General features: G+C 32.8%; 3 protein-coding genes across 5 annotated transcripts; 1 reads left to right on the top strand and 2 right to left on the bottom strand.

Annotated features, from left to right (window-relative positions):
- Positions 1–32,420: 32,420 nt before the first annotated feature.
- Positions 32,421–40,219, bottom strand: LOC111677891 (cysteine sulfinic acid decarboxylase). Its single transcript, XM_023439097.2, has 6 exons — positions 39,754–40,219; positions 35,128–35,315; positions 34,931–35,056; positions 33,248–33,596; positions 32,697–33,185; positions 32,421–32,635 (listed from the first exon to the last, which is right to left on the bottom strand). The coding sequence occupies exons 1-6, from the start codon at positions 39,976–39,978 to the stop codon at positions 32,447–32,449; spliced, it is 1,566 nt and encodes a 521-aa protein (XP_023294865.2). The 5' UTR covers positions 39,979–40,219; the 3' UTR covers positions 32,421–32,446.
- A 12,522-nt stretch (positions 40,220–52,741) lies between these two features.
- On the top strand, positions 52,742–57,440 carry LOC111677879 (lon protease homolog, mitochondrial). 2 transcript variants are annotated; one of them, XM_023439082.2, is made up of 9 exons: positions 52,742–53,221; positions 53,335–53,590; positions 54,347–54,794; positions 54,863–54,992; positions 55,053–55,587; positions 55,649–55,841; positions 55,904–56,626; positions 56,697–56,886; positions 56,942–57,440. In XM_023439082.2, exons 1-9 carry the CDS (start codon positions 52,862–52,864, stop codon positions 57,122–57,124), a joined length of 3,018 nt encoding a protein of 1,005 aa, XP_023294850.2. In that variant the 5' UTR covers positions 52,742–52,861; the 3' UTR covers positions 57,125–57,440. The 2 variants fall into 2 exon arrangements, with proteins under 2 accessions (XP_023294850.2, XP_023294851.2); XM_023439083.2 differs by having other exon boundaries at positions 52,743–53,221; positions 54,401–54,794.
- Positions 57,314–66,867, bottom strand: LOC111677880 (venom protease). Of its 2 annotated transcripts, none has more exons than XM_046951693.1 (6): positions 66,625–66,867; positions 64,625–64,736; positions 61,887–62,050; positions 58,415–58,551; positions 57,772–58,351; positions 57,314–57,708 (listed from the first exon to the last, which is right to left on the bottom strand). In XM_046951693.1, the coding sequence occupies exons 2-6, from the start codon at positions 64,710–64,712 to the stop codon at positions 57,436–57,438; spliced, it is 1,242 nt and encodes a 413-aa protein (XP_046807649.1). In that variant the 5' UTR covers positions 64,713–64,736; positions 66,625–66,867; the 3' UTR covers positions 57,314–57,435. The 2 variants fall into 2 exon arrangements, with proteins under 2 accessions (XP_046807649.1, XP_046807650.1); XM_046951694.1 differs by having other exon boundaries at positions 64,625–64,731.
- Positions 66,868–72,089: the final 5,222 nt, after the last annotated feature.

Here is a 72,089-nt window from a genome sequence, read left to right as displayed (position 1 = left end):
ATAAATTCAAGATCCGCTTCGATAGCCATCAGTGGTCTTAGTATAATTGTTTGTTTGATTGAAATTTGCTTTAATTTCAGACCCCAAACTCTCATGTAGACATGAGGATCATAGCTGAATATTGAGAAAAGACAAGAACTTTTGAATATCGCTTAAACTCAAGAAAGGATTAACTCAAATGAACTGCCATAACGACCTTACTTTTGGAGAATTATTATAACTTTGGACTTACTCCATTATATATTGTTCCATTATTGCTTGCGATCCTATGGTATTCTGTTACTTACTCTATCAAATCGGATCTTGTTGCCTCAAACTGGTTGGCATTTGACAAGTTAACTACAGAAAGTCCCTGCCATTAATAGCATTCATTACCGATCATTTCCGACTATGGTGTAGTGCTTGTAGAATATAGAACTATTCATTGCAACTACAGTCGTTTATGACTCTCTTATTATCAAAAGAATAACTATCGGGTACTGGCCTAACTGTTTGTTATTTATTATCTATATGACCCTGGTAAATCATTTTGAAAAGATCGGCGCTTGATCAACCTTTCCGAATTATGCAAAAATTTACTTAGGAAATCGTTTATCGATTGACCCGATGTTTTATTGCAAAGTTGTTTTCAGTGACAAGGCTCACTTTCAATTTAACGGTTTTTGAAAGAATGTGATCAATCTAGGCATTAGAGTTAAGTGCAAATCGCATGATCATGACGTCATCGGGTCATATATCTTTAAACCTAAAACTATGTATTTACGGCCAATATATCCCTAAATCACCATGATCAACGATATTTTGTTTTAAAATTTGAATGTCATTATCCGTTCGAGTTGTGGTTTCTAGAGGAATGGACCTGTCAACTGGCACGATTCAACACCTTTTGATCATCCATGTAGCTCCAGCAGAATTCAAAATTTAACAAAATCTTGATTTCGAGAAATGAACCTGTCAACTGGCAACACGTTTCGACACCTCTTGATCATCCTGTGGCTCCAGGAGAATCCACTAGTTTATGCTGATAGACCAGCAACAATTAAAGCCTTGAAAGCCCAGAAATACTCGAGAAATCCGATTCGTCAAGCATTCGTCAACAGCTAATGTAAACATATGTTCATATAATCCTGCGATCAGCATGATCCATGCAAAAAGAAGAGAAATCAGTTTCGATGCCAATTAATTCTGAGAGGCCTTGAAGGATTATTTTGAATGTCCGATTGAACGCTATAAAGAAATATCTTTTTAAAGTGAATCATTACTTGTAACCGGAGGCATAAAAGATCGTATTTGAATCTCACAAAAAGTATGGAAATCTCACCAGAAATCTCAGCAGAAAACATTCAATCGTAAAAAGTATATTTCCAATAGGATTTCAATGACTATTTCCAAATTACAATTTCCCATTCCTGGTTAGTTTAAAATTGCAATAAAAAATTGCCATAAACAATTGTCTATCTAACAGCTACACAGAAGAAAAGAACGAAGAGCGGGAAGAAATATAAACAAATTGCTTTGTTTATAAGAGAGCGTCAAACACCTCAAAGCTTACAACGATAAGAACCGGTTACTTTTTCAAGTTGAGTCAAAGAAATAAAGAAAAACAAACTTCTTTAGAGTAAATAAACATTAAACATGTGTTTGGTCGGTAAATATTAGTTGAGAGAAGCAAAAAAAAAATTGTGTTTATAACAATATTTTAGCAAAACATTGTATTAATTAGAAATAGAGTCATGAATACAAATGACTCAAATAAAATTAATTTAAAAATAAAATATTTGACACAAATCGTGAGAGAAATATAAAAATTTGTTGATAGATTTTTACACACGTTTTTGTACTAGAATGGCGAAACTAAATCAGTTTTTCTAATATGCTTTAAGGTACAATTTTGCCTTAAGTTTTCAAATTCGTCCCAAAAATCCCCTTTAGTTCAACACTACGATCAACATAAACAGACTTTATTTATGCTCTTTCATACTCATTCTTATGTATATATCTCTCAAAAAGTTCATAAACCTTTAAACTCTTTTTATATTTTTCTATTTTTTAATTCTTCCTCTCATTCGTAATGCACACACACACATACTACTTTTTTCACTTTGTTTACATTTTACAGTTTCTTTGGTTTTATTATTTGATTATTTTCAATACAATTAAATTAATTAAACTGAAACTCTCAGTTGGTTGTATAAACAAACTTTTAATTCTCTTACACAATTTAATTGACTTCATGTGTTTATTAACCCCTTGTTGGGCAGAGTTAATGTAAAGATCAATTAGTCTTTAAATGATTAAGACATCAATTTTGAAAATTAGAAAAAGTAAACAACTTTAAAAAGGATTTAGAGAACAAAATCGTAATTTAAAATGAACTTAAAGAGCATTCTGATATTAGATCCGAAACATTGAACATGACACTGACTTATGCATACTAGTATATAAGTGTAGCAGTTCATACCGATTTTTTATGTATGTAATTCATTTGACATCAACTCGTTCCCTACATTTTGAACCACACTGTCGACCCTACAGTCTTTGCTCTAAGAGAAACAGCACTGAACTTATCTCAAAGTACAGATTTTGCTGATGCAAGCAACAATATCATGACGAACTTTGAGAAAACTATAGCCAACACGAGTAACCCAAAGAAACCTCTCTAATAACCGACAAACTTCCGACCTAGCTTTTTCAGTGATGCCAGATAAGCTAGGTTCGAACCCAAGTCAAATTATTTCAAAGAATGGTCAGTGATTCAAGTAACTCCATCTGGATTGTGCTTGATTTTACGTGCCATCTTCTCTGCCTAAGAAAATAAATTACTATCATAGTACTAAAAATTTTCCAAAAGGTTAGGTTACTGTATCGGTTTCTCCGAAAAATGTCCAAATAGTACAAGTTTTCAGTCATGGAATTTCTTTCCTCTGATAGTATTTTTTTTTTTTTTTTTGAATTCATTCGTGTTGTTCTACTTGTGAGTCATTTGTCGCCGCCATACTGCAAACATGAGCAAACGGCTACCTCCGCCTTTTCCGGCTCTGAACCCTCAAAGCAAATACCAAAAAGATGGTATAGAGTAAATGATGAAAAAGCTGAGTAATAGCATAATTGAACAACCTATTACTAAAAACGGCTTTCCAGACTAAGTAAAGAGGATTAAGTTGAAACAAATGCTTCAGGAAATTAAAGGAATGTCTTAGAAAAAGATAATTTGGTCTCCCGAGAAGTTGACAAGTGAGATTAAACCTAAGAAGAAAGAGTTTCTCATCTATCTTACTCAAAGTTAGAATCTTGCTAGTACAGATGACAACGGCAAGCCAGATATTCTAAAGTCGAAAACGTTGGTGAAATCAACCTCGAAGAGAAAGGGTTTCTCCAAAAACAACAGGGAGAAGAAGCTTGACAATGAGAAAGGCAGCCAAGTGAAGACACTGGAAGATCTCTCTTATTCAGTTTAAGATACTAATTATTTGATAGGCGAAATTCCAGTAGACCGGTTCACATTAAGATAGTGGGCCACGAAATATACTTTAATGGACAAACAACCAATTAAAAGCGTGAACTGGTCGAAATGTTTGAGAAATTGGCATCTCATTAATATAAAGAAGTGGATAGTATTCCGCTCCTTGGGACGTCGCTAAGCTGGAACACTTAAAGATCAAGGATTTTCCAGTTCTCCCAAAGACCATTATAAACATAAAAGAATGAATCAATAAACTGGCTAATAAATGCATATTGGAAATTCTTGGAATCCAAAATGTTGAAATGATCATGGAAAAACGGGATGTTTTTCACATGAAAGAGTAATCTAAGGCAACTCTATTTGTTGTTGTTTTAACAGGTTGGCAGTAACTGGATATTCTTTCCTAAGGAAAAAACTTCTGGTTGATACAGCTGTTGCTGAGTTGACAATCTTTGGCCGATTGAGAATCAGATCGTTCCAGAGCGGAGATCCAATTGTCGTGGGAATGAACCCAACTTGTAATAGATATCGATGATAACTAAATGGCTTATTTCTAATCTAAAGATCATCACAGCATCATTAGTCACTTCTGGTGAATTTAAGGAGTAAAATCCTAATAAGGCGAAGATTAGCAATAGGTTGCATGACAGGAGGATGTATAATACATCAAATCGGAAGAAATGCTCCTAGAGCACTATAGGGCCTGTTGTGCGCAAGCTCTAATAACTCACCTTCACAATTTTCACTAAGAGAAGTGCAGTTGCCCTTCCCAAAATTAGAAAGCCACCGATTAGGAAGGCTGTTACAAAAAACCCCCACAATGAGACTGAAATACCCATAACAGTACTGATAACGTGAAGAATTCCAAATTCCTAAAATCGAGGAGGAAGTCACTTGCACACCAAGACAGAGTTGCATTACTTTCGAAAATTAGGAAGGTACCATTTTAAATTAATGCTATCCCTCGGCCTAATAAGGGCACCTCAATACCGTCAATAGTATGCACTGCATCTATAGCCACTTTCAGCTATCCGGAGAAATTAAATCCAAGGAACGTGAAGCTGTTCAACTCTCTGTAAAATAGTGGATGGATGGCCATGATTGAAGTTATCAAAATTAACCTCTATCAAAGTCAACTATTCAAGGCTGATACAGTATCTCTCCCGAGAACATGTATCTTATGAAGTTATGTTTTCTCCTCTTAAGTTGATTGTCAAAATATAGGAGGCAAATGTGTTGAAGTAAGGTTTTGACATCACACACCTATTCACGCCCAATCGTAAATAGGTGTTCACATGAACTTGTATAAGATCATGCTTAAAGATTGCTGACCATTTCTACACTTTCCGTCGTTGTAAATCTTAAAGCTTATTAAGCAGTAATGCTATATTTAGAACCGACTGATCAGACAATCCTATTCAATGGGTAGCTGCAATTTTTATTTGGCATCTCTTAAGGACATTTAAACCACGTAGTTCTCTAACAAAACTTCTTCATCGATATTAGGAGAATTTCGCTAACCTTCTTGAGGTTTTAAAATTTAAGGGATTCATATGAATATTTGCAGAGTTTAAGCCTTTTTGTGGATCTTGAAGAATTGGGCAATGACTGATTGTTTGTCGCTTAACTCATCAATTTAGGACTTAAATTCACCAATATTAAAGTAACGGGAATTTCATTTCGAGTTTTCGAATCATCACATATTTACACGGTTTTATTCAAACTTATGGGAACATAATCACGATTTTAATCCAGATTGTGGGGTCTTGACGTTAGTACACTTGAAATACAGTATGTGCGATTGTTCATTAGAATGTCAGTCCATCAAACCCTTGAAGAAATCCTTTCACGTCTCCAGATAAAAACTATAATTCAATATGTTGAGTATAAAAGGTTTTTTAAACCAAAACCAAACTTCGCTACGGGTTTTAAAAAGTTTATAGAGTAAACTGGAAGTCAGTCTAATGTAAAACGAAACGTGAGTTGTTTGAACAATCATTTCTGAACGCTCACTATCTATTGAAAACGTTCTACAATATGTTTATTCGTATATCTCTATACATGACTTCATAAATAAATGCATATTCTTATGATGTCTCAAATTTCTTTGAATTTATATTTAAATTCTTATTTAAAAGGGTTAAATAACGTTCTCCCAGTTATTATGTTTACCTCCTCATTTGCTGTGATTTGTTTATTTTATAATTTATTTACATTTCTTTATAATTTCATTCGTGCTTTTGTTTTAATTTTTTAATATTTATAAGAAGTATGTATATTTACATTGCCTAAGTTCAGTTTTAATTAAAAAATTATGAAAAGTTAAAAAAATATATATCAGACATTTTTTTTATAAAAACCATCATTATGCGTCCATACTTTTATTACGAGTAGTTTTTTTCTACATCTTCTCTTTTTTATACCCTTCACCTTCGTGAGAAGGGTATATATAAGTTTGTCATTCCGTTTGTAATTTATATAATATAATTTTCCGACCCTATAAAGTATATATATTCTGGATCCTTATAGATAGCGGAGTCGAATAAGCCATGTCCGTCTGTCTGTCTGCCCGTCGGTCGGTCTGTCTGTTGAAATCAGTTTTTAGAGGACCCCAGATATCGGCGAGATCCGAATCTTCAATAATTCTTTTAAACATGCTTTCGAGAAGATCGCTATTTAAAATCAGCAAAATCGGTCGGTAAATAACGGAGATATGAGCAAAAATCCGAGACATCCTCTGAAAATTTCATAAAAAAATGTCATATTTTTATACCTTTCACCTTCGTGAGAAGTATATATATAAGTTTGTCATTCCGTTTGTAATTTCTATAATATAATTTTCCGACCCTATAAAGTATATATATTCTATGTCCTTATAGATAGCCGAGTCGATTAAGCCATGTCCGTCTGTCTGTTGAAATAATTGAAATTTCATCAAAAAAGCCACATTTTTTTCATGCATTGTTAAAAAAGCAACAACAACAATGTGAATTGGATAAAGATGTACATGTACGTGTGGAGATGTATTTGGTTTTATTCAGCTGTGTATTTTTTTTGTATGTTTGCATGCTGTTCTGTTCTCACGAAGGTAAGTGGGTATAACAAGAACAATGAGATAAAGCAGTAATATGTTGGTAATAAAGCTGATATTTGTTTGAGGGTGGTAATACAGTTTGACGGTGGTATTACATTGCAACGGTTAATATTTCATTCTGCTACAGTTTATATTTGTTTGTATGTATGTTATGTGTGACATGTGTGCAGAGATACAAAATAAATAAAAACTGTTTTTTAAAACGTACTTGGTGAAGGGTATATAAGATTCGACACAGCCGAATATAGCACTCTTACTTGTTTTCCTTTAGATTTTATCTTCATTAAGTCATTAAACTTCATCGTCATCAAGTTAATAATAATAATGATGATTTTTTCCTTGATGAGTTGTAACCATGATTATTAACCAACGATAACATAAACAAAACTACTACTACTATAATGGCAACTGGCAGACAGCAATAACACTCAAATGCCATTAAAGATTTTATTGGGCTTGTTTCATTTAAATCCAATAGTTTTTATTTTTCCTCCCATTCTTTTTCTCTTTATGTTTCTCTTTACATTGTAATTTTATTTAATTTGTTACGGCAAATTGATCATCAGTTATTAAAATTCATAAATACTCGTATCAGAATGATCTTCGTACAGTTTGTAATTAAGCATAAAATACATGCTTGTCACTTCAGAAATGAAATGCTGACTGACAACACTTATGATTGTTTTAATTGTTTTCAATGTCACCTATAAGTGTGAGAGAGTTTAGTGTCGGAGAGGCGTTGTCATCTTATGGAATTCAAGAAATTGAATGTCTTTCTTGCATTTCCTGAAAAATTATGATTGCGTAAGTTTTGTAAAGATGCATTGAGTAGAAGAGATTAATTATCATTAAAAGTTTTGTCCCCACCTTCTGATTATCGATCATTTGGAAGTTGTCGACACTTGAAAGCTCAACTTACTACTGAGCAGATCATACTAAAAATTCGATATCTCGGTCTAACATATTTTTAAATTCGGAAAATTAACGATTGGAGTTTGATCTCAACTATATGTATAAGATTTGCCACAGCTTTGGCGGTTTCTTAGGCTAACAAAAGCTCACCCATCAATATTCATCCGGAGGACTGGACCATCCCAGGCAGGAGCTTATCTTATGTTACTTTAGTTCAGCTCCTAAAACGTAGTTGAACTAAACTAGAGCTAAACTAGAACTGAACTAGAACTGAACTAGAACTGAACTGGAACTGAACTAGAACTGAACTAGAACTGAACTAGAACTGAACTAGAACTGAACTAGAACTGAACTAGAACTGAACTAGAACTGAACTAGAACTGAACTAGAACTGAACTAGAACTGAACTAGAACTGAACTAGAACTGAACTAGAACTGAACTAGAACTGAACTAGAACTGAACTAGAACTGAACTAGAACTGAACTAGAACTGAACTAGAACTGAACTAGAACTGAACTAGAACTGAACTAGAACTGAACTAGAACTGAACTAGAACTGAACTTGAACTGAACTAGAACTGAACTAGAACTGAACTAGAACTGAACTAGAACTGAACTAGAACTGAACTAGAACTGAACTAGAACTGAACTAGAACTGAACTAGAATTGAACTAGAACTCAACTAGAACTCAACTAGAACTGAACTAGAACTAAACTACAACTGAACAAGAACTGAACTACAACTGAACTAGAACTGAACTAGAACTGAACTAGAATTAAACTAGAACTGAACTAGAACTGAACTAGAATTAAACTAGAACTGAAATAGAACTAAACTATATCGGAACTTCAAATGTACTAGAACTGAACAAGAACTGAGTTTTATTATCTTCTCTGCCTTAAAAGGAATTGCAGCAAGAACAAAAAACAACACCTTGATTCAAGGACCTTCCATAAGTCTAGTTCGACATCAAAACAGATTGACAAAGGTTGTAAGCAGAACCCCTATTTACTTCGTTTTCCTAACGCTTACTGGTCAATGAAACTCCCATCAGTTAGCTTGAATGGAGATAGTCTTGAACATTTCGTCTCGAACTGCTGACCCTGATGATGTTTGTCCTCCTTCGAACATTTACATTTAGGCACATTCCCGACCATGAGAACGATTTCTTACTGCAAACCTTATCTTAGTCCATTTAATTGAATTGTTGAGCTATTTCAAAACGATCTCATAAAAGATCGCTTAAGGAAGGTTATGGGACTTGAAGTTATTGTCTCAGTTTCGTTGTTCAATTGGCAATTGAATATCTGAACTATGGAAAGCCTTTCAGTATTATCTTCACTGTTCGTTAAGCTTTAAACCTTATCATGGATCATGGATTCTAGATAAAGGCTCTAGGCAGAAGTCATGCATTTTTTGCAACTATGGAACTAGTTAATGCCTTCTCACTTAAGGTTCTGTTGAGGAATTTCCTAGGGGACCTCGATCAGCATTTTTCACACTGTTTGGGACATTTCCTAAGCTACTGACTCTCAAGATCTTCCTGCTTCTCAGAACGTTATCGTCTGAGAAGAAGGTGCGGCCTTGGATATGAGAAGAAATTTATTTTCGAAACCATTCATTCTTTCCTTAGTTAATTTGATTGCAAATTTATCGTTATTGGTTAGAGATTCAGAAAGAAACCTCAAGCAGGTGTTAGGGTGTCATTCAAAGACCTAGAACTATTTCGCAGTTCTCTTATTCCTTATATGAAGTTTGATCGTTGCCAGTTTTGGAACATCGATCAAGATACCGAAATTGGTTTCTTGGTATCTTGATCGATAATAAATGTAATCCAGACAATTAATCTACATTAGACTACTGGTATCTTGCAGATTAATTGTCTGGATTACATTTGCTCTCGACTCACCATAACTTGTCACTTATATTTTGGGAGTATGGTCTCCGAGGATTATGTTTTTAATTAATTTTTCTTCATGTCTACCAAGAAATGACAGGAATATCAAATTCCTTCGACCTTCTAAATCCCCATAGCATTCCCCCATATACTCCTAAATCCACACCATTATAAAAAACCAAACAAATAGCAAAGTTTTCAACACTTCTAGCTAAATAAAATATGTACTTTTTCGCATTATTTTTACTACAATTTTATTAATTTACCACAATTAGATTCAATCAAAGTTTGTTATTTTCTGTTATTTTTTGTTATTTTTTCAATTTCTTTTACTGAAGATTTCCTTAAGTGACATTTACTTGAAGGAACAAATTAAAGACAATTTGTTGCATGCGTGCAAGGTACATACTCTCGCATGTTCGCTTTGAAAGATGGATAGATTGATGTTTGCTGTTGCATTGCTTGAATGTAGATATTTACGTTTTAAACTTTCAATCCAACAGACATAATGGGAATGAGGGCACACGTACTGAAAAACATGCACACACGCACACACATTCAATCATGCTACATCTGTGTGATGGCAACAATTTTCCCTCCAGATTTGAAAAAAAAAACAATTTCTAGTGGCACAAGTAAAAATGTAGTTTTTTTTTAAAACCTTAAATACTAAAGAATGGTTGGCAAAAAAATAGAAACCTTACGGATACCAATCAAGTGACAATGTGGGCATAATAAACAAAACAAAGATTTCAATGATCCCAACATCAAACGATCTTTTTTTTTTTGCCAATGTAGCAAATTTAAACTAATGAAAATTGCGTAGAGGCTTTAGAGAGTGGAAGAAATTTTTCAATTGAATGAAAATTTTCCATATTAAGGAGGATTTCGCTGTTTTTTGTGTTAATTTTTTGTTAAAATAACAGATAAGTAAATTTGCTAAATAGTTATACTAGTGGTTGTACAGTGAAGACAATATTTTGGTTGTTGCATCCAAATGTTGCCACAGTTTAAAATTATAATGGGTCAATTTCTATTAAAATGGAACCATTTGGTATTCAGATTGCAAATAAATAGCGGTCCCCACATAGAAACTTTTGTTTCAGAAACTACGTATTAATTCCATTGATTTGTTGTACGAATGAGAAGAATAACAAAATAAACGGGAAACTCCGTACCGCGAGAGAGATGAATTATATTCTTTCTCTCTCTCTCTCTCTCTCTCTCTCTCTCTCGCAAAATCAGAAGTTTCCCAAAAAAAGTTTCCTAGTGTGAACCGGCAGTTACCAATTCTCTGGTGTTTTCAGTTATTGGGACTAGTCAATCTATGTTTTTTTATAGATCAGCTGGGATAATACGATCATACACTGGTGATTTAAATGAATTGAAGTTCTTGACCGCCCATGTATTTGAAGTTCTATTATCGGGATTTTCAATATTTATTAAGCAGCAACTTCTTGCTCTTCCCTGGGCTAAGGGTTAAATTCATGACAACCATCAAAGTGTGTGCTTATCAATACCTCTGGGGTTCCTCGTTCCTCTAGTTTTACAGTCCAAAAACAATCGTGTTTTTTGAATAAAGAAACATCTTGGAAAGATAACCAACTAACTTTTAAGATATCGGGATTGCAAAACCAAGATTAAAACGTCAGGTCTGATAGAAGAAGTTCCAAACTTTTTGTGGTTATCCCCAATAGCAATCGTAGCAAAAGCAGGCAATATTATAATGCAGGTGGCCAGACGTACATATATTATATTCCATTCCATTCTAATTTACAGATTTGAAATAGAAGATAATGTCATGGACTCTTTATGTTCTATTGATGATGCATGCATGATTTAAAACCACCTAATGTACGATGTACTTCAGCTTACTAAGCAAAATATTGAGGCATTTGAACTTTGATCTGGGTTGTAGTAACTGAAAAAAATTATTCTCGCAATAAGATTTTATAAAACTAACTAAGCCCGAGCAAAAATTTTCAGAATCTAATACTCCATATATGTCTCCGATAGGTTAGTGGTTAGTGTTTTAGAGCGGAGGTCATAGATTCAATTTTCATCAGACACCCTGCTATAGAAGCGCAAAGAAGTCACGGTTAAGGAATAAGTGTTTTTCTTCGGATTCGATGTTACATACATTCTTCATTAAAAAAAATAACTAAATTAATTGACCTATCTTTCCCATGGAAATGTCAGGTCAGTCTAGAAGTTAAAATTCATATTTTAAGAGCAGTCCTGAATATGATGGTGATTCTCAAAGTTGCTAAATAAAGCCCCAAATTTAGAATCTTGTTCAATCCCAGTTTAATGATATTTGACTACAAAGACAATTGGCAATTATAAGGAGAGAGAAACTCAGATTTGTAAAACCGTCAAAATCATGCGGCCCTGCTTTCACATATAAAGACTAGAAAAGTTCTTTGATAGAACTATTGCAGAAACTTAGAGGAAGAAAAAATGGTGCATTATAACTTGATCATATATGATCTGAACTGAACTCAAAGAGCTTCCACTAACATATCTAATCGGTTAGGTTAGGATAGGTTTATACTACATCAAATCAGAAGAAATACACCTAGGCCACTATAGAACTGTTGTCCGCTCCTTATCAGAAAAAAAGGAACTGAATGAATTATTTTTCAGTGTTCAGAAACTCAGTTTTCTGAACGTAATTCCTAAGAATCTTTCAATCAGTGTTAGTCAGGAATGTTATTTCCGGAATAACATCACTTCCATAACATCCACAAGATACTTGGATCTAACATCGACGAATGCCTGGCAGTGGCAAAGAAAGTGCTTTAGAGTCTGAATCCACACGTCCAATTTTGCATACATGTCCTCGTAATCCTGTGCGTCCACTTAGAATACATATCATCATACTAACTTCAGACTTGCTCATTTTGAGGAGAATTTTCGTGTTGCTCTCATCAGGGTCACCTCATAGGATCTTTGCTGTTCTACCCACTGCTTCATTATTCCCAGATGCCTTATGGGATTCTCTCACACATATTTTTAGTTCAGGTTTTGTTGCGTCGAATTGTTTTACGTTTGTCAGGTTAACTTCCTCGAGCTTTCTTCCATTTAAAGCTATTACATTCGCCCTTTCGTTACCGACTACTCCCGAGTGGGCTTGTACACATATGATGTGAACCTTACCTCTGGGAGAGTATTCAGTTAACTTCTATCACCTGATATCGCCCTAATTGCCTTCTGGCTGTCGGTAAATAGATTAGCGCTGTGGGCGCCATGTTTATTCTAATCCAATTTACGCATTCCGTTATTACTCCTGCTTCTGCTTGGAAGCTTGTTTTTGGATTTGGTAACAACGGATTCCTACTGGTATTTGCTATAATGTTTCGCTTGACTAAGACATTCTATCGGGAATCTGCGTTTCAAAGTTTCAGACATATTCTGTGTCTGGTATACGATCTGGCACGTCCGATGATTTTGTATAAACTTCCAATGTTTCCATTGGCAGGTTATAACATTAGTTTTGAATCATTTCCCATATGACAGATTCTCGTAATGATCGAGCAAAATTTTATAAGAATTTGTAAACTGTTCGATTGATATTAAACTAGCGATAAGACATAGCCCGACATTGAAAAAACGCCTTTTCTAAATACAATTAAAGAGGACGTTTCAATTAATGATTAAATTGCATTACATTGGAATTATCTTAAGAAAATCTTGTTTAAAATTCTACAATCAACAGCATTCTATTATTTACTGGGGACTACGAAGAATTTCTACTTAAATACTCTAGAAGAAATATAAAGAATTCTGGTGCATAGCTGGTAAAAGAGCATTATTTATTTACAATAATTGTAATTTTCAATTGAGGAAGAAATTCTTTGGAATCTCTGTCCATATATAGTTCATAGAAATAATGATAATGATGATGGTAGTTGATCGGTTAGTTGTTAGCAGTGGTGGTGGTTGTGGTCAAAGCTTTAGGCATCACTTTGACACAGACGCATTTTGTCATGTGCGTCTTTGTTGTCATGTCTTTCATGTAGCATCGACTGCATGAATATACGCAAGTATCTAAGTATATCTAAATGTGATCATGTACCTAGGATGCAACCAACAACATATGGTCAAATTGAAATCTTTTACAAGACGACTTGAATAACATGTTGAGGACGATAATGATGATCAAGACAATAGCATCATCGTTACGATCATGATCAGTTTGAAGAATTACATGTTTACAAGTAGAAAATTCGTAATATATGTACAGTGGGGCATAAATATGTAAGTATGCATGAATGCATACAGTATGATTATGTGGTCATGCGAAATTGCAACCATACTTTATGGTAAACATGTATACAGCATCTAACCCCTTTGTCGTCATTGTTTTTGTCGTCATCGTCATCATCATCATTATTATCCTCGTAGTTAGTTTTACCTTGTATGTCAGTTTTGCAAATATCTTTGTATATCATTAAATGGTCATGAATGTCATATGAAGTTTATTTTCTATACGTATAGGAATTACTTACTGGTACTAGCCGTACATATGGCATGTTTGGAACCGGTTTGACTTGCTGCAAAAGTTGTTTGTCTGTCGTTGATGTTTGCAAAACTTCTAAAGCTGATTATTTATGTATTTATTTTTCCTTTTATTATTTTTTTTTTTTTGGTATAAGGGTTGGAGTGACCAACTATTTGCAACTGTAATTATATTTAGTTTGCATATTAAATAACAAAATATTGCAGCTTGCATTTATGGCAGACAGGAGACAAAGCTCAATATAGATTAAGATTAAGACACCGGCTGAAACAAATTTTTTATTACTGTCATTGATAATGATTAGGGAATTATAATTCCTTATAAATACCGAGAAATAACTTGCCTTAAAACCAAACCGATGTAGTTTTTTATACCCTTCATCTTCGGAGAAGGGTATGATGCCCTACCCCACGGTGGTCTTTATCATCCATGAAGAACTCAGGTGCCATTTTTTGTACATTGGATTTGACCGGTCCATGTACAAGAACTTTGTTGAAGGTCATTGGATGGCCCATGTTGATTCGGCAACAGCACCTGGAGACGTAACAGGTGGACCGAAGTACGAATCCAACAAATAAGCCCAGAACATTGTTCTTACTCACAGTAATTCTTATATGAACAGAGTTTACTCTAAACATATCTGGACAAGGATGGAAAATTGTATATGCACCATCATCATACAACCCAGCAGACATCTCATTCATACGACACATTCATAAGAGAAAAACATACGACATATTCATTATAGATAGGACCGCCGTACCTCACATTCATCCCGTACCATATACATTAATACCAACTCATTTCCAACTCTTAGTCTCTTATCCCGAATATTGATTTTATCTAACATCAGTCTTTTAACCTCCAGGCACTCTTCACGCGAATTTGGATTTAAACCACAGCCACTACGTGGATCCCGAAGGAACCTTAACCAACTGACAGGACATAGTCCTGTGGACAACTGGCCACCCGTAGTACCAGATTATTCGGTTCTCTGGTCTGTCCTCTTTGCAATCTATGCAAGGACTAAGCCAGGCAGTAGACTGTAACCAATTTTTTTAGTCACGGCCAGACTATAGGTATTGCCACCTCTTTATACCCCGGGATTGCGATGACACCAAGGTTGAGGCTTCTCCAAGGTAACATGCCCCCGGGGACGTGAGAAGGTTATATATAAGTTTGTCATTCCGTTTGTGATTTCTATAATCCTTATAGATAGAGGAGTCGATTAAGCCATGTCCGTCTATCTGTCTATATGTTTTTTGAAATCAGTTTTTAGAGAACCCCCGGGGGACGTAAGAAAGGTATATAAGATCGCTATTTAAAATCAGCAAAAATTCGAGACAACCTCTGAAAATTTCATTAAAATTTTAAATTTTTTATTCATGCTCAAACAAAAATTGCAAAAAAACAAAAACAAAATACATAATCATACGGCAAATTTTGTTATATCGGCGAGATACAAATCTTCAATAATTCTGTTATAGATGCTTTCGGGAAGATCGCTATCTAAAATCAGCAAAAATTCGAGACAACCTCTGAAAATTACATTAAAATTTTAGATATTTTATTCATGCTCAAATGCTGCAAATTTTGCTCTTGTACGCCGTCAAAGACTTTTTCGTTTTTCAAAAGGTACTTTTTGAATTTTCTATAATATTGAACCTAGAAATATGAAATGAAATATGTAGAGTCTGAATTAGGTGAGAATCCATAAAAGGGAACTTTTTAGTGCTTTTTCGTTTTTCAAAAGGTACTTATTCTATAATAATGAACTTAAAAACATGAAATTAAGTATGTATAGTCCAGATTAGACGAGAACACATCAAAGGGGATTTTTTGGTACTTTTTCGTTCTACAAAAAGTACATTTTGAATTTGCTATAATATTGAACCTAGAATCATGAAATTAGGTATGTAGAGTTTGAATTAGGTGAAAACCGGAAAATGTAAACTTATTGGTACTTTTTTTGTTTTTGTTTTTAGAAAGGTACTTTTTGAATTTTCTATAATATTGAATCTAGAAACATTAAAGTATGTTGAGCCCGATGTAAAAGATTTGATACCGACTGTTTTTTTAACATACCATAGTGAAGGGTATATAAGATTCGGCACAGCCGAATATAGAACACTTACTTGTTATACATTAAGGCTGTTTATTATAATGTTATATCGTCGAAATGGTTCCCAGAATATGTGTCAAAATATCATAGTATTCAAAGTCTACTTTCGAAGTTTCTGTGGTCATAATCGACTAGTAAATATTTTTAAAGTGTGGAGCTACGCTGAATCAAATCTAAACAAATATTTAACAATTTCTTCTCCCCATCAGGTCTCTGAAATATTGTGCTCTAACCCGAGTCAACCAGATACTTAATCTGATACCTTTTTTACCCCAAAATTGAGACGCCTGTGCAATATGTAATGGTTCAGACACTTGAACAGTAAACGATAATTGAAGATTAGCCAGTTAGTGAGTTAATTAGTTAGTAAGTAAGTAAGTTTATCTTGTCCGAACCTGGTCTCCTTTAACAACATGCTAAGTTCAAAAGTTTTTGTAGAACTGCATTAGTTTGTGGCTCGTGTTAAGATCGCACGATATACTATTCTTTTCCCTCTCTTTCTTGGTGCCAGTCTGTGTGTGTGTTAGTGCGTTGTATTTTTTTAGTTCCTGGATTAAATTAGAGTTCTGCATCTAAAGTAGCTACCAAATCAACTACCATCCAAAGAAAACAAAAAAAAAATGGTTTTTGCAACTTATTCTGCTCGTTGCACTGCATACACAGACTCAATGTTGTATACAAGTTGCACTTGAAAAGAATAATGATAGACCCTGACTTTGTACAGCAATTTGTTGCACATTTCTGTTAAACGTTTTTTAACGCAGATTTTTCATTGTTGACATTTTAACATGTCTGTCTGTTTGTGAAACTGTTGTGGTTTGTTCTTCTTTTATTTTTTTTTTACTTATCCCTCAACATTGGCGACATGTTTGCAACTCTGGCGTCTAAATTTTTTTCGTATTCTCCTTGTGTCTTTTCCCTAGATTCGCAGAATAATCTTGAAATGTTTTTCATGAATATTTGATAAGTTTCTGTTTTTTGTTCTGTTCTTCCAACTGCAGTTTTTGCTTCCTCATACAATTGTTGTTCTGAGTTTTTTTCAAAGGATTTCTTATTCATGTCGAGTTTAAGCTTTTGTGCTGTTTTGTTTTTTTCTAAATCAATTCAATTTTATGTGTTCTCATGTTTCAATTGTTGCCTGCAGCTAGTATTTTGTTGCAAGTATGAAACCACTTATTTATGCTTAAGCTTTACATTTAAAACTTTAGCAGTGTTTTGCAGCAGCAGCAGCATCATCATCATCATTTTCTCGTCTCATCGTAACTTGCATCTTGTCTCGTCTTGTCTTGTGGTGTATGTGACTTGATTATATGTTGTCAGCAGTAGAAGTATACGTTTCCTTAAAAAAAAAACTTCTTTTTTTCATTGTATTTGAAACTCTTGATGGACATCTTTTGTAAATGTTGAGGGATTTTAATTTTCTCGCATTAGATTTGTTTTAATACCCTATATCATGTTAATAGTTTATCACATTAAACATGTAGACTTGCATTCATTTTACTTGTTCTTATTTGAAAACACTTGCTAACGGTTCTTCTATACAACCTAGTAGGAAAATTTAAAATTTTAAAGCGCACATCACATCGATCGAGAACATTGCTAATCAATAAGACAAAAAATTCTAAGTTTTATATGTTTTTCAATTTAGAGTTAGAACTGGGATCTACACCCACTTATGATCCAACTGATCGGAAACTCGAAGACAAAACATTAATCACCGACAGTGGAAAGTGTTACTGATCAATGATCTGGAAACTCTAACTCTCGACAGCTTTAGATTTAGAAGGCTTCTCTCTGAAATTGTTAACTATAGAATAAAACTGCACTTGTATAAGAAGTACCAGGCTCTCAAGTTTGAAGTAAGTAACCATGGATTTTGCGATAATTTTACCGAACAGATTGCACTCGTACGAGACCCAACTAACTAAGCAGTTAGTATTAAAAGATTTTAGAAGTGTCTGATACATCTTATACGAGTGTAGTCGCAGACTCTGGAATTTAAAGTTAGTATCCGCGGAAGACGCACCCATACAAGACCCAACAGACTCGGCAGTTGATATTTAAAAACCTTAGAATATGCGATTGATTCAGTAAATAGACTTCGGAATACTGAAAGAAGAATCCCAACTTAATATTTATAAAAAAAGTGTCAGGTTGTGAAAGTTAATGATCGTAGATAAACTGATTGTTTCAAAGAGCTGATCGTTTCAAAGATCGTTGAAAAGACTTTAGAACATTTTGGTCGAATTATCTCCATGGCACAAAATCAACAGGCTTTTTAAATTTTCTGAAAAAAGGATTAAGGTCCTTAAAGCTTTAGCTTTAACCACTTCTTTCTTACTTTTAAGGCAACGGTTAACTGTCGATTTCAAATAATTAAGCTTCCATATTAAGTTAGAGATCCATTGTAAAGTTGATCAGCCATAACTTACCTGTTCTATCGCTGAGACATCTATTCGCCATAGATTCGCCGAAACATCTAAGAGTTCGTTTATCAACTGTTCATCGCTAATGCTTAGAAATTGTTGAAACTTGTTTTCGAACCTATTACTGCTACATTGCCGAATGTAACGCCCCCGAAATAGGTATAAGGCAATTAATTGATCGATATATGTAGATTTTAATTAAAAATTCATTCGGAACCGTTACAGGATGTTTCGAGGTAAGAAAGTTTGTTCAAAGGTGATATTCATCAGGTAAACAAAAGCGTTATTAAATTGACAAACGGTGTTCTCAAACTTCAGACATCTAAGTGAACAACAACGTCTAGAAGTTCATTCCATCAGACGTCAACTAAATGTTCATCGTAAATGCTGATAAAATTTAAAACTTACGGTGAATAGTCTTCGTTGCAAAGTTTTCGATAGTACCAGATGCTTCAGACATCTAAGTGGATAAAGATATCTAGAAGTTCAGCCCATGTAACTGCTGAGAAAATTCGTCATTAAATGATGGTCCCCGAGGCTCTTATTAGCTACGGATAGTGAGAAACTTCGATGTATAATTTCACAAACCTTCGTTAAGTGTCAAAGAATAATGCTCTAAGATCTTATTACTGTCCAATAATGTTAAAGTTTTGACTTGTCCATAGGAGGGTTACAAAATTTATAAATCGTATAACTAATGATCGTGCAAGGCGTTCACTTTTTTCACAATTTAATCAAAATTATTTGGATTAAGAACTGACATAACTTAAGATCTCCCCAAGTCCCCGATTATGGTATTAAATTAACATTCCTTTTAAGAAATTTAATATAATTGTATTATACAGTAATTTATTTCCTTATTTTGCCTTTTAAATCTTCAATTTCCAAAGTTCTTATGTTGGGGAGTGTCCTTTTCAGTGTCAAAATTTTGAAACTCTTTCAGTGCCTGTTTATTTTTATTTAAATCAAAAACTGAACATTTGTATATGTTATGATCATTAGGATTATCCCAACAAAAACATGATAATCACTCATACTTTTCTATGACTATTTCATACCTGCATTTCCTAGAAGGAGTCTAATAATGACTTTGAAATAACTATATATCTTTCAAGTTAAGGGAGGAAGTAGCACTATTGAGTAAAAACTAGAAGTAGAAGCATAACACCTTACTATAAAGCTTTCATGGTAAGTACTTATGTAACACCCTATAAATAGTGACTTTCAAAGTTAACACCATTTCAAAATAATGATTTGAATAATGAATAAATTCATTCACACCATTTCAAAATAATGATTTTAAATTCTATTGTGTAAGTTAATGGTTGCTTTTTAACCTTTTAAAAGGAAAGATTCGCTGGGACACTGATCTTCTTCTTCTTCTTGGTATCTTTTGCATATCACTCTGTCTGTTTGTTTATTACAAACATATTTTTATGCATATTTTTTCACATTTTGCAAATTATTATTATTATTATTATTATTATATTTCATGATTATTATGTTTTCATTGCATATAAAATTTATGTTTTTTTAAGAATCCTTTATTTTCAGCCCACGTTCCTTTACGGAATAAACAGCAAAATGTGGCAGTTAAAAAATTATACGAGCAGAGAACACCCAAAGATTGAATTTCCATTATGATGGCAAGACAAGCGCAAATTATCACCATAAAAGTAAGAGAAAGAGAGTTCATGAAGGCGTTAATTTTATGACCCTCATGATAATTCCTAAAATGATCGCAGTTTAGTTGAGAAACATATTTATGTGAAGAGATAATTTGCATGTTACAAAAAAATAATTTAATATTTCAGATTGATATTCAAATAGAATTTTTAAGTAGTCAACCGATAATATATGTCTGATTTTCAGTTACTTCTTTTCTTATCAATAATATAGAAACAACCAACATCAGTCTTAAACCACCCACTAAGTGATCACACAACCACAAGAACAACATCATCTTTATTCCCCTTATTAATTTCATGAAATGATCTTCATCGTTTGTAGTGTCGTTATGGTTCAAATTTGCTTCACTGCCTGCTTGCCACACCAAATTTCAATGATAATTTTCTTCATTTCATATTTACAAGTATTTTTTTGATTATTTTTAAAATTTGATTTAGTAGAAACAGAGTCAGTCCTCTTGTTTATTGTTACGTACAATTTTATTTATTTGTGACCTTTTTCAAGACCCTTAACGTTTATTACAAAATGCGCCAATTTATTAAATGAAAAAAAAAATAATAATAAAGAAGCTCAATGAGTTAAAGGAAAAGTTGATTATTTATAAGAAAACATATTCATAAGCATTAGGGGTATAACTTTTTTATAAAATTTGAAGGTTGAAGTTGTTACATCTACTAGGGAGTTTTGAATTTTGTTACAGTTCTAACAATTGTGAGGATAGAAGTAGATAGTAAACAAGTGATGCCTGGGTTGTTAAAAAAGTGGAGGTATCATGAAAACGCAGAGATGACATGGCCTATGCGAGAGCAGAAGGCATTGAGCCTGTTGTTCTATACCGATCTCAATTGTGGCACAACTACCTTAATATTCTGCAATGTCAAGTACGCTATTCATACGGTATCCTGTGACCGCGGAATTGATGTCATCTTTGTGAACGTCATGGCCTATGCGAGACCAAAAGGTATTGAGATTGTTGCTCTATACCGATCTCAATTGTGGCCGAACTACCTTAATACTCAGGGGCAGGTTTTCTCTGCTTCAGCTATATGTAGCTGTTCAACGTCAAGTAGGCTATGACCAGGTTCACACTGGGAAACTTTTTTTAAGAAACTTTTGATTTTGTGTGTGAGAGAAAGAGATGATTATTATTTCTTTCTTTTTCTCTTGCACACAAAAAACAAAAGTTTCCCAAAAAGAGTTTCCTAGTGTGAACCAGGTCTATTCATAAGGTATCCTGTGATCCCGGAATTGATGTCATCTTTGTGAATGTCATTAAAAGTTGCCGTTTAAAAAGTACAATCTAAAGGATTCTGCAAATAACGTCGTATGTTTTATCGTATACAGGAAGGTCATTTCTGTGAGTCAATGTGAGTTAATAATGCCTATCTCTATAGTAAGTTTTTTAAATATCACCATAGATATTCCGTCAAAACCAATCGCCATAGATGGTTTGTTAGTATTGATGGACTCTGCAACTTCAGAAACTTCCAGTCTTAAACGATTGTGAAATTTGCAAAACTTTTATCGCTATGACTGAGTTTGAAAATCAAGCTAAATATATGCGAGTACCACTAAGGTTTGGATATCCAAGTCATCCTTTATTCTCGGATTAGGGAGGGAGAAAGACCGAACTGATCTTACTAATAATGGAAATCATATCAGCTATAAGTTGCAGTGTCAGCTGATGGCGAATAATAGCCTGACAAAGTTACAGAAGGGATATCGACATGTTCGAGTTTCCCTTAGTCGAGTTCTTGGCAGAGTTACAAGCCGATGCTAAATGATCGGTGGCGCAACCATTTTCGATCTGGCGGCGGTGGCTTATTATAGAAAATATCGGCGCCGGCTATATTGTCGGCTTATTTAACTTTTTCTTCGGAAATTGACCATATAAGGGTTTATTATATTCAAAAATTTTTGTTAAAGGGAAACCTGCCTCAATATTAGTTTTTTTCTTTAGAAAATGGTCATTGTAATAGTAGTTTCCACAATTTTCATATTAGCGTAATATTATATGACATCTCTTTTCAATTTGCCATAAGAATTTAAAAATGTTACAACTCCGTTCAAATTGCCACCAACCATTTGAGCAATCTCGGCTTATATCTCTGGTTCTTGGTTTGAGGATTTCTGTCCTTTTTCATGCATTGCGTGTAACTAGGTTGTTAACTGATAAGTTGTAAATCTTCGACTCTTCTCATCTTATACTTCATCACCTTTGTGAGAAGTAAATATAAGCATAGATATTCCGTTAGGGCAATACGACTTTGAAGATTTGTTAGTATCAATGGCCTCTACAACTTCCAGTTATAGACAAAACTTCAATAAAAGGCCAGTCTAATGCACCCAAGTACCGTCAAAGAACGGATATGGTGGTATCTGCAGACATTATAGAGATATTGTCATATATATTCATCGAGTTGGACAGAGATCAAACCTTAGATGATTTTACTATTTCACTTGTTCCTTTCGACCAACCTGTTCATGTCGTTGTTCAGTTAGATGTCATCTCATTTGCTTACTAACCTCTATGCCACTGCTGGGAAGTTCAGGAACACTACGGATTTTCGACCAGGGACTACTGAGATAATAGTTTCGCTGTAATTTCTCTACATTTAGTGTACGTTGGAAAGAGGTGTTACGATCGGTGTGTTCTCAGAAGTCATATCGCTGGGACGATCTAGACAAATGATTATGAGCAAGTGATCTCATCCTACAGAAACTATCGCCCGCTACATTGTTTATCAAACTTGGAGCGCTTCCTTTAACTATTGTTGGTGTGGAGGCCACATTATTCGGGCTTATAACGCACCTCTCTAGCATTCCCTAAATTGAAGTACTTAAGCTCACGTTTTGTACATATTCCTAAAGGACCAACCTTTTTAAAGGGTTAATTCAAGTTCAAGAGCTCGCTCTGTGAGTTCTCAGAAATCATATAGCTGCCTTTAGAAACTATGAAATCGCTGAGTCGATCTAGACAAGTGATTATGAGCAAGGGATCTCATCCTACAAAAACTATCGCTCTCTACATTGTTTATTGAACTTGGAGCGTTTCCGTAGTTAACCATTATTGGGGTGAAAGACTCATTATTCGGGCTTCTAATACACCTCTCTAGTATTCTCTAAATTGGAGAACTTGATCTCACGTACATAGTTCTAAAGGCTTAATCTTTTTAAATGGTTAAATCGTTGTGTTGTACATAGTTGTTACCAAACTTTTTAAAAAGTTAATTCAGGATCAAGAAATCATTAGAAGTTGGACTTCTTTGACTAAATATGAGTACATGGTGAAATGATTTGCCGGTACTTTTTGAGAAATCTCTTTTAGTAACTCATTTTGGAAATAGGATTATATAACTTGAAAACAATCGAATTCGAACAGTGGAAGTCGACTTTTATGTCCCAACAAAGTCGAAGAAGCGATTTTTAATAATCAAATAACTTGAAAACAATCGAAGTCGAACAGTGGAAGTCGACTTTTATGTCCCAACAAGCGTTTTTTAATAATCAAATCGAAAAAGATGTCGAAAAAAACTTAAAAAAAGTCGCTGGTGGTTACTTTTGCCGACCACTGTACTAAATAAATAGTTATTCATATTACTTACATTAACATACTCGAACTAACGACAAAGAAACTGACCGACGATGGACTTTAACTCCGTTGATTCTGTTTACTTACTAAGGTTCCAATAAACCGCCTTTGTTTTTACTTCAAATAAAACTTTCAGTGTAAATAAGTGAAATATATTCTAAAAGAGTAAAAAAACAACAATAATAAAAAAGTATGTTGTATGTTGTGAATGTTTATTCTTGTATTTACTAATGAACTAATTTATTGACATAAACCGAAGACTCAAAACAAAAACACTGCAAACTTATTGCATTTTAGAACTTGGAACAGAAACATAAAAAAACAAAACAATGTACATTTTTAATGCGACTTATTTTAAGTTGCATTTGTTTGCAAAGTTGTGGCTTTTTTTGTGGCATTAAGTTTTTTTTTTGTATTTCTTGCCTTTTTTCTTTTATTATTTGTGTTTACTTAGTTTTTGTTAAAATTTTACAATTTATACAGTTTAGTATGAACGATCGTACGCAATCATGTACATCTAGATCCGTCCAAATGTTCGACCTACAAAACGTACAAAATGTGCCGTTTTTTTTGTCAGACTTTAACGTCGTCTTTCTTCTTTTCTTTTTTAATTTTCTTTGTTGCTTGCATTGCTGCAAATAGTTCTTACAACAGCAATTGTTTGCACAATGTGCGTGTGACATCATTACAATTGATTTTCTTCTTAAATAATGAAATTTAAAGGACTGGTTGTGCCTATTAGCAGAGGATCTGAAATCGATTTAAATAGCTCTCTTGTTTAGGTCTAGGTGCTGCAGCTTTCCAATCTAACTTATTGACTTAACTACAGGCCTATTTTGTACAATTCTATAGATACTTTCTTGCCATAGGGTCAATGTTTGAGAACCTCTATATCGTAGAGCTTGAATTGAGCTCGTTAACTAAACGTAAGTGTTAAAGCGTTTCCCTAAGTATAAATACGAACGACAAAAATAAATTGCAAAAAAAAAAGAAAAGAATAAGAAAAATACATTAAAGAACTGCAAAAATAAAATGAAAAGAACAGAGCAAAACATAAATGCTGACAACGCTAATGTTGGATTATTATTGTTTTTGACGTTTACAATAAACCCATGGCAGGGAAATAAAATTGAAAACAAAAAAAAACAACAACGTTAAAACAGGCTTAAAAAGCGTTTACACTAAACAAAAGTTTAGTGCATTGAAACAATTATATGCAGTAACAAAATTGACAAACTTTACGAGCGATTGATCTAGGATCGCCCAGACGAGCAGGCTACTGCCATCGATCGAAATCTCTATATAATTCAATGCAATGTATGCTTAAATAAGCAGGGTTCAAATACTTTAAATCAAAAACTTTAAAGAATTCAATTAGAGACTTCTATCGACATCCATAAATGTCTTCGTAATTTGTTCGCCATTGTTTTTTGAGAGATGAACAAATTAGAGCATCGATCGTAAACTCAATAGAAATCAAATAGAGAGCATCGATCGTAATCACAATAGAATTCAAATAGAGATTTCCATGGATACCGAATGACTCAATTTGTTAAACGTTTGTTCCATACATGGCTCTGCAATTTATTCGCCGTAATTTTTTTGAAGAAAAACTAAGATCGCTTAGAAGAGAAGTGATCAAATTAGATCATCGATCAAAATCTCAATAGATTTCAAACAAAGACTTCTATCGATAACCAGTGGTGTGATTTGTACTATTGTTCCATAAATGGTTTCGCAATTCTTTCTTTATCGTTTGACATACTTTACGAACAATATATGTAGAATCGCTCAGATGAGCAGAGTTGAAATTAGAGAATCAATCGAAAGTTTAATTTCTTTCGATATCGAATGGCGCAATTTGCACAACTTTTGTTGCAGAAACAGCTTTGAAATTCTTTCGCCGTTGTTTTTGAACAGAAAGTTGATAAACTTAGGATCGCACAGATGATCATGTAAAGACTGCTATCGATATCGAGTGGCGCAATTTGCACAACTTTTGTTGCAGAAACACCTTCGCAATTCTTTCGCCGTTGTTTTTGAACAGAAAGTTGATAAACTTAGGATCACACAGGTGATCATGTAAAGACTGCTATCGATATCGAGTGGCGCAATTAGCACAACTTTTGTTGCAGAAACAGCTTCACAATTCTTTCGCCGCTGTTTTTGAACAGAAAGTTGATAAACATAGAATCGCACAGATGATCATGTAAAGACTTCTATCGATATCGAGTGTAAATGACTTCGCAATTCTAATAGATGCACTAGTCGATGCAACAAGAACCTTGAAATTGTTAGGTTCGCTTTTATTTGAGCTTTGTCAGGATGACGCTGAGTAAGGAAACCCATAACGTAGATTTCGAAAAAAATCTCTTACTTCTCAGATATTAATGATCATTTTCGATCATGACTACGTTAACCCTGTTGGTAAACCTCGTATGTTACGGCCGCAGCAGTTGCGATTGATACCCTTGATCCAATTAGAAACTCATTTTCGAGGTATTGAGATTGTTCTCGTGTTGCCTGGCATTGCGCAAAGTGAACACCTGGTAAAAGAACTCCAACAAAGTAGTCCAGTTAGTGAATAAAGAAGGCCACCATGGGAGCACAAGAAGATTTCGCTCATTACGACGACATTTTTGAAAAACAAAAACAAATTAATTATGCGAGCCAATGGGCCCACTTTCCGAAATCTACTTAATTGGTTCGTGTAGAAGATATCAAAAGCAGTTCCTTACAATTCGTGCTCAGAATAGATCCCTTCAGCATGTTTCCTCATTTTGTTAATTTACAACAACAATACTTAAAAACCTTAAATTGTCAGTGTGAATAGAGTTCTAGCATAATTCACGATTGTGTGAGCAGTATGTGTGTGTGTGTGCACAACATTGCTCATAAGAAGAACTTACCGCGTCAAGTAACGATGCAACAGTCTAAAATAAATAAACAACCGACATTCAATGGCAACATCAGCAGAAGCAATAACAAATGAAACGTGCCTTTAAGTTTTATGCCTTTTGAATGAAGAAGAATTGAAATAAAAACCAAAAAAAAAAAATGATAAAAAAAGCACAAACTCATGATTTCTTATGAACTTGAATCGAACAACTAAAAGAAACAGAAATTAAGAAAACTGTAGGAACAAAAAAAAAAAACAACAACTTAATGCCTTTAAATCCAAGGGGTGTGTTGAGTGGCACACGATAGAGGACATAGAGTTGAATATGCTTAAACTACTGACAACCAAAGTTGCATTCGGTTTTTACGTTAAGGGGGAATTTTTTGATTTTAAAATTTTCGATAAAAATGAGAGACAAAATTTCAGTTAAAATCGATTATTTTTATCGATGTTGCTCTACAAATATTTCGGAACAACCGAGGATTCGAGCCATTTATTATAATATGACAAAGGTATTGTAAACTTTGCAATAGAAAATAAAATAAAAACCCCTCCCTAATATGGATATGTGGCAAGCACATACTATTACTCAACATGCAACACAATACAATTAACTCATGTGTTTTCACTTAATGCGTTGGAGTCCACATCAATAAACATTAACAATTGAAAAGAACAAAAAAAATTCATCTACAACAACACAAAACAAACCCAAACAAACTGCAAAAAAATTAAACATTATTTTTTCGAACATGTTCCATGTAATGTGTAATTGAAGATGTTGATGTTGTATGATGTCTGATGCCTGTACCACCATCATCATCAGCAGCAGCAATAACAGCTCTAATGTCTTCTAAAAAAACGTTGAAAAAGTTTCATTTGAGAAAAATAAAGTTTATATCAAATACATTCATATCAATCAAAAGCGACTTGAGGAAGTTGCAGTGTTTTAATTGGATTCAGAACTCGAAATTTCTACGGAACGAACCTAATTCACTATTATCTCAAGCTATATAGATAACGGTCTAGCTCCTTGCTAATGTCCAAACTTAAGAGATCTATAAATAGCTGTTAGAGCTTAAAACAGTTAGACACCATTCCGAAACGCTGTAATTTTGAATCGGCCAAAGATTTGTAACTCAACAACAGCTGCGTCAACGGAAAGATCCATTCACAGGGAAGTAGCTCTTACTTTGAATCGGCCAAAGATTTGTAACTTAACAACAGCTGCATCAACGGAAAAATCCATTCCCAGGGAAGTAGTTCTTACAACATCTAAACTAAAGTCTACCACTTCTATTGTTCCTTTGTACTATATGAAAATCCTTTAGGAATTTCAATAAATTCTCCTGATATCCATCAAACGCTAAATCACTCATATCAATCAAAAGCGACTTGAGGAAGCTGCGAACGAACCTAATCCATTATAAGTTCAAGCTATTACTTTAGATAGCTGTCTAGCTCCTTACTGGTGTCCAAACTGTGGAGTACTATAAACAACAGCTAGAGCTAAATTAAGGAATGGCACTTTTTGCAAGTTCCCATGACAGTATGAGACTCCACTCCGGAACGCTGGAATTTTGAATCGGCCAAAGATGTGTAACTTAACAACAACTGCATTAACGTTTACTATCGATCCTTCCTCTACTGGTTTCCTCTCTCTTCTGCTAATCTTTCTACTTTCAATGATCGCAGTAAATTTTCCGACAAATCTCGCTTTCCTGGATCCAGAACTCAAATTTTCTACAGAACGAACCTAATCCATTATAAGTTCAAGCTATTACTTTAGATAGCGGTCTAGCTCCTTACTGTTGTCCAAACTTTGTTAGATCTAAATTAAGGAATGACACTTTTTACAAGTTCACGACAGTTGGAGACTCCACTCTGGAACGCTGCAATTTTGAATCGGCCAAAGATGTGTAACTTAACAACAGCTGCATTAACGTTTACTATCAATCCTTCCTCTACGGGTTTCCTCTCTGCTCTGCTAATCTTTCTACTTTCAATGATCGCAGTTAATTTTCCGAAAAATCTCGCTTTCCTAGATAATAGAACCTAACGAAATAAGGACGTCAGTTGATGTAAGTTGATCTACTGCTGCCTCTTTTGTACGGTGACTGACTTTTACAACTTTGCCTTTAGGTTACTTGATGTATCCGAGTCCATCTATGGTACCTTAACCATTCTAACCGTCTGTTAGAATGGTTTCTTTATATATAGACTCCATTTCTTAGGGTAATGCAACCTATTTTAAGATTTGCAGTAAATTTTCAATAAATCAGCTGATTACTTCTTTAAAATCCACTAAACAACAAAGTTGATCTATTGTTGATCAGCAACGACTGATGTTTGATTTCGCAATTTTGTTCACTGATATCCCTGCATGGACACCATTTATAATGCAGTTTTTGTTTCAAAAAAATTCTTCAATTTAGCTCAACCAAAAAATGTATGTTTTTAATTAAACGAAAAAAAGCTCCGAAATAAAAAAAATCAATTTAAGATGTCAACCATAACTCTTTTTCTTAAAAACCACAACAAAAACTTAAAATTTTATTTCCTTTTTATTAAGTTCTGCAAATGAAATAACTGCAAAAACATAAAGACAGTTTACAAAAAACTAATAAGAAAAAACAAATAAATTATTATTTAAAACCCACAAAAAAGAAACTATATAAAAATATATACAAATAAAAAAAAACAACAACACAAAATTGCAATTCCAAAATGAAACTACAACATGACTGCAACATTTCCTACTCGTATCAAAAACTGAAAAGGGATTGAATTTTTAATGAAATATACGAAATACGCAACAAAAAAAACAAATTCTTACTACAAGGCATACCCATGTCTGCATACAAACAACCACAAGATATTAATTTTTTTATGGCAAAAATTAAAGAAAAAATTGATCGTTTTGTTTTGATTGTTTTATGTTAATTTTTATGCAAACGAAATACAGATTTTTTTAACCAAAATGTTGGGAAATAAACTTCTAAAGCAGTTTATACTTTTAGAATTGGGAAATAGAATTAAAACCTACAAATAATATTATAAACAAACCAAATCTTATGTAATCAACGAAGCGTGGACCAGAAGTAAACAAAACGTCAATTTAGGAAGGCGGTACCAAACTTAGACCAAACTCAATAAATTTAGTTAGAAGTTATTAATATTTTTATTTATTTATTTATCTATCGATCGATCGATCTATCTATCTATCTATCTATCTATCTATCTATCTATCTATCTATCTATCTATCTATCTATCTATCTATCTATCTATCTATATTTTATCTATCTATCTATATTCTATCTATCTATCTATCTATCTATCTATCTATCTATCTATCTATCTATCTATCTATCTATCTATATATCTATCTATCTATCTATCTATCTATCTATCTATCTATCTATCTATCTATCTATCTATCTATCTATCTATATATCTATCTATCTATCTATCTATCTATCTATCTATCTATCTATCTATCTATCTATCTATCTATCTATCTATCTATCTATCTATCTATCTATCTATCTATCTATCTATCTATCTATCTATCTATCTATATTTTTATCTATCTATATTCTATCTATCTATCTATCTATCTATCTATCTATCTATCTATCTATCTATCTATCTATCTATCTATCTATCTATCTATCTATCTATCTATCTATCTATCTATCTATCTATCTATAGATCTATCTATCTATCTATCTATCTATCTATCTATCTATCTATCTATCTATCTATCTATCTATCTATCTATCTATCTATCTATCTATCTATCTATCTATCTATCTACCTACCTATCCTATAATTTATGGCAAAAATTAAAGAAAAAATTGATCGTTTTGTTTTGATTGTTTTATGTTAATTTTTATGCAAACGAAATACAGATTTTTTTAACCAAAATGTTGGGAAATAAACTTCTAAAGCAGTTTATACTTTTAGAATTGGGAAATAGAATTAAAACCTACAAATAATATTATAAACAAACCAAATCTTATGTAATCAACGAAGCGTGGACCAGAAGTAAACAAAACGTCAATTTAGGAAGGCGGTACCAAACTTAGACCAAACTCAATAAATTTAGTTAGAAGTTATTAATATTTTTATTTATTTATCTATCTATCTATCGATCGATCTATCTATCTATCTATCTATCTATCTATCTATCTATCTATCTATATCTATCTATCTATCTATCTATCTATCTATCTATCTATCTATCTATCTATCTATCTATCTATCTATCTATCTATCTATCTATCTATCTTTCTATCTATCTATCTATATATCTATCTATCTATCTATCTATCTATCTATCTATCTATCTATCTATCTATATTATCTATCTATCTATCTATCTATCTATCTATCTATCTATCTATCTATCTATCTATCTATCTATCTATCTATCTATCTATCTATCTATCTATCTATCTATCTATCTATCTATCTATCTATCTATCTATCTATCTATCTATCTATCTATCTATCTATCTATCTATCTATCTATCTATCTATCTATCTATCTATCTATCTATCTATCTATCTATCTATCTATCTATCTATCTATCTATCTATCTATCTATCTATCTATTTCTATCTATCTATCTATCTATCTATCTATCTATCTATCTATCTATCTATCTATCTATCTATCTATCTATCTATCTATCTATCTATCTATCTATCTATCTATCTATCTATCTATCTATCTATCTATCTATCTATCTATCTATCTATCTATCTATCTATCTATCTATCTATCTATCTATCTATCTATCTATCTATCTATCTATCTATCTATCTATCTATCTATCTATCTATCTATCTATCTATCTATCTATCTATCTATCTATCTATCTATCTATCTATCTATCTATCTATCTATCTATCTATCTATCTATCTATCTATCTATCTATCTATCTATCTATCTATCTATCTATCTATCTATCTATCTATCTATCTATCTATCTATCTATCTATCTATCTATCTATCTATCTATCTATCTATCTATCTATCTATCTATCTATCTATCTATCTATCTATCTATCTATCTATCTATCTATCTATCTATCTATCTATCTATCTATCTATCTATCTATCTATCTATCTATCTATCTATCTATCTATCTATCTATCTATCTATCTATCTATCTATCTATCTATCTATCTATCTATCTATCTATCTATCTATCTATCTATCTATCTATCTATCTATCTATCTATCTATCTATCTATCTATCTATCTATCTATCTATCTATCTATCTATCTATCTATCTATCTATCTATCTATCTATCTATCTATCTATCTATCTATCTATCTATCTATCTATCTATCTATCTATCTATCTATCTATCTATCTATCTATCTATCTATCTATCTATCTATCTATCTATCTATCTATCTATCTATCTATCTATCTATCATCTATCTATCTATCTATCTATCTATCTATCTATCTATCTATCTATCTATCTATCTATCTATCTATCTATCTATCTATCTATCTAACAATCTATATATCTATCTATATATCTATCTATCTATCTATCTACCTATCTATCTAACTATCTATCTATCTAACTATCTATCTATCTATCTAATCTATCATCTATTAGTTCATCTACTCCCGTCTCTGTCATGCTTTCAACGCACACACACACATGCCTGGATACTTTACGAGGCACAAAATATATTTTTTTTATTTAGTGAATCACAAGCGCAATGGACATTTTGTGATTATGGTTAAAAGCAAGAAATATTTAATAAACACATTTTAACTAACTACTTTTTATTTATTTCATAATACACACTCTTCACCTAATCTTTCAATTTCATTTAAAATAAAATCCAGCTCCTTTTCATCCATCACAGGGAAACAAGTGAAAACCATGCGGAAAAAGTTGCCAATATTACGATACTGCAGTGGTGAATAGCCCACCATCAGGGTGCCCTGTAAAATCATTTGTTCCTTAACTTTGGGAGCAATCTATAAAAAAGTAAACAGACTTTATATAAAATCTATAACAAAAAATCCTCAACTAAATTACCTCATATAACTTTAATTTCCACTCTTCAGTCTCTTTGCAATTTCTCATCTTTTTGGGAATATACCAAAAGCAAATATTGGTATATTGATATTCATCTAATACTAAACGGAATCCTTCTCTTTGCTGCAATTTTTTGGCAAATAATTTCGACATATCTAAAGCATGATCGAGCAGACGTCCAAAACCACCATAACCACGAGCTTTAAGCATAAGCCAAAATTTGAAGGCATCAATTTTACGGCCACACTGTACACTTTTATTGCCCGTATCATAGGAGACATCATAGAATTTATCCTGTTGGAAGAGATAGTGTACAGCCAAACTATTGCATTGTGGCAATAGTTCAGTTTCACGCGTCATAAAGAGAGCACATTGTAATGGAGCACCCAGGGATTTATGAGGATTCCAGGAGAAGGAATTAGATCTTTCTATGCCCTTAAGTAGGCAGCGATATTGATAGGACAACAGACTAGAACCACCTAAACAGGCCTGTAGGAATACATATTAGCCAAATTTTAATTGCATAGATAATCCCAATTTACTAAACTTACATCTATATGCATCCACAGATCATATTTCTCACACACATCTGCTACTTTCTCGAAATCATCAAATGCTCCCAATACAGTTGTACCCGCAGTGGCATTAACAAACAACGGTACTTTACCCTGTGATTTGACTAACAATATTTGCTTTTCCAGATCCTCGACAAGCATTTGTCCTTTGTCATTAGTTTTGACAACAATACAGTTATCAACACCGAATCCCAACCAATTTGCAGCCTTTTTAAAACTATAATGTGATTCTTCAGATGTGAATAGCACTAAAGGTGGAAGACCAAACATGCCGGTTGATTTAATATTCGGGAAACGTTTGTAGCGTGCTAATACTATGGCATACCTGAAATATGAAAACACAAGATTAAGGAGATTTGAATAAAAAACTATTTCGAAGATCATATATGTATCTTAATAAATGATCTTTGAAACGATAGGGCGGGTATTAGGAAACAAAATTTTTATGAGAAAATATCTTCAATCCTTAAAGCTAAAAATTGTGCTTTAGGAAAAGATTTTTGGAACGAGGGGGAATTGATTAGATCTTCCTTTTTATTTGAGCGATCAAGTGTTGTTATTAACATCTCTGAATAATTAAGTAAATAAATTAAAACTAAATATTACCATAATTCCAAAATATTTAAGGCATTTATTGATAAAAAACTAAAATTTCTAAATGAGGCTTTATATAGGTCAAATATGGGCCGATCCTCGGTAAATTCGGGAAAAGGATATATTTCTAAATAACAGTTAGTTTTGTTCAGTTTCATTGCGACACAAATGGTTACAAGTCAATTTTAGACGTTTAAGTAATTTTTTGAAGGGGGGTTTGTATGGGGGCTAGGGTCAAATATAGGCCGATCCTTACGAAATCTGCAGTGTCATTTATACTTATATAAAACTTATTTGTGCCAATTTTTAGACAGATAGTAGAATATTGGACGTAATTATGGCATAAAAAGTTCAAATCGGGAGGTACGGTTGTATGGGGGCTAGGTGAAATAATGGGCCGATTTCAACCATTTTCAATAGGCTTCGTCCATGTGCCAAAAAACATGCTTGGTCCAAATTTCATCAAATTATCTTGAAAATTGCGGCCTGTACCTTGCGCACAAGGTTCACATGGACAGCCAGCCAGCCGGACAGATGGACGAACGGACATGTCTTAATCGACTCAAAAAAAGATTCTGAATCGTTCGGTATACTTTAAGGTGGGTATTGGACCAATATTTTTGTTTGTTACAAACATCAGCACAAACGTATAATACCCTCCCCACTATAGTGTTGTAGGCTATAACTAATCAAACAAGTACAATTTGTATTATATAATTTAAAGTTATCATGTGAGATGTGTCAGTCCATATTGATTTTATCAATTAGCTTATGATTTCTTAAAACAAAAACAAATACTGCGTAAAACATTATTTGCCATTGAAACTATTAATATTTTTACATCAAATTAAACCTCGTTTTGCTAACATCAACGACAAGTGTCATTTCGACATGTCAATGGACATACATACATACATACATACATACATACATACATACATACATACATACATACATACATACATACATACAGACATATGTATGTATAGTAAGTATAGCCCCAGGCCACATTTTGACTATTTAAAATGTTAATTGTTTAATAAAAATAATTATGTATTTACTTACATATTTGATATTGAACCACCTGGCGAGAATATGCCATCACCTTGACCGTACCCACACAATTCACAAACTTTACGAATAATTTCAGTTTCCATTAAAGAAAAAACCGGTGCAACTTCAAAAGTATATCTGTTTAAGAGAGAAAGTATAGTGAGTATTTTACAAAAATTGTTATTTTTTTTTAATTCTTATATACTTACGCACTGGTGTTGACGGCCTCGGTAATCCAACTGCCCGCCAAACCATAAGGATCCATTTGTCCAAAAAGTTGATTATGAAAACGTCCATGACTGGTTTTAACCGAGTACTTAATAACTTCTCGACAAAGTTTTTTTATATCTTCAATGGATTTAGTTTGATTTTCTTCGATTTTAAAATCGATTAGATTCTGTTCAGATAAAAAAGATCAGGTTTAATATTGATTAAACTATGATTTTGGCCTTCAACTTTCTGATTAAATATTAATACTTGAGACAGTCTTAAATCAAGGCTTTCATGGTATCTGCATATTTAAGTTATATAAGTCTAAGGATTAGTCTAAAAAATAGTCAACAGGTCAGTATAAAGACCAGCCCATAGATCAGTATATAAAGCAATCTACAGACTAGTCTATAAAGTACAATCTATAGATCAGTCTTTAGTCCATTCTATAGATCAGTCTATAAACAAGTTTCAGACTGTAATTAAATCTATAGATTTCTCTACTGATTAATACATAGACTAGTCTATAGACGAGTCTATAGATCAGTCTTTCAATAAATAGTATAACATATAGACGAGTCTATTGTCCATTGTTTAGATCAGCTTATGTATAGATCAGTATATAGGTCAGTTGATATATTAGTTAAAGACGAAGCTATGTGTTAGTCTATAGACCGGTCAGTAGATCAATCTATAGACCTATCTGTAGCTAACAAGCTACAAATAAGTCTATATACCTATCTATGGACTAGTTTAAAAACCAGTCAACAGGCCAGTATAAAGAGCAGTCCATAGATCAGTATATAAAGCAATCTACAGACCAGTCTATAAAGTACAATCTATAGATCAGTCTTTGTATAGATCAATTTATAAACAAGTCTATAGATTAGCCTTTGGATCAGTCTGTACATCAGACTTTTGATCAGACTGTAAACAAATCTATAGATTTCTCTATTAATTAATCCATAGACTAGTCTATAGATCATACATAGGTCAGTCGATACATAAGTTAAAGACGAGGCTATATATTAGTCAACCAGTCTGTATATTAATCTATAGATCTGCCTGTAGCTAATAAGCTTCAAAAAAGTCTATATACCAGTCTAAGTATTAGTCGAAAAACCAGTCAGTATAAAGACCAGTCTAGTTTATAAAATACAATCTATAGATCAGTCCTAGCATAGATCAGTCTATAAACAATTCTAAACAACTCTATATTACTATATAGACCGGTCTGTAGGTCAATATATATACCTGTCTCTAGATCAATCTATAGACCTGTTTGTAGATCAATCTATAGACCTGTTTGTAGATCAATATATAGACATGTCTGTAGATCAGTATATAGACCAGTATTTTGATCATTCTATATATAGCCCAGTTTGTAGACCAATTTGTCTATAGATCAGCCAATACAGATCGGAAATTTTAAATATTTAACTTTCAAATATTTTTCACCATTTTCTTTTCGTTTGCAGATTATTAATTAATAATTTAACATAATATTTTTGAAAGTCTTGTCAAAAAGTTACAAATATGATGAATTATCTGCAAATGATTAAATGTATTGTATTGTAGACAAAATTTCACACAATTTCTATAATGAATTTTCTTTTTTCTTTTAATTTTCCTCTATTATTTCTTTATTAAATGACTATCAACACTTTTCATAAGCTTAGAAAAAACAGATAATAAAATAATAATGTGAATTGTTTGAAGAAACGAAACAATTTAATAAAATCCGCTAAATTATAATGCACAGTTATCACAACATGAGATTTTAGTTTAAAAATTTAACAAAAAGTTATTGTAAACGAAACAAGTAAAAATTAACAAACCGACAGACAAATAAACTTTCGGACATACGAGTAAGTTTCGCAGATACGGATAGAGATTTTGTAGTTACAGTGATAATGGCAAAGATACCAACCGCAACATAACACAACATCCAAACAAATCCAAACATGAATAAAAACAGATTTTTCAAATAGCGGATAGAGACAAAAAAAATTAGATCCAATGAAGTCGACAAGACTTTACTCTACAATGATTTGTAGTAGCAAAAAATTTATAGCGATTTCATCAGCAAGGGTTTGTCGGATTCATTACCACTTTACCAAAGCCCCTCCATTTCAAAGGTCAAATAAAAGATCAATTGAGCAGGATCGCAGAATCACATATAATCACATATAACTTACGCCCCCCGATTTCAAATATCAACATCTCACCATAAATACCGACTAACATCGTATAATATCTTCCTAAAACTGCAACAAACTCCAAACAACTACTTACAACTTACTGACCACTGACTGACATGTTGACAAAACACAACAGGGACAGACAGACAAAGTGCAACGGATGGACAGATAAACGGTTCGTCGACACAAACATCGACGACGACGATGACGACGTTCATTCAAACATTTCAAGTGAAAACAACGCCCGCTAAAGAAAATAACATTTTTTCTGTTAAAGCTAAACTTGACATACATTTCTAATTGCAAATCCATGACAACAACACTGCGTGTAAATTAAAAGTTAACAACAAGTTTTTGTAGGTATGTTGTTGGTTGAGGAATTTAACAAAAAAAAAATATGTTGTTTATAGATGAACAGTGTAAAAAAATTTTACAATGTTGTCAACATGGAGTTAGTTACCATGAAAATTGGACATTTTAAAAATATTTCTTTTATTATTCGCTTTAAAATATTATTAGAAATGTGATCAATTTGGAATAGATAAAGAGTTCCCCTGTAAAATGTTTCCCGATAGCTTCGACAATTATTGTTGGTAATCCTATTCTTCCTATACATTCCAGTCAGCAGATCAGCCTATAGCTAAGTCTGTAAACCAGTATTAAGACTAATCTAAAGGTTAATCGATACACCAGTCTGCAAATGAAATTATTCTAAAAACTATAAAAACTACAGACTTAACTATAAATCAAACTAAAGATCATTCTATTGCTTAATTTATAAACTAAGTAGTTTATACATATGTCTATACTTTAGTCTATGGAACACTGTGTAAACCAGTCTATCGATCAGACTATTGATTGTTCTTTTATCAGTCCGCATATTAGTCTATTAAACTGTCTGCTGAATAGTTCATAATCAATCCATAGAACAGTATAAATATCATTCGATAGATCTGTCTATGGCATAATTAGAGAGGTGACTGCATTACTACAACAATACAAAAACAACATGTATTTTTTTGTACTACAATCAGATTTATGTCAAAAATGAAATAAGAAATGTAGATAAACCTGCGTCTAATTGAATCTAGATCATTGCTATGTCTAAAGACTATTCTTTAGATCATAGATCTGTGTCTACACTATTAAATAAAGCAGTCTATAGAATAGTCTAAAGATCAGTTATAGAATCAATCTATAGACTAGACTATAGATCAATTTAAATACAATCATATTTATCAGTCAATAGATAATTAATATGTGTACAGACTATTCTACAGATAGATCTGTGTTTAGGTCAGGTTAAAAATTTATAGACCAATCTATAGATTATATATCGAACTAAATCTTAGATAGATAGATAGATAGATAGATAGATAGATAGATAGATAGATAGATAGATAGATAGATAGATAGATAGATAGATAGATAGATAGATAGATAGATAGATAGATAGATAGATAGATAGATAGATAGATAGATAGATAGATAGATAGATAGATAGATAGATAGATAGATAGATAGATAGATAGATAGATAGATAGATAGATAGATAGATAGATAGATAGATAGATAGATAGATAGATAGATAGGATTTTATGAAGACTTATCAGAGCGATCTAACATTACCAACTACAGTGCCTTACGTAGACTTGGTATCTGTATTTTTTTCGAACACTCAATTATTTTTCATCCAATTTCTTCAAATTGCTTTTACTTCATTTATTTAATAACTTCTAATTTCGGTTCAAGCTTACTATTTTTTAATTACGCCTCCATTCTTAATAATTTTTCAGGTAACTTTAAGGAATCAATAAGATCAGTTTATAATGATGCAACCTGTTTTACATATACTAACATCCATGTCACTGAACACATTCATGTTAATTTCATTCAATTGTAACGGATATGCATATTTGCCGTTACAGTTTGATATTTTTTTAATTTGTGTGATGTTAACAACTTATTACAATTATTTTTTTTAAACGTTATAAACACACGATTTTAAATAATTTATTCGTAATTATAAACAAGTTTTCGAACAAGTTATAAGAGCACACCCTTGTTTATAAGATGTTAAAATAATAGTAATGTATAATATTTGAGATTGAAACTTTATTAAAATGAAAATAAATGTTAAACAAAGCTTGAAACGTCAAAATAAACCAAAAATAACGCTAAAATACAACTCTGGAATAAAAACACAACAGCAGCAATAAAAAACCCTTTAAGCTGAAACTACTTTCAAGACAAAGGTGCAAAAAATCTTTTTTTATATAGAAAAAATGGAAAGCAAATTAAGCTAAAAGAAAATCTTGTCTAATGAAAACGAAAAAAATATATATAATACAACATGTCATGTTTACACGTTCACAAAAGAAAAACCTCCAAAAACTAAAAACAAAAACAACAACGAAAACTTACCTTCAAATCGGCAGGCTGGACAAACTGCACAATTTTCTCATTCCATTCAGTATTATTGCAGCAAAATGCTTTCTCATCTATTAACAAATCATAAATTGAACGTAAAACTTTCCAATCATCATCTAAATTAAGACGGATTTCTTCAATTTCTTTGGGTGTAACGTACGAGGAACCCAAAGTGTTGCCACACTTTGAGGTGTTAATTTGATTGCCACTACCATTCATTTCTAATGATTTATATTTCACTTTATTTTCAATAATTAGTTTATAACGTTTAAACACTTGTTGAAGTTTTCTTACACTTTCTTTGCAATTTAAATTGCTTTTTTATTTTATTCACAAAAATAATGTTTTTTTCTTAAAAGAACTAAATTAAAAAATACATTTAACAACCGTTTAACTTGAGCTCTACGTTTGTTGTGTGATTTGAAAATTCTTTTCACTCTCTATCTACCGGTGTTTCAGTGGTTGTTTGTTTAAATTCTTATTTTATTTATACGATTTATTTTTAAAGAAAAAGGGTCTCCTCTCGTTATGTTGTCGATTGAAATAATTGTTGAAATGATTATTTTCTACTTGTATTTACCAATCAAATACAATTTCATTGAAATACAACAATAAAATTTATATAAAAAATTCATTCGGCGTACTTTTATTTGATTATTAATGAGCATGTAGAGGTATGTTTATAATCGTGTACATACTTACGATCTGTTTAATATATTTTTACTTTCATTTGAATTCTTTGAACAAAACAAAAAAAAAACAAACTAATTGACGAACCGAGTTACCAATCTACAATATTTGCCGGTATACAGTAGAATACCGATTATACCGATCAGCAAATTTTGAACCCAGAGGCTGGAGTATATTGTTTTTAAAGATTGTTCGTTTACATAATTTTTTTTCGAAATATCTTAGCCTAAAGTTCGCCATATAGAAACAAGAAAAGTTTATAAAATAGAATCAGAGAAACAGTCTACGGACCAGTCTTGTTCCCAAGACAATTAGATCTTCGCTCCGGAACGAACCGTTTTTCAATCGGCTATTTAGTTTATAGATCAGTCGAGTTTAGACTAGACTAGTTTATTGATTAATATATAGTAAAGTTTTAAGATAAACCTATAGTTCAGACTATAGATTATGTATAGACCAGTCCATATACTAATTTTTTGAGACGTCTATAGCCTAGGCTACATATCAGTTTATGAACCAGTCTACAATCTGTATATAATTCATCATAAAGATCAGTCTACTGATCAGTTTAAAGATTATAGATTATGTATAGACCAGTCTATATACTAATCTTTTGAGACGTCTATAGCACAGGCTACATATCAGTTTATGAACCAGTCTACAATCTGTATATAATTCATCATAAAGATCAGTCTACTGATCAGTTTAAAGACAATCCTACAGATCTGTCTACCGGTCAGTTCATAGATTAGACCATTCTACAAATCATATGCATAGATCAGAGAATAGGCCAGTTTATATAAGTCAGTCTATAAATCTGTTATTAGACAGGTTTAGCATTCAGTCTATTATATATATTAGTTTATAGGTCATTCAAAAGATCAATCTATTTCCCGGGAATCGGTAAAAATATATTACAGTTAAATATCTACATATGTTCCCATAGAAAACCTAATTTGAACATACAATTTTTGGTAATAACTATATCATGTGCTTTGTAATTTGATAAGAACAAACAACTTTATTGGACATGTCCTAAAATGTTGATTAAAAAAAATAATCTTTAAAATAATTTCATCATATTAGAATTTGTATTTGTAGCCGAAAATAGCAATATTTGACACACCCCTTAAAATAAAATTATTTGTATAGAAAATATTATTTCAAAATACCCCACAGCAGATGTCATCAGCATATTTTATATTGTACAGTTATCTGTAGAAAATACCAGATATTTACTTTTAAAATTATTATGAAATATAAATCTCAGATAGTTTTAAACCCGGCATCACTAAAGTGGGGAGGATACTACGCGTAAGGTCTTCTACATAGAATTGGTTTGTAGTCAATAATTAGGTTAAAATCTGCTGGACGTTCCTCCGATTGAAACACATAGGCTGCAAAACCATTTACAGGAACTAGTCAATGTATACTGGACATATTGGTCGGTTAACCTCCAATAGCAGACTTGCCCGATTATAATCTAGAAACAAAATTTGTCGGGAACTGTTATTGTTATTGCTCCCAGATCGGAGACCTATACGGGAATCTTTTGTAACGTGAATGGCTTTAATCTGGAATACAAAACGGGTCTGGGAATGTACATTGGAAACCCGAAACCCTAGATAAACTCTTCCTAATAACTCTGCTAGCGCAAGTATGTTATATCATGGAATTTGACAAATGATTAGTATGGAATATGAGCCAACTCATGCTGAAATGTCCACCATCTAGAAGACCCCTTATAAAAGCTAAAAGGTGAAGGTTAAGAAGGGTTAAACACCATAAAAAACGGTGCATTTCAACTCCGAGGTCCATTGTGATTGTCTTCAAAGAATGAAGAATCAAAAACAGAGAAATAAAAACACTACAAGAAAAACAGAAAGAAAAAAAGAAGATAGATAAAAAAGGATAAAGATAGGTAGATAGATAAAAAAAGAGATGAGAGAGAAAATCTTCGTCCCATTATAAATCTCAGTCGAAGGAGTAACTAATGCCCTTGGCAAAACCTAGTAAACCGCAAGGATCAACACCCCCAATATCCTCCATTTCGTCATTTAACCTATTCCCTGGTCATTTCAGTCTGAGATTCTCGACTCTATTTCCTCCTCATCCTCTGATAACACACAATAGTCGGGTATATTGCCCGGAACCCAACATAATGACAAACAGTATCATAACGTCCCAAAGGGCTTTTCTACAATCTACGACCAGGCGCGAATGTACCCTGTGACAAGCAAATGCTCTGAGCGCAACTTGACTATAAACATAAACTGTCATTACTGACTCCGGATCCATAAAATTCTTTATCATTTCCATGGCTTTACACATCGTTAGGATTTCTGACTGGAAGACACTACATTCGTCAGGGAGTGTGACAAGCAAATACTCTGAGCGCAGCTTGATTATCTACATAAACTGTCACAACTGACCCCCGATCCATAAAATTCAGTTCCGTTGCTGGGATCTCTGCCTGGAAGACACTACATTCGTCAGAGAGTTTGAAGTACCGTTTTATATTGATATTAGCGATATAAACAACAGTAACCATGCTGGTATCAATCTTGAACCAGTCCGTATAAACTGCACACCTGCCAAACAGTCTATCAGATACAAGTCAGTCATCCCTAGTCGGCGATTCTATCAGAGAAGGGAATTATCCTGATCAAGTAAAGCTACTTCGTACAGAATGATCGTCACGGGAAGGTTTGAGTAACGAAAACTCGTAGAGTTTGTGCAGCTTTCTAGCCGCGACACCCGCTACAAAATGTTTTATGGGTGACAAGTATAGAATGTTCTACGCCTCTTGTGGAGATTTTCTAATGACAGCCAGTAATACCAATAGAGGCTCACCTTTGAGTATTAGTGATAATTTTTCTATAACTGTCCTTTCTCAGGGCCTCTCATTAAACAATGCAACCATAAGTTAGAATAGGTCTGACTACCGATGTGTAAATCCAATTTATTTGGTTGCAGACTCCAATTCAAGGTATTCTTTTCGAAACTCTATCCTCTATGGGGTGACCCCCAACGAGGGGAGGGGAGCTTTAAAACACCTTCGAGTAAATAGGTACGTTGTTAAATCGATGGGGATTTATCTACGCGTCTCGGATCGGTTCAATTCTAAACAGGACATGGAAACAATGTGATATTGAGGTAAGGGTCGATACCTGATGTATTTTAGATAACACAAAGGAAACTATTTGTGGAAACAAGTGAATAGGTTTAATATTTCAAATTTATGACATTTTTGTAGAAACTTAAGAACCGATTTTATATAATTCCAATAGCATTCGTACTTAGTGTTTTGGAAGGTGACTTCTACAACTTAAGAAGAATGCAGCACCAAACAATTTACTTTAAAATTGATATAATCCATACCCAACTGTAAATATTTCACTTCATTCGTTTCACCTTAAAAATTCATCAAATCGTAAAAGACCATTCGTTTAAGTATTTGGCAGAACTGGAAAATAAAAACAATTCACTCATTGCCAATTCTTTTCGTTTTCTCCGAGGTTCTGTTTTTTTTTTACTCAAACTCTCGTTCGACTCATTAATATGACAATATCGTCGGGCGGTTAGTTAGTCGTCTGTTAGATAGTAGTAGGAACCCATCATAAAATAAGTTTTTTTTCTACTTTTTTTTAAGTCAGTCGATGATAAGAATTCTAAATTGCAATATTATTAATTTTCTAACTATATTAATATGGAGCCAGTGTATATACATGATGTTTTTCTGTTCTGGCTAATGATCTTCTGCTTCAACATAAGTGCGATTAATAAATTATAATCTTTATAAATAAATGTGTGTCATCCATCAGTTATTAAGCGAATGTTCTTAAACTGTATATCATCTGTATGTCTGATGTTTGTATATTCTGAATATTTGATTTTTTTTTTTTTGTTAACTCAAGCAAATACTGATAATAATATCAATTATTAATTAAATGAACTTATCGCCTTTTGAATTATAATAATCAAGAAACAACAAATTGATTCACACAAAAGGCCAGACTAGGTTGAACCGATTTTAAAACGGGGGAAATAATTTCAGACAAAAAAAAACTAAGTAGGTAATAAAATTATATTTCAACAAAAAATTAAAAATCTAAGTAGGTAATTAAAGTTTATTTCGACCTAAGACAATTATTTAAAAATCTAAGTAGGTAATTAATTTATATTTCAATTTAACACAAATTTTCGATTGTTTATAGCAGAGTTTCCACAGCAAAATATGATAAGATATGTCAAAATCTTTGACAAGATAAAAAGCTGTCAAAATTATTGTAACGACTTTAGAACTTATCAGTTCCTTATCACATAAATTTTGAATTGATTTAAACAATCTATATACATAAAAGAGTAGCGTTACTGACTGACAGTTTCATCATCGCACAGCCCAAACGGCTGAACCTAGAATCATGAAATTTTGACAGTAGATGTGTTTTTGGTTATGTAGATCCACTAGTAGGGATTTTTGGAAATTTGTACATTTACGGGTAAAAAGGGAAAAAACGGGTAAAACAGGTTTTCTTAATTATCTTACACAATTTTAGTGATACAAGAAAAGTTTTAAATGCACCTGTATCTACTCACAAAATGAGCTGATGGGTGTCTGGCACTTTTTTTAAATTCATACTTTAAAGGGGTAAAAATGTGTAACAGAGGTTATTTTGGTACCTTTTTCAGCCCTTTATAACTTTTAAACTAATTAAAATAATCTAATTTTTCTAAATATTTTGGATACATCTCCCAAAATTATGAGACTCCTGTTTCGTACTTTTTTAAAATTCAGTCCTTTTTGGATGTAAAAGGGAGAAAACTGTATTTATGGTACTTTTTTTAGTACATTATTGAGTTATTCCTATTAAATTACGAACTAACTCTGTAATATTTATAGTAAAAAAATTTTTGCTATTTCACTGGCGAAAAAAGTACCAAAAAGGGATAAAACGGGAAATTTAATTTTATTCAAACTCATTGAGCCATTTTTTATAAAATTTTAAAAAGTAGTTTATTTACTCACACAAAATAAGCTATTGATATATATTTATTGATATATATAGGACCAAATTCGAGTAAATTGTTTTGTACCTTTTTAAAAGCACAATTTTTCTGAAACAAATGAATGCAGATTTGAATCATTTGAGTTTTATCTGTGATATATAGATTTAAATACGAAACATTTTGTAAACTTAATTCTCGAAAAAGTACACTTCTAAGCGAAAAGGGGAAACATTGTACTCTTTTTATTAGTACTTTTCACTTAGGTAAACTTTATTCCACTTTTTGGTACTTTTTCTTCCTTCAAATGATACTCTATGTATGTTCTTTAATATGAACTAAAAACACATGATTATTAACCATACACGATCCTCATTGAAAAAGATTCTTTAAGAGACAACTTTTTAGTACTTTTTATCTCATAAATTGTACTTTTTTAATTTTCTAAAATATTCAACCTAGGAACATTAATTTTAACATAGGTGCTTTTGACTGAATAATATTCTGTATGTGGGAACTATTTGGTACTTTTCTATTCTTCAAATGGTACCATATAGATTATTTATAATGGTTAACCGGAACAAACGGTCCTTATTAAATGAGAATTTATTGAGAGAGATTTTTGTAACTTTTTGATATTTTTACGATATTGAACATAGTTAGGGTAGCGAAGCACCCAGGGTATGCTAGTTCATAATATTTAGATTTGTAAATCCAGTTAAAGACGGTTTAACCTAATGATTTGGAATCACATTTAATAAATCATATATGTACCTCGATAAAGATTTAAATTGAAATTAAAAAATTGAATTTTATATATGTCTTAAAACATCCACAATATAATACTGTCACTGAACCGATTATATTAAATAATTCAGTAAATTTTTATATTTAAAAACAAAGCAAACAAGCCGATAACACAACACAGTCAAAAAAAAATTTTGCTAGAAACAAAATTATGAATAGACTTTGTGACGTTTTGGTGATTTTTTTTGAAAGGCACGTGTTTGTTATGTTATTTTTAATCCGTATTTTATTTTAAGTCCATTGAATCAAAAAATTGTTTTAAGATTAAAAAAAAACAAAACAATTTTTTGATGAATATGAATACAACGTAGGTTCTTTTTTATTAAGAATAAAACAGGCCACCAAAATTTTGATAAACACTAATACCAGGACTGTCCTTGTAGAGGGAAAGTAGTTATAGCGTGATGCGGGCGGGTGATAAGGCACTTCATACGATATCACTTTACCTATGTAAAGTCTAATGAAAAAAGTAAAATGAAGTTCCATCCGTATAACAAAAAAGAAAATAAAAGTCATATGATTTATATTTTTTGTGTTTACACGATTGGTATAAAACAATAACAAAGTAAGATGGAAACAGCTGTTTCACTTTTTATACCCTATACAACTTTAGTGGGGAGGGTATATTGGGTTTGTGCTGATGTTTGTAACGCACAGACTGTCGAGAGTTTTAACGTGAGCACCTGCCGTGTCGGCCTTATCTCACGGTGGTCTTTTTCACCCACAGGGTAGACTTGAGAACGGTCTACCATCGCCCCTTTGTCTTCAATGAAGACTCAGGTGGCAATTTTTGCACATTGGCTCTGTTGATTCGGCAGCAGCACCTAGAGACGTAACCGGTGGACCGTATACAATTGACACCAACCCATTTCCAACGCTTAGTCCCACAGTCACTCCTCTGTGGGGTATCTGTTGATTTTCGGCAACAGCACCGAACTTATCCCGAAATATTGACTATTATCATGCATCAGTCTTTTAACCGCCACTTATACTCTCCCCGCGAATTTCGGTTCAACCAACAGCCACTACGTGGATCCCGAAGGATCCTCAACCAGCCAGGACATAGTCCTGCGGGCAACTGGCCACCCGTAGTACCAGATAATGCGGTGCTCTGGTCTGACCTCGGGCAATCTATGCAAGGACTAAGCCAAACAGTAGACTGAGACAATGAAGTCGAGAGTTTAACGTGAACACCTGCCTTGACGGCCTAATTTCACGGTGGTCTTTTTCACCCACAGGATAGACTAGAGACGGTCTACCCGCGCCCCTGAATTCTTCAATGAAGAACTCAGGTAGCAATTTTTGTACATGGCTGTGCCGGTCCATGTACAAGTACTTTGTTGAAGAACTCGAGCTATCTAATCTCTTGCCATAGTAGCCCCGTTGCGGAATGACAGGCAGCATGGGTTCAATCCCAATGCAAACCCCGACAAGGAAAAAGCAATCACTGGTCTAGAGTCAATAGAAGGGGGTGACGAGTCCCAACATCAGGTGAAATCAATCCTCCGGTAAACCGGAAGGTGACCACCCTTATGATGTCATGAAAGATTGCATTATAGTAGACTGAGACAACCAATTTTTCAATCCCGGTCAGATTGGAGGTATTGCGCCCTCTTTATACCCCGGAATTGCAAACACACCAAGGTGGAGGTCTCGCCAAGGTAACATGCCCCGGGGGGGGGGGGGGTTTGTAACGCACAATAATATTGGTCCTATACCCACCTTAAAGTATACCAATCGGCTCAGAATCATTTTCTGATTCGATTAAACTATGTCCGTCCGTCCGCCTGCCCGTCAATGTAAACCTTGTATTCAAACTACAGGCAATTTTGAAGATAATTTAATGAAAATTGGTACATGATCTTCTATTGTCCAAGGGACGAACCCTATTGATAATGGTTAAGATCAGTCCATTATTTCACCTAGCCCCCATACAACTGTACCCCCGAATAGGGCTTGTAAACATTGTAATCAAACTCCAGGTCGCAATTTTGAAGATAATTCAATGATCTTCTATTATATCGTTGACGAAGACTATTGTAAATGATTAACATCGGAACTTAAATATCCAGGAATACAAATATGGTAGATAAGCTGCAAAGTGTACGATATATGTAACTATCAAGAATATAATATATCGCAGCATACCACAGGGTGGCATTGTGTTGCCTTTACATTGACTAACCACGAACGATTAATAACCTCCTAAGGAACCTATTTAAGAATAGACTTAAAAAAACTTCCTTACCTTGATGTTATTGCAGCTATGCATCCCATACCCCAGATCGGCTGGGATTCAAAACTGAACTGGACTTTTTGGAGTTATTACTGGAAGCGTTTAAAATCAAGGTCTACCCGAAGAACCACATAATTTGGTAGACTGATTTTTATGCAGAAAATGGAACTTATGTGAAATTGAAAATAAATCGAGTTGATTATTACTGATTTCACTGCGGAGCAGTTCTCGAGTTTCATTTAATGGATCATTGAAGGATATAAATGCTAAGGCTTTGCTCATGACAACGTTGATGCTGTAGATCTGTCTATGATGTCATACCCGTTATGTTTGAGTTTATATGAACCCCTCTCCATTGATGTGACTTACAGTTATCATATTAGATTATTCTCATGCTGTACCGTAACACGATTGGCGATTAGATGGCTCGATACTCCAGCAAAGTGTTTTTTAAATTACAGCAGCAGAGTCATTACCACCTTAGTTTATCTAGTCTCAGTGGATGAAAACGACCTTTATAGGTTTAGCCCGTCAAGACACGTACTAACGTTAAAAACTCGGTCATCTCACCGTGCCGGATACGATGCCGTAATACTTCTAAGGGCCAATTCTTAGGTGAAGGATTAGGGATTAAATTGAAATTAATCTTCGAAAGTTGCTTTTGAATACTATGTCAGCTTATTTTTTCTGCTAGTTAAAACGCCCAATATTGGTGGTATAAACTTGAGCAAGAAATGCAAAATTGTAAACAGCTGACGCCAACAAAATTAACACAATTTTTAATAAAATAAACATTAAAACGTTTGATTTATCGATTAGTATAAATTATGGGCACTTCAAAATACATTTTTTTGGTTTTAAATTAAAGTTTTCATTAATTTTCATATTACATTTACAATTGTCTTCTTCTTTTATATAAAACTAGCATACCCTGGGTGTTTCGCTACCCTAACTATGTTCAATATCGTAAAAATATCTAAAAGTACCATCGGAAAAACGAAACAGTACAAAGATGTCTTTCAATAAATTCTCATTTAATAAGGACCGTGTGTTCCGGTTAACCATTACAAAGAATCCATTTGAATAATAGAAAAGTACCAAATAGTTCCCACTTCCAGAATATTATTCAGTCAAGACCATGTATGTTAAAATTAATGTTCCTAAGTTGATTATTTTAGAAAATTAAAAATCTACAATTTATGAGATAAAAAGTACTAAAAAGTTGTCTCTTAAAGGATCTTATTCAATGAGGACCGTGTATGTTTAATAATCATGTGTTTTCAGTTCATATTAAAGAACATACATAGAGTATCATTTGAAGGAAGAAAAAGTACCAAAAAGTGGAATAAAGTTTACTTAAGTGGAAAGTACTAATAAAAAGAGTACAATGTTTCCCCTTAGAAGTATACTTTTTCGAGAATTAAGTTTACAAAAGGTTTCGTATTTAAATCTACATATATATCACAGATAAAACTCAAACGATTCAAATCTGCATTCATTTATTCCAGAAAAATTGTGCTTTAAAAAAGGTACCAAACAATTTATTCGAATTTGGTCCTATATAGGCCTTAGTACTCGAATTCCAAAATAATATACCAAAAGCTTATTTTGTGTGAGTAAATAAACTACTTTTTGAAATTTTATAAAAGTTGGCTTAATGAGTTTAAATAAAATTAAATTTCCCGTTTTTCCCCTTTTTGGTACTTTTTTACCCAGTGAAATAGCAAAAATTTTATTATAATAAATATTACAGAGTTAGTCCGTAATTTAATATGAATAATTCAATAAACCGAAAAAGTTTTCTTAATGTGCTAAAAAAAGTACCATAAATACAGTTTTGTCCCTTTTACACCCAAAAAGGACTGATTTTTAAAAAAAGTACGAAACAGGTGTCTCATATTTTTGAGAGATGTATCCAAAATATTTAGAAAAATTTGATTATGTTAATTAGTTTAAAAGTTATAAAGGGCTGAAAAAGGTACCAAAATGACCTTTGTTACACATTTTTACCCCTTAAAAGTTCGAATTTCAAAAAAGTACCAGACACCCATCTGCTCATTTTAAGAGTAGATACAGGTGCATTTAAAATGTTTCTTGTATCACTAATATTATGTAAGATATTTAAGAAAACCAGTTTTACCCGTTTTTACCCCTTTTTACCCCTAAATGTGCAATTACCAAAAATCCCTCCTTAGTGGAGATACATAACCAAAAACACATCTACTGTCAAAATTTCATGATTCTAGGCTCAGCCGTTTGGGCTGTGCGATGATGAATTAGTCAGTCAGTAACGCTACTCTTTTATATATATAGACATGCAATGTTTTGATAACAAACCGTTACGTTTTCTGTTATTTTGTATGGCAACACTGCGAAGTTTAATCTTGTACTCAAACATATCAAAGGGGATTAACATTAGAATAAATATTTTTGTAGATTAACTCACCTGACTATTAATTGGTATTTGATTAATAACTCAAAAATCCGTTCTAAAAATTTAACCTATCAAAGCAAAGGTCCTTAAGTTTAATATATGTAATTAGCACCATAAGAGATAAGAATTGAATTTGAACACAAAACCCTTAAAACCTCACAACACAATTATCAGTGAGACTGTCAGGAAATAATTTAATAATTGTTAATTGATTATATTTACATATATATTGCGATTAAATATTATGTATGTACTTTTAATTTATATTGCTTTCTTATATCGCCCTTAGTTACAATTTCAGGGCACTCAACTTTCAGCAAAGATTTTTAAAAAGAAATCAAGCTAATTGTTTCGTAAATATTCGAAAGAAAAATCCCTTCTCTTCCCTATCTTGGAGTATACATATATATGCACATTTACGGGTAAAAAGGGAAAAAACGGGTAAAACAGGGTTTCTTAAATATCTTACATAATATTAGTGATACAAAAAAAAATTTAAATGCACCTGTATCTACTCTTAAAATGAGCAAACGGGTGTCTGGTACTTTTTTGAAATTCGTACTTTTAAGGGGTAAAAATGTGTAACAAAGGTGATTTTGGTACCCTTTCAGCCCTTTATAACTTTTAAACTAATTAACATAATCAAATTTTTCTAAATATTATTGATACAGCTCTTAAAATTATGACACACCTGTTTCGTACTTTTTTAAAATTCAGTCCTTTTTGGGTGTAAAAGGGACAAAACTGTATTTATGGTACTTTTTTAGCACATTAAGAAAATATTTTCGGTTTATTGAACTATTCCAATTAAATTACGTACTAATCTGTAATATTTATTGTAATAAAATTTTTGCTATTTCACTGGGTAAAAAAAGTACCAAAAAGGGGAAAAACGGCAAATTTAATTTTATTCAAACCAACCAACTTTTATAAAATTTCAAAAAGTAGTTTATTTACTCACACAAAATATGCTTTTGGTATATTATTTTGGAATTCGAGTACTAAGGTCTATATAGGACCAAATTCGAGTAAATTGTTTGGTACCTTTTTTAAAGCACAATTTTTCTGGAATAAATGAATGCAAATTTGAATCGTTTGAGTTTTATCTGTGATATATATGTAGATTTAAATACGGAACATTTTGTAAACTTAATTCTCGAAAAAGTATATTTCTAAGCGAAAAGGGGAAACATTGTACTCTTTTTATTAGTACCTTCCACATAGGTAAACTTTATTCCACTTTTGGTACTTTTTCTTCCTTCAAATGATACTCTATGTATGTTCTTTAATATAAACTGAAAACACATGATTATTAAACATACACGGTCCTCATTGAATAAGATTTCTTTGCAGTTTTCGTTTCTCCGATGGTACTTTTTGATATTTTTACGATATTGAACATAGTTAGGGTAGCGAAGCACCCAGAGTATGCTAGTATATTATATTGTAGAAATTACACACAGAAAGACAAACGTACAAAAAATGTCAAATATATGTATGAAATCGTAATAATTACAATGCAAATACATAAGTAATTCAATTATTAATTAAATTTATTATTAAAATTGTTTTAGCCAACGAATTTTCATCAAAATTACTTATTAAAATATCTTTTTGTATTGTTTTAAGTATTCATCGTACCATAATTGTGTGTATTAGCATTCTTAACGGTTTTCTAAAACATAATGTTTACTCTGGCAATACTTACACAACATTTGTTTGCCATATTTTTGTCTGGCAATACTGTAAAAAAAACTCTCTTAATTTTCTGACAACCAGCTGAACATAGAAAGAAAAATCTGTCAGTCATATAATCAATTGTCAAAGAGAATTTAGCGGTGTGTGAGTTCGTAGTGCGTGAAAATAATTAAAATTGCGTCAGTCTCGGAAGATTTTTATTAAAAAAATCGGAGTAAAAAACATAAAAAATGTTATCACGTTTGGCTACAAGTCCAAGATACTTTCTGGCACGTAACATTACACAATTGGTGGCGGCTAACCAAAGAGGAGCACCCCGTTCTTTGATACTTAAACAATTTAATAGACAATTGGAAAGACAACAACAATTAAGGGGAGCTCTAGTGACGAGAGTATGTTCGAGAACATTTTGCAGTAGCCGTAATAAACAAGATGATGAGGAATTACTGGAACAGGACCCACAAGATTTCATTATCAACAAAGATCCCCAATTGCCGGCTACAGTAGCGGTGCCAGAAGTATGGCCCCACGTGCCTTTACTAGCCACAAAACGTAACCCGGTGTTTCCAAGATTTATGAAAATTCTAGAGGTATATTTTGTTATGTTTGTGTTAGGTGTTGTTGTTTCATTCTGCCTTGTGATTATATAAATTAAGTTTGTTTACTTGTTTTCACTTTTATTTCATATTGCCGAAAACTCAAGGTCTCCAATCCCCAGCTGATTGATTTAATAAGACGCAAAGTGAAATTGAATCAGCCTTATGTTGGTGTTTTTATGAAAAAAGACAATGATAATGAAGCGGAAATTGTTGAAAGACTTGATGATGTTTATAAAGTTGGTACCTTTGCTCAAATATTGGAATTGCAAGATCTGGGCGATAAGTTGAGAATGGTGGTAGTGGCCCATAGACGTATTAAAATAACTGGACAAATATTGGAAGAACTAGTGCCACCAAAAGGTATATTTTATTTATAAAATTATAAATTAATATTTCATTCATGAAATTTCCATTTTATTCATTTATTTGCCTACAAAATCTTATCTGTGAAGATTGTTTATTTTAAATTCTCTTATGAAAGGGTTGCCATGATGTTAACATTTGCATATATGTAGGGGATTAATAAGTTTTGTAAAACTCTAACATTTTGGCGGGAAATTAAAAAAATGTTAATGGATTGATAGATAGATAGATAGATAGATAGATAGATAGATAGATAGATAGATAGATAGATAGATAGATAGATAGATAGATAGATAGATAGATAGATAGATAGATAGATAGATAGATAGATAGATAGATAGATAGATAGATAGATAGATAGATAGATAGATAGATAGATAGATAGATAGATAGATAGATAGATAGATAGATAGATAGATAGATAGATAGATAGATAGATAGATAGATAGATGGATAGATAGATGGGTATTACAAAAACATTCAAACGATGTAAAGGCATTATTCCCCTGCATTTATAAAACCCTACATAATGCTTAATAGCTCATGCCTTTTTAATTCCATAAAGTCTTCCCCTTATATATCAATTGATTTTTTGCTTGTAAACTTGATTATCATTTTAACACACAAACAAATACATAGTTTGTGTGTGTGTGTGTCCTTAAATACATTTTACATACATATACAAATATACTCTTGCATATCTCTATACTTTTGTCCAAATGCAACATATATTTTGTATAATTCGTAATTCAGAAAAAACAACAACAATACATTATCCACTATTTAATATAAAAATGCAAATACCAGCCGATGAAACAGCACAAACGGGTACAACTACATCTACGGCCGCACCAGCAACAGACGCTGAACGTCGTAAAATGTCTAGAAAAGCAAGACCAGGACGTTTGCAAAAGAGAGAATTGAAACCAGAAACTCCTGCTGCCACATCGACAACAACTGAAACTGCAAGCACCACTGATGAAGCTACAACTACAGATGCTAAAGTAACTGGAGAGACTGATGCCACAAAAACAACTACTGCCACTGATGCTCAGGCCACAAATGAACCAATGCCGGTGCTAATGGTTGAGGTTGTTAATGTTCAACATGAAAACTTTAAACAAACCGAAGAAGTTAAGGCTTTAACTCAGGAAGTTATTAAGACAATACGTGATATTATCACTATGAATCCTTTGTATAGGTATGACAACTGGAAGAATAAAGTTTTTTCTTAATAGAATTCATTTATAAGTTTAATTCTTCTTTTAGAGAGAGTTTACAGCAAATGTTGCATCAAAATCAACGTGTTGTTGATAATCCGGTATATTTGTGTGATTTGGGAGCTTCCTTATCGGCTGCCGAACCTGAAGATTTACAAAAGATTATGGAGGAAATGGATGTAAATTAAAAATTTTGTTATTTTTTTTTAATTATCGTAATACAAAACGTTTTGTTTTAGATTCCAAAACGTCTTTTGTTGGCCTTGGGCATATTGAAAAAAGAACTAGAGCTTTCCAAGTTACAACAAAAAATCGGCCGTGAAGTAGAGGAGAAAGTTAAGCAACAACATCGCAAATACATTTTGCATGAACAACTTAAAGCCATTAAAAAAGAATTGGGCATAGAAAAAGACGATAAAGACGCCATTGGAGAGAAATATCGTGAAAAGCTTAAGGACAAAACAGTACCAGAAAATGTTATGACTGTTATCGATGAAGAACTTAATAAGCTAAACTTTTTGGAAAGTCACAGTTCTGAATTTAATGTTACACGTAACTATTTGGATTGGTTGACCTCGTTACCCTGGGGCGTAACTAGCAAAGAGAATTTGAGTTTGGAACAGGCTACCGAAATTCTAGATCATGATCATTATGGTATGGAAGATATTAAAAAGAGAATTTTGGAATTTATAGCCATTAGCCAGTTGAAGGGTTCGACACAGGGTAAAATTTTATGTTTCCATGGACCACCTGGTGTGGGTAAAACTAGTATAGGTAAGTGGTTAAAAGAAGCAGCTGATGAAAAAAACTAATTATTTAAAATCTGTTTATACAGCTCGTTCCATTGCCAGAGCCTTGAATAGAGAATATTTCCGTTTCAGTGTGGGTGGCATGACAGATGTGGCTGAAATTAAAGGCCATAGACGTACTTATGTGGGAGCCATGCCTGGCAAATTGATACAATGTTTAAAGAAAACTAAAACCGAAAATCCTTTGGTATTAATAGATGAAGTAGACAAAATTGGCAAGTATGTATAGGTGATTAAAGTTTTTTTAAATCTTTTGCTTTATCTTTATCTTCCATTTACAGGGGCTATCAAGGTGATCCCAGTTCCGCCTTATTAGAACTTTTAGATCCCGAACAAAATGCCAATTTCCTAGATCATTACCTAGATGTGCCAGTAGATCTATCGCATGTACTTTTCATTTGCACAGCAAATGTTATTGACACTATACCCGAACCTTTGCGTGATCGTATGGAACTTATTGAAATGTCTGGCTATGTGGCTGAGGAAAAAGTAGCCATAGCCCGTCAGTATCTAATACCACAAGCTATGCGTGATTGTGGTTTGGAAGAGAAACACATAACCATTAATGATGATGCCTTAGGCACTCTTATACGCAGCTATTGCCGTGAGTCTGGAGTACGTAATCTGCAGAAACAAATAGAAAAAGTCATACGTAAAGTGGCCTTTAAAATTGTTAAAAAAGAAGGTGATCATCATGATATTAACAATGAAAACTTAACTTCATATTTGGGCAAACATGTATTCTCTTCGGATCGTATGTATGAACTTACACCACCGGGTGTTGTTATGGGTTTAGCCTGGACCGCCATGGGTGGTTCGGCTTTGTATATAGAAACAGCCAAACGTAATAGTATACCACCTCCTAAGGGTGAAAGTACTAGTGGTACTATAAATGTCACTGGTAATTTGGGTGATGTTATGAAAGAATCTGCACAAATAGCTTTAACAGTGGCACGTAACTTTATGCGTGGTTTAGATGACAAGAATCTATTTTTGGAAAATAGGTAAGGGATAGAAGAGAGATACATTTTAAAAAGAAATACTTTAAAAAAAAACTTTGTAATTTGTTTTCAGCAATATACATTTACATGTTCCTGAGGGAGCCACACCTAAGGATGGACCCAGTGCTGGTGTTACAATAGTTACGGCCCTTATGTCCTTAGCCACTAATAAACCAGTTAGACAAAATATCGCCATGACTGGTGAGGTTTCACTAAAAGGCAAAGTATTGCCTGTGGGTGGTATTAAGGAAAAAACCATTGCGGTAAGTTGGATTTTAAATAACATTATTTGTATATTTATCTTTATCCATATTCCAGGCCAAACGCAGCGGCATTACTTGCATTATAATACCCGAGGAGAATCGCAAAGACTGGGCCGAATTACCCGCCTTTATAACCAGTGACATCGAGGTGCACTTTGCCGCTAACTACGAAGATGTCTACAAAATTGCATTTGATCATACGGAGGAGCAGGCCTCCCAAAAGCAACAGCAACAATAGTTTTAGTTTAAATTACGAAATATTAGTTTATTTTTAATGCTAAGCATTATTAAACGAGCGTATCTTATTTTTTAAAATATATTCATACTTTTAATTTAATTTTCTAATCCTATACCTCTTATTATCTGTATGTTTTATTAAATTGTTATTGAAACATTGCAAAAGAAACAAAAAACAAAACGAACATTGTTATAGAAACGTATAAAATGATTTAATTTTTATTTTAATTGTTGTATTACTTTTTTTACAATTTTATGTAAAGAATCCTTAACGTTTATCCCGATGAATAATAAACATAAAGATATTTTTTATTAAATATCCGAATTTTCAATAATCCAATGAAGATAACGATCAACTCGTGTATACATGCCCGGACGATTGGGTTCACCACAACGTATGCCCCACGAAACAATGCCAATTGTAACCCAACGATTGTTGGGCAATTGTAGAAGCAAAGGACCACCACTATCTCCCTGACAGGAATCTTGTCCACCTTCAGGATAACCAGCACATAAGCTAGTGTCGGGAACACGCTCAACAATAGCAGCACGACAATCATCAATTTTCCAAACGGGTAAGTTAACCTTATTTGTTTTAAAAAAGGCAAGATTTTAATTGAATTAAAATGTTACCCCCCTCCACCTTACCTCCATTAAAATATCCGAATGTGGTCCACCAAATCTCTGACTACCCCAACCTGTAACTATAGCCATTTTACCCTCCCAATTCTCACCAATCGGTGGCATACACACCGGCCATATATATGTATTAAATATTGTTGGTCTCTCCACTCTCACTAAACCAATATCGTTTTCATACGTAAAGGGATCATAATCAATATGCGTTACCATACTTCCTATACGAAAATCTCTAGCACGTGTTTCATTCAAAAGCAATGTATTGTATTCGCCCAAACGAACAAACAGCTCTTCCTTCTTGATTTTATGTATACAATGAGCAGCCGTTAAAACATGACGATCTGTAACTAAAACACCACCACACCATATATAAGGATAACCACGTCTTATGAAAGCCGCCATCCAAGGCCATTCATCTGGTTCAGCAGGACGTCCGCCGCTGACGCGAGGAAATTGTTTAGTAGTTATACCACAGCCGCGCTGTTCTGGACGATTGACAATACGTGGTTGTTCCACATTATTGGCATCCGTTATAACTTGTGGACCCAAGCGACCTAGGATGCGTGTGGGACAACAGACGCCAATGGTGCTTAATTTTTATAATGTTTTAAATTAATTTCAATTTTACTTCAATGTTTTGATGTTATCTTACCTTCCTTTAATAACACATAAATGTGATACCAAACGCCAGATATCATCTTTCAATTCCGGTATACGACAGTAAATAACATGACGACAGGTTCCTTCCTCTCCGCCTGGTGTACGACATTCTCCATAAGCAAGATTTTCCTTAAAACAAATGGCAAAAGGAAAAATTAATTAATTTTCTTTGCGAATTTGCTGCAAAAAATAAATGAATGTAAATCAGGATCCTCATACCGTTATCGTAAAAACTTGATCGTAATTTTTTAACGGTGACATACGACAACGATCAAAAATGTTATGAATTTTAGATAAATTTTGTTATGGAGATGTGTTTCGTTCACGTATGCGGTAATTCGGCCCAAAACTTATCTGATATCTGATGAAAAATTAGTAAAATATTTCTCGACAATTAACTCTTTGATGTACTGAAGGTGCCTGTTGTATTAAAGAAACTAACACTCTAACTCTAACGCTTCCTGAACCACCCCAAGGTTTCACGATTGTGTCGTTTGCAGATGATTGTACTGTATTCTCACATACCAGACCACCATCGTATACCATTTTAAGGAATGCAAAATACAGTTAGCAACTTACAAATCCAAAGTGTCACTATTCACTTCATGGACTAAGGAAGTAGTTTAAGAAATGCTCCTTTATTTCTCTTCGCACGCCACCTTCATCAACTATAAAGTGATATTCCGAAATAAAGTTCTAAAAACACTCGCTGACACCTCCTGGAGCATGGAAAAGAAGGCAATCAGGGCGTTATATAAAGCAATTGGTCGCTCACTCTCCTTAATTGCGTAGCCTCAATGTGGAGAGTATTGAAGACATCCCAAAATAATGGACTCCTAATCACAAACGGATGTATCAAGATGACAAACGTCATGCAACATAAAATGTTGCCAGCGGGAAAATGCCCGGAGGTATCAGCCATCCATCTGACTTTCGTCATTATATTCACCCCTATTCAGCATATGATATCGAATCGAAATTTTCTCCGTTATGCAACTTTGGCATTCTGCTTTTCGGTTAAAATTTCTGTCAGTAAAATAACAACTTTAAAAAACGTAGATCGTTGTGTAACTGAATGCGAAAACGTAATCGAAATGCAGAATAGGGGTGATTACAGACATCCAGGACGTCATCCCATCTGATGTCGACAAATTGGCGATAAAGCCGCCATAGTAGCAGCGTTGCGGAATAACAGACAGCATGGGCTTAAACCCAATGCACACTCCGACAAGGAGAAAGCAATCACTGATCTAAAGTGAAAAGAATAGGGGAAACAACCACCATCTGAAATCACCAACTGAAATCAATCTTCCGGAAGGTGACCACCCTTATGATGCCATAAAAGAATGATCTGTCGACGGTAAGTCTTAAACGTTTACTAACTCACTAAATTGGACTTAATCCAAATCTTATTATAGTCTTTGGTAAAACGGGGCTATTTTGCCAATGATCAAGTGAGTCGGTCTTTGGGCGACTGCTTCAAAAAACCTCTGGTACATTATTGCTTTTCAATTATTTACTATCATCATTTCTAACTTATTTTCATCTGGCGATTACGCCGCCCAATTTTCGATATCTCAGCAAATAGAATTTATATCTATATTTGGAAAAATCGTTTAATTTATGCTTTTATAGTTGTTTTGAATATTAAGTTAAGATATCTTAAAGAAAGAACAAGATACAACACAGGTTAACACTTTATTTTAAAGCGATGCAATACCCTCTCATTACCCCTTAAAGAATCAATTCACCTTCGTGAGAAGGGTATATATAAGTTTGTCATTCCTTTGGTAATTTCTATAATATAATATTCCGACCATATAAAGTATATAAAGTATATAAAGTATATATATATATATATATATATAATATATTATATATATATATATATATATATAATATTATATATATATATATATATATATATATATATATATATATATATATATATATTATATATATATATATATATTATATATATTATATAATATATATACATATATATATATATTATATATATATATTATATATATATATATATATATATATATATTAATATATATATATATATATATATATATATATATATATATATATTATATATATATATATATATATATATATATATATTATATATATATATATATATATATATATATATATATTATGGATCCTTATATATAGCGTAGTCGATTGAGCCATTTCCGTCTTTTGGTCTGTATGTTTGTTGAAATCAGTTTTTAGAGAACACCAGACATCGGCGACATCCGAATCTTCTGGTACTTAGTACTTTTTCGTTTTTCAAAATATACTTTTTGATTTATATATAATATTGAACCTAGGAACATGAAATTAAGAGAACTTTTTGCTACTTTTTCGACATTCAAAATGGAAAAGTCAACTTTGTAAACAAAAGTCGAAATGTCGTAAAAAGTCAAAAACTCGAAAATAGTAGAAAATGTCAAAAATAGTCGAAAATAGTCGGAAAAAACTCCAAAATGTCGAAAATAGTGAAAAAGTCCACTATTTATAAAATACTAAAAGTCTGAAAGTCGACTTTTAACTAAATGAAAAAAGTCGAAAAGTCGACTTTACATAAAATGCAAAAAGTCGAAAAGTGGACTTTTAACTATATACAAAAAGTCGACTTTTCGTTTCAATTGTAGAACCTTAATAATAATGAACCCAGGAACAAGAAATTAAGTATGTAGATCCCGAATTAGACGAGAACAAATCAATGAATTTTCTATAATATTGAACATAGAAACATGGAATTAAGTATGTAGAGTCTGAATTAGGCGGAAACCCATAAAAGGGAATTTTTGGGTACTTTTTTGTTTTTTGAAAGGTATTCTTTAAAATTTCTATAATATTGAATCTAGAAACATGAAATTAAGCATGTTGAGCCCGAAGTAAGTGATGTAAAAGAGGACTTTTTGGTACTGACTGTTTTTAATACACCATGAACATATAGACATATAGAGCTCTTAGACCTGGTTCACACTGGGAAACTTTTGATTTTGGATGTGAGAGAAAGAGATGGTTGATATTTCTTTATCTTTCTCTCACACACACAAATCAAAATTTTCCAAAAAAAAAGTTTCCTAGTGTGAACCATGTCTTACTTGTTTACAATTTGATTATAATTCACTATAGGTAAGTCCCATCTCCGGATGAAATATAATGCCAACAATCCAATTAATTGATTTATTTCTGTTTTATTGCACTTTTAAAAACAGTTTAAAATAAACTTATGCTATATTTAATATTGCATCGCATCTTTATTGTAATTGTTACAAAACAGTGGCTGTTTTCCAACCCCTCAATTACATTTATTATGGCATATTTGATTACAACGTTTACATTAGCATTAATTAAAATTAAACAATTCTATAGAAATTTCCCCTTCTTCTCACTGACTGGCAATTACATTATGATTAATACTAATAATAATAAAAACTCACCTGCAATTGTCCGGCTGCAATAGCTTGTCTCTTGCTTACACTATGACGTGTTATGTTTGACATTTGATTACTATCATCATTGACAGCTACAACGGCATCTGTAGCAGCATTGTTTGCATGTCTACTCCACTGGAACTCATCATTATCCGTTAGATCAAGTAAATCTATATAAAAAAATAAAGAAAGAAATAAAAAACACACATCAATTGTTTTAATATATTAATTTCAGTTTATTTTTATAATTTGCTTTTAAATTACCAAATTAACGTTTTAGTTTTTCGTTACTTGAGGTGTTTGTGTCATAAATTGTTTCTTAATAAATTATAAATATAAATTGTCTTCTCTAGAGCAGCATTGGTAAAACCCTAGAAACAATGGGAGGGAGATATTGTATAGAAATATTTAATTTAATCCGTTAATATGTATTAGGGTTTTCTATGAAATAACAAAATGTATCCGGGTTTTCACTATTTTTCATGTTAAAAAATGTTACACTTCCTATAAAATGTAAAGGTCAGACAGATCTGTAATAGTTTTTTAACATTTTCAATTATTTTTTTAGAAATTTCTATATAAATTCGAAAAGTATGAAATACAATTCCCAGAAATTTTTCAATATACATATTTTAGCATTAATTTTAATAAAATTGATTTGCATTTCAGAATATTTCATTATTTTATGAGGTTAAGTGCGGTTCCGGTTTTGCTCTTAATAGCAAGTGAATTAGGTCTTTGTCAACAAACGGCAAGTGGTTTGGTACCCATATCGTTCAGAGCTTAGTATCTGACCTAACTTCTTCGGCTTACAATGCTTTTATTGCTCTATTCGTAAACTACGCCTGAAAGCTAGTGTTGTTATTCAATGTAGATATCTCAATGCTCTTTCGATCTACTAACTTAAATCCGTCTAATATTAGCCCTAATATTTCATTCGATCATGATTTTCTATCATCGATCCTTGTCTCAAAATTTCAACCATTACTGGTATTCGTTGGGTATATAGTGCCTTTTATACTCAATATGTACTTTGAACTCCCCCGTAGTGGTATTGTATTACACACATTTTGTCCAGAGAAGTTCACCAGATTCACGCTTTTATAAAGTCCAGTGTGTCATGTGGTCTTCATAGAAATAAAAACGCTGAATGGGTCAATTAATGGATAATCGTAGATGTCTCCACAAAGAAGAATAATAGGGTCACAATTTAGTCTGCTTAAATTTTTAACAAAAATGTTGAACCTATCCATCAAAAACCTAATTATTCCCGATTCCTACAAAATCCTATTGAGTTAATAACAAAAAAGTTAAGCCTCTCCGTTAAGAACCTGATTATTACCGATTCCTGTAGGAATGGTGTGTAGAACCACAAAAATATTCAATCTAAAAGCCAAAGCTTTTAGATTGAGATGTTCTAGTCTGATAGACCAGAGTTGGTAGGTGCGATTCCCACCTGAAGCACTGGCTAAGGAGCGCACAACAGGTCCGATAAAGGGCTAGGCGTATTTCTGCTAAAGAGCGCAACGACCCGAGAAACTCATTGATTTTTCTGCCAAACTAGGATATCAACAGTTTAATCAATGATTAGAAATAAAAACGCTGGATAGATCAATTAATGGATAATCATAGTTGTCTCCACAAAGAAGGATAAAAGGGTCACGGTTTAGTTTGCTTAAATTTTAAACTAAAATGTTCAACTTATCCGTCAAGAATTTGATTATTCCCGATTCCTGCAAAATCTGTTGAATTAACTCCCAGCGTAAATGTACTGGTCGATATCTCAGTTATCAACGGTTGCGAAATCGCATTAACTGCCATCAGTAATCAAATTTCACTAGGATTAAATCAGCAAAAAGCCTGTGCGGGAATGGTGCTTATGCCATTGAATCAATTAAAATCCTTTAATTATTTTAATCGTGCCCTACTCTTTAAGGATATAAAGAAATCTCATATCAATATGTAGTGATAGATCCATTATTGTCTATAATCATACAAATCTTCTGAAACTGTTTTCACTAACTGAAAAAAGGAATTACGGCTAGAATTTCGACTCTAAACCACCAAAGGATGAAGCGTAAGACAGCCTTTTCCTTGCCTCCGTTCATGTCACAAATCGCAATGTAGGAAGAAGGATATGAAACCACTATCCGGCAATACTTGGGTATTAACAAACATACCTTGTTAAAAAGCGAGTCACCGAGTATGCGGCTCCAGCGTGATCTGTATTGTTGAGTGATACCCAATAAAAACTTTTGAAATGCTGACAATATCTTATCCTCTGTAACGTTGCCTTTTGCTTACACATTTCCTCAGAACGCAGTTTTAAATTGAAAATGAAGACTTTTCCGATCTAGGAACACTATCGGAAGAATCATAATAACTACTATATAATGCAGTTGGAGGTCTTACTACATTCATAAACCGCTTGATAACGCATCATGCATGGCAAAAGCCAACGGTTAATACAAGAGTCTATTTTAGGTCTTCAAACGATGATTACGTGGTATGTACATAAAAACATATACATATATATTGGGTGCTTATTAGGTTCTAAGAAGCTCTTTTCATGTTCGTCCGTATGTCTGTTGGAAACAAGATTAAGTCTAAAGATAAGATGTTAAAGCAATTTGCTTGGTATGAGTAAAATAGGTCCACATTTGAATCTAGTTTTTATATAAGAAACCCCTTATGTCTGTAATCTGTAAGGTATTACAAAAACACTTTTTAATTGTTCAACTTACCTATATATTCTTTTGTCACAACAGCACCTGACCTCTCCAATAACAATTGTAGATAGGTTAACAATAATATTGATAGTTTTAATTGCATTTTATTCGTCGGTTTATTTCTATTCTGAAATAAAAATTTTTAAATTCAATTTCTTGAAAAATTTTAAAGTGCTTAGTTGTAAAAAAATTAAATATAAACACTTCCTTGAGAATCTCTATCATATTTCCAACTTATTCACTTCTAAAGATAATATAAAAAACTATTTATATATTTAAAATATTTGAAATCGGTTCATTATTTAGCACATACAAAGTCCTTTTTCAGAAAACTACATATCAAGTTAGCTTTCAACATATAGCGTTCGAACACGATTTTGAGTAAAACTATGGTACCGGTCGGACGAGCAAGTAAGGTGCTGAGACGGATATAGTTTAAGACGGAGGACTAACACTAATTGACGTTCATGCTTCAGGATCTTGGAGCTTAGGGTACAGATTCTTTATCCTTTGATGGTAAGCACCACATTACTGTAGTATCTGCTCAAGGGTCGGATGTCACTCCACATCTTTTCGCTGATGTGGAGAAGGGGAACTAAAAAGGTCTATTGAAAGAAGGTGGTTAATAAGGTGAGATAAACGTTAATTTTTCACCATGGAGCAGCAGACATGGACCCCTTCACTCTTGACGAAGAAAAGAAAATAAAGCAAAGAATGACAAACGAAAATTCCTGATCTTACCTTCGTCATTCTCAGCAAAAGAGAAATACCTTCTGTGTTTCTTCAGAAGGTATTTCTCTTTTGCAGGATGTAGTTAAGTAGTTACGAAAGAATCTACGGTCTCATTGGAATAATTTCTACTTCTAAAGAACAAACAGCAAGCAGATGCTGGTGCTGACCCGATAAGCACTGTGCGCCCTTCAACATTAGTTGCTTGTCGTGACTGTAAAAAGCAGAAAGATGATGTATTTGATGCCGAAGCGCTGTGGATTCAGTTGGAGCTGTAGATGACAACAATGCATTATCTAAAGTGGTTGCAGAGAAGAAGAGGGAAGGAAAACTTCTGGCTGGTTCCTCTAAGGGTTCTCAAACGTTGACTCTTAGGCGTACTGGATTTGAAAGTGACCAGAACTCTAAGCTAAATGGTCCTAAAAAGTTAGCACCACTGAAGAGTCCGTTAAGGCAAGCTAGATCTGGAGATGACTAGCCGACCTCATCAACGAAGAAAATAAAAAAGTTTATAAGCCTGTGGATTCAGCTGAAGCTGTGGATGACAACAAAGCATTATCTAAAGTGTTTGCAGAGACGAAAAGAAAAGAGAAACTTCCGGCTGGTTCTCCTAAGGGTTTTCAAACGTTAACTCTAAGACGTACTGCATTTGAAAGTGACCAGAATTCTAAGCTAAATGGTCCTAAAAAGTTAGCACCTCTGAAGAGTCTGGTAAGGTAAGCTAGATCTGGAGATAACCAGCCGACCTCATCAACGAAGAAAATAAAAAGGTTTGAAAGACTGGATAAGCCGTCATAGATCGGTCTAATCAGATCGAAGGTAGGTTCAGCGTTTGAATTGTTGCCTGAATATAAAACGTCTATGTCCTATTCAAACGAACGTAATCACAAGGTAACTCTTTTTTTCGGAATAAAATATTTTCCGGGAATTCTGGCTTATTGGCCTTATAGGTACTAGAAACAAGTAAACTTTAAAAACAGAGGGAGAAACACTTATTTTTTATAATAAAAATATTATTTTTTTATTAATGAAGGTTCAAAAATATTAAGCCATTTGAAGGCCCCAAAATCTACTCAAATTAAAAACTCATTTTTTGAAATATAATTGTTTTAAGATCGTGCTAAGAAGTAAAAAATGTTAACTCATGTTATCGTGCTTTATTTCCGTTTGCGATTATATTTTACAAAATAATTATTAACTTTTTGTTTTATTTTTACATTATTTTTAGGTTTTTTTTTAATATTATATATTTTGTTAATTATCGTTTACAAAAAAATATTTAGCACCTTATTTTCAGTTTAATTTGCAAACATTATTTTTTGAATTTTTATTTTCACTATTTTTTTTTTTTTTTAAATTATGTCAACCGACAAAGTTTTGTTGATTTAGTTTTCACGTATGATCAAAATAATTGTTGTGACTGGAATCACTCACTACTAAGCTTAAAATAATATTGTTAATTTTGTGAATTTTAATTTTTGTTAAAAATTTATTTGATTTTAGTTTTTTTTTTTTAATGCCGGTTGAATTCCCATTTTGTGTTGTGTTTTTTTTTCATCTCAATATATTCATACATAGAAATAAATGTATACGAAAACAATAGTGGTATTCACGATCTCTAGTAGTTATGTAATATTTTGGAAATTTTTTGTCTGTGTTCTATTTGGATACATTTGTAAAATTTAAAACTTTTATCTATATATATATATAAAAGAGTAGCGTTACTGACTGACTGATTCATCATCGCACAGCCCAAACGGCTGAACCTAGAATCATGAAATTTTGACAGTAGATGTGTTTTTGGTTATGTAGATCCACTAAGGAGGGATTTTTGGAAATTTGCACATTTACGGGTAAAAAGGGGGAAAAACGGGTAAAACTAGTTTTCTTAACATCTTACATAATATTAGTGATACAAGAAACATTTTAAATGCACCCGTATCTACTCTTAAAATGAGCAGATGGGTGTCTGGTACTTTTTAGAAATTCGTACTTTTAAGGGGTAAAAATGTGTAACAAAGGTGATTTTGGTACCTTTTTCAGCCCTTTATAACTTTTAAACTAATTAACATAATCAAATTTTTCTAAATATTTTGGATACATCTCTCAAAATTATGAGACATCTGTTTCATACTTTTTTAAAATTCAGTCCTTTTTGGGTGTAACAAAACTGTACTTATGGTACTTTTTTTTAGCACATTAAGAAAACTTTTTCGGTTTATTGAATTATTCCTATTAAATTACGGACTAAATCTGTAATAATAATATTGTAAAAAAATGTTTGCTATTTCACTGGGGAAAAATGTACCAAAAAGGGAAAAAACGGGAAATTTTATTTTATTCAAACTCATTGAACCAATTTTTATAAAATTTCAAAAAGTAGTTTATTTACTCACACAAAATAAGCTTTTGGTATATTATTTTGGAATTCGAGTACTAAGGCCTATATAGGACCAAATTCGAGTAAATTGTTTGCTACCTTTTTTAAAGCACAATTTTTCTGAAATAAATGAATGCAGATTTGAATCGTTTGAGTTTTATCTGCGATATATATGTAGATTTAAAAACGGAACATTTTGTAAACTTAATTCTCGAAAAAGTATACTTCTAAGCGAAAAGGGGAAACATTGTACTCTTTTTATTAGTACTTTCCACTTAGGTAAACTTTATTCCACTTTTTGGTACTTTTTCTTCCTTCAAATGATACTCTATGTATGTTCTTTAATATGAACTGAAAACACATGATTATTAAACATACACGGTCCTCATTGAATAAGATGCTTTAAGAGACAACTTTTTAGTACTTTTTATCTCATAAATTGTAGTTTTTTTTTAATTTTCTAAAATATTCAACTTAGGAACATTAATTTTAACATACATGGTCTTGACTGAATAATATTCTGGAAGTGGGAACTGTTTGGTACTTTTCTATTATTCAAATGGATTCTTTATAATGGTTAACCGGAACACACGGTCCTTATTAAATGAGAATTTATTGAAAGAGATCTTTGTACTTTTTCGTTTTTCCGATGGTACTTTTTGATATTTTTACGATATCGAACATAGTTAGGGTAGCGAAGCACCCAAAGTATGCTAGTTATAATATGAAGTTTATGTAAGGTTAGGTTGACGATACCACATCAGATCCTAAAAATTATCCTATTATCAGACTTGTTAAGCTATCATTTTCATGGAAAATGTTGGTCTATGATCTATTAAGGAATAATCAGAAACAATGTTTTTTTTGAATTCATAAATTTAATCTTCTAGGGGCTATACAATCTGGAATAACACGCTATCAAGACATTTAGATCTACTTTCGAGGAAAGTCTGGTAATGATAAAGAAATTTTTCCATCGTTTCCAGTGTTTCACTATTAATATATGTCAATCCAATTTCGATGAAAGTCTGCCAATGACAGACTTTCCACTTGGAACTAATATTGTGATTACGGATTCTTTAGTATTGAAGTAAAAGTTGACGGCCTATTTCACGGTGGTATCTTTCATCCACAAGGTAAGTAAAAAATAACAACTCACCACTGGCCCTTTGAGTGTCTTACACGTAAGTTGCAATTTACGTATATGGATGTCAGGTCCACTATACGTATATTTTGATCAAGCACTCGAGCTATATAATTTCTGACCACTGCCGTCCCGTTGCTTTACTTCCGATATCTAAAAAATTACAATAACGCAGATGGGTCGGCCTTTGTTGAATCGGTAACAGCACCTAGAAACGTATCCGATACATATAAGTACGTATCCATCAAATAAGCCTAAACTTTGTACTTACTCACATACCTGGGCAAGGAAAAATTCTCATTAGAGAAAAACATACGACACACTCATTTTAGGTATATGGGTAGGCGAGACCCACACCAACTCATTTCCAACGCTTAGTCCCACAGTCACGCCTCTGTGGAATATCTATTGTCTTCGGCAACAGCACCGAACTTATCCCACAGTCACGCTTCTGTGGGATATCTATTGTCTTCGGCAACAGCACCGAACTTATCCCGAAATATTGGCTTGACCTTACGTCAGTCTATCAACCACCACTTACTCTTCCTGCGAATTTGGGTTTAAACCCCAACCTTTACGTAGATCCCGAAGGAACCTCAACCAATTGACCAGCCAGGACATAGTCCTGCGGGGAACTGGCCACCCGTAGTATCAGATTGTGTGGTTTTCTGGTTAGACTCCATGTCAAATCATACCAAAGACTAGCCGAGTAATGAAGTGACATCACCAGTTTATAGTACCAACAATCTAGAGGTACTGATATCACCTCTATACCCCCGGATTGCAATGCAGCAAAATGGGATCTATCATCAAGGAAACGTGCCTGGGGGAGGATTCTTTAGTATTTTCCATTTTCAGTTTTTAGTATAGATTTTCTGATCCAATTTGTCTATCAATTTAGAGCCTTTCTGTAAAAACACATTCCAAAGCGGTTTGCTTTAATGTTACGACAACGATCTCCCTTCTGCAAACAAAATCCCATCATAGTTCCCGACAATTATAGAGTCTAGTATATGCTATAATGGTCAATTAACAAAGATAAGTGCACATTATTTTTCTTGGTCCTTCACTTAGGGGATGATTTCTACTTATACAGTGTTAAAACTATGAAAATTTATAGTAGAGGGGAGAATTGAGAGAATAGTGTTTGTGGTTATTTGATTTAAAACTTCCTACATCGAAAGTGACAGGGAATTTTTGGCATGAAGTTTGTTGCACATCCGAATAGTGCAACTGAAGAATGAATGTAATTATTGTATTGTGTGATCAATTGGTAAATTGATCAAGAATGGATGTGTTCTTGATAAAAGACTTGTGTTGTGTAAAAATACATGGCTTACGGAAACGAGGTCCCTAATTTTAGTATTACATTCCAGAGTTTTATTAAGAGAAATGAGAAATACACCTTACGTTGCTCAAGTGAATTAATAGTGTTGACACCGGTAAGAACATTAACCCTCTCCTATACGTGGTCCAATGGTTCCAAAATTAACTTCGAAGCTTCTACTTATATAGCTACGAATTGTATTCCATTTTCGGTCGAACATAAAAGTAATGTAAATAGTAAGGAGATTAGATAGAGTGAAGTATGTCCTACATCGGTTAAAAAACCAAAACATTTTTGTCTCTTGAAAAATATATTTAGTCATGCCCCGAATATTACCCCTTAAATCTAAATGGAACAACAACTTTTTGTGACCTTTATGAAATCCATACTAATACCATCACAACACTAGATTATAGGCAGTAATCCGAGCAATAACGGAGTGCTTAAGTTGGATTAGTATAAATATGACGCAAACAAACTATACTTTAAATAAAGGTCCATGATGTTTTGAGCAGCAAGAACCTTAGCTCAAAAACGCCTCGCTTATTTGAGCAGCGTATCAATTTGTGCGGTTTTGTTATTGCACCACATTCTCACCCCGGGGGCATGTTACCTTGATAAAAGACATCATCTTGCTGTAATTTCAATCCAAGGAAATGTCAGTACCTACCAGTAGTCTGCCGGGACTATAAACTTTTGATGATCAGAAAATGTATCCTCGGCCTTTTTTGGAATGATTGAACCAATGAACCTCATAATCTGGTACAACGGAAACCGGTAGAGCATTGATATTTTTCTAATACTGGTTATTAGAGGTATGCCTTCAGGGTTCACGTGATGCTTGTGGTTTAAACCCAAACTCACGGGACGGGAATGTCGGTTAAAAGACTGAAGAACTGCAAAGTCTTTAATTCGGGATAAGTTCGGTGCTATTGGCGAGACAACAGATACTACACAGAGGAGTGAATGTGGGACAGTGTATTGTAAATGAGTTGGTTTTAAGTGTATATGATGCAGGTTGAATGTAGGATCATATACCTAGTGTTAGAGTGTCGTAAGAAGTGTGCTGGTTTGATAGATGAAAGGTATCTTATGTTTTCTGTGAGTAAGAACAATGTTTTCAACTTATAAGAAGCTTTCCCTGTGTGTTAAAAATTTTACGTTTAATGAGGCCAACTCAGCAATTGTTGATGTAATACACTTCAACATCTTTGCACCAAATTCTGTGGATGTTTAATCGTTTGTAGAACTACCATTATGCTTTACACTTTGAATCATGACCAAGGGGTTTTGTTGCTCCTAAGTGCAGTGCGAGCTTTTCGCGTATTAGCACAAAATTCTGTAGTCGTTTGAAGAACTACAATTCATCTTTACACTTTGAATAATGACTAAAGATGTTTTGTTGCTCCTTTGTTCAGCACGAACCTTTACACGAAGATGTTGCCTGGGTAGAACTTTTTCATGTCTTCTGTTATTGCGCATAATTCTGAAAAAACGGTCAACAAAACCCCACCCTAATGTACATATATTATTTATTATATATGAGCATCTGTTGCATACATATTGCTAATTAATTTAAAAATATACATTTACTCATCGTCTTTAATACCCCTAATGTTTGTACGTTGTTTGTATTTTAAGTAAATTCAAGTACAAATGCAACAAATACAACTTTTTTATCGAAGTGTTTGTGTGTAATATTTGTCATCCATACATACATATCGTACATATATAGTTTATATATTTGTTGTAGAATATTTGTATTATAGTGCTACTGCCAATCGTCGCTATCATCTTCCAGTTTTTTTTATATTTTTTATATATTTTGTTTCAATTTGTTTATTTGTATAGGAAGAAGTATTTTTTATACATATTTTGTTTTAATTCAAATTTAAGCTCT

The sequence above is a fragment of the Lucilia cuprina genome, chromosome 5 (genome assembly GCF_022045245.1).
Source record: "Lucilia cuprina isolate Lc7/37 chromosome 5, ASM2204524v1, whole genome shotgun sequence".
In the NCBI taxonomy this organism is placed as follows: domain Eukaryota; kingdom Metazoa; phylum Arthropoda; class Insecta; order Diptera; family Calliphoridae; genus Lucilia; species Lucilia cuprina.
Note: the sequence above shows the minus strand (reverse complement) of the source record. Positions and strands in the feature narration are given on the sequence as shown.

Coding starts and splice junctions, on each gene's coding strand:
- LOC111677880 (XM_046951693.1), bottom strand. CDS start 64,712: ATGCAATTAAAACTATCAATATTATTGTTAACCTATCTACAATTGTTA. Junction 62,051..64,624: donor TGTGACAAAAGAATATATAG/GTAAGTTGAACA, acceptor TTTTTTATATAG/ATTTACTTGATCTAACGGAT. Junction 58,352..58,414: donor TTATGTGTTATTAAAGGAAG/GTAAGATAACAT, acceptor ATAAAAATTAAG/CACCATTGGCGTCTGTTGTC.
- LOC111677891 (XM_023439097.2), bottom strand. CDS start 39,978: ATGAATGGTAGTGGCAATCAAATTAACACCTCAAAGTGTGGCAACACT. Junction 35,316..39,753: donor TCCAGCCTGCCGATTTGAAG/GTAAGTTTTCGT, acceptor TTATCTGAACAG/AATCTAATCGATTTTAAAAT. Junction 32,636..32,696: donor GGAAATTAAAGTTATATGAG/GTAATTTAGTTG, acceptor ACTTTTTTATAG/ATTGCTCCCAAAGTTAAGGA.
- LOC111677879 (XM_023439082.2), top strand. CDS start 52,862: ATGTTATCACGTTTGGCTACAAGTCCAAGATACTTTCTGGCACGTAAC. Junction 54,993..55,052: donor AGATTATGGAGGAAATGGAT/GTAAATTAAAAA, acceptor GTTTTGTTTTAG/ATTCCAAAACGTCTTTTGTT. Junction 55,588..55,648: donor TGTGGGTAAAACTAGTATAG/GTAAGTGGTTAA, acceptor CTGTTTATACAG/CTCGTTCCATTGCCAGAGCC.